Raw genomic sequence first — 72,089 nt, 5'->3', positions numbered from 1 at the left:
GATTTGTGCCAAAACGCGTTTTAAGCATGCACATGAATCTTTTGGTAGACGCGGACGCAGTTTTCCGCAAAACCACACGATATGCATGCAAATGTTGCTTTTGGCAGAACGCGCACGTGGATTTCTACCAAACGACGTGAAAAGCATGCCGATGCTGCTCTTTTTAAGCACCCCGCACATGGATTTGTGCCAAAACGCGTTTTAAGCATGCACATGCATCTTTTGGTAGACGCGGACGCAGTTTTCTGCAAAACCACACGATATGCATGCAAATGGTGCTTTTGGCAGAACGCGCACGTGGATTTCTACCAAACGACGTGAAAAGCATGCCGATGCTGCTCTTTTTAGCACCCGCACATGGATTTGTGCCAAAACGCGTTTTAAGCATGCACATGCATCTTTTGGTAGACGTGGACGCAGTTTTCTGCAAAACCACACGATATGCATGCAAATGGTGCTTTTTGCAGAACGCGCACGTGGATTTCTACCAAACGACGTGAAAAGCATGCCGATGCTGCTCTTTTTAGCACCCGCACATTGATTTGTGCCAAAACGCGTTTTTAGCATGCACATGCATCTTTTGGTAGACGCGGACGCAGTTTTCTGCAAAACCACACGATATGCATGGAAATGGTGCTTTTGGCAGAACGCGCACGTGGATTTCTACCAAACGTCGTGAAAAGCATGCCGATGCTGCTCTTTTTAGCACCCGCACATGGATTTGTGCCAAAACGCGTTTTAAGCATGCACATGCATCTTTCGGTAGACGCGGACGCAGTTTTCTGAAAAACCACACGATATGCATGCAAATGGTGCTTTTGGCAGAACGCGCACGTGGATTTCTACCAAACGACGTGAAAAGCATGCCGATGCTGCTCTTTTTAGCACCCGCACATTGATTTGTGCCAAAACGCGTTTTAAGCATGCACATGCATCTTTTGGTAGACGCGGACGCAGTTTTCTGCAAAACCACACGATATGCATGCAAATGGTGCTTTTGGCAGAACGCGCCCGTGGATTTCTACCAAACGACGTGAAAAGCATGCCGATGCAGCTCTTTTTAGCACCCGCACATTGATTTGTGACAAAACGCGTTTTTAGCATGCACATGCATCTTTTGGTAGACGCGGACGCAGTTTTCTGCAAAACCACACGATATGCATGGAAATGGTGCTTTTGGCAGAACGCGCACGTGGATTTCTACCAAACGTCGTGAAAAGCATGCCGATGCTGCTCTTTTTAGCACCCGCACATGGATTTGTGCCAAAACGCGTTTTAAGCATGCACATGCATCTTTCGGTAGACGCGGACGCAGTTTTCTGAAAAACCACAGGATATGCATGCAAATGGTGCTTTTGGCAGAACGGGCACGTGGATTTCTACCAAACGACGTGAAAAGCATGCCGATGCTGCTCTTTTTAGCACCCGCACATTGATTTGTGCCAAAACGCGTTTTAAGCATGCACATGCATCTTTTGGTAGATGCGGACGCGGTTTTCTGCAAAACCACACGATACGCATGCAAATGGTGCTTTTGGCAGAACGCGCACGTGGATTTCTACCAAACGACGTGAAAAGCATGCCGATGCTGCTCTTTTTAGCACCCGCACATGGATTTGTGCCAAAACGCATTTTAAGCATGCACATGCATCTTTTGGTAGACGCGGACGCAGTTTTCTGCAAAACCACACTATATGCATGCAAATGGTGCTTTTGGCAGAACGCGCACGTGGATTTCTACCAAACGACGTGAAAAGCATGCCGATGCTGCTCTTTTTAGCACCCGCACATGGATTTGTGCCAAAAGGCGTTTTAAGCATGCACATGCATCTTTTGGTAGACGCGGACGCAGTTAACTGCAAAACCACACGATATGCATGCAAATGGTGCTTTTGGCAGAACGCGCACGTGGATTTCTACCAAACGACGTGAAAAGCATGCCGATGCTGCTCTTTTTAGCACCCGCACATGAATTTGTGCCAAAACGCGTTTTAAGCATGCACATGCATCTTTTGGTAGACGCGGACGCAGTTTTCTGCAAAACCACACGATATGCATGAAAATGGTGCTTTTGGCGGAACGCGCACGTGGATTTCTACCAAACGACGTGAAAAGCATGCCGAGGCTGCTCTTTTTAGCACCCGCACATGGATTTGTGCCAAAACGCGTTTTAAGCATGCACATGCATCTTTTGGTAGACGCGGACGCAGTTTTCTGCAAAACCACACGATATGCATGCAAATGGTGCTTTTGGCAGAACGCGCCCGTGGATTTCTACCAAACGACGTGAAAAGCATGCCGATGCAGCTCTTTTTAGCACCCGCACATTGATTTGTGCCAAAACGCGTTTTAAGCATGCACATGCATCTTTTGGTAGACGCGGACGCAGTTTTCTGCAAAACCACACGATATGCATGCAAATGGTGCTTTTGGCAGAACGCGCACGTGGATTTCTACCAAACGACGTGAAAAGCATGCCGATGCTGCTCTTTTTAGCACCCGCAGAGGGATTTGTGCCAAAACGCGTTTTAAGCATGCACATGCATCTTTTGGTAGACGCGGACGCAGTTTTCTGAAAAACCACACGATATGCATGCAAATGGTGCTTTTGGCAGAACGCGCACGTGGATTTCTACCAAACGACGTGAAAAGCATGCCGATGCTGCTCTTTTTAGCACCCGCACATGGATTTGTGCCAAAACGCGTTTTAAGCATGCACATGCATCTTTTGGTAGACGCGGACGCATTTTTCCGCAAAACCACACGATATGCATGCAAATGGTGCTTTTGGCAGAACGCGAACGTGGATTTCTACCAAACGACGCGAAAAGCATGCCGATGCTGCTCTTTGTAGCACCCGCACATGGATTTGTGCCGAAACGCGTTTTAAGCATGCACATGCATCTTTTGGTAGACGCGGACGCTGTTTTCTGAAAAACCACACGATATGCATGCAAATGGTTCTTTTGGCAGAACGCGTACGTGGATTTCTACCAAAAGACGTGAAAAGCATGCCGATGCTGCTCTTTTTAGCACCCGCACATGGATTTGTGCCAAAACGCGTTTTAAGCATGCACATGCATCTTTTGGTAGACGCGGACGCAGTTTTCTGCAAAACCACACGATATGCATGCAAATGGTGCTTTTGGCAGAACGCGCACGTGGATTTCTACCAAACGACGTGAAAAGCATGCCGATGCTGCTCTTTTTAGCACCCGCACATGGATTTGTGCCAAAACGCGTGTTAAGCATGCACACGCATCTTTTGGTAGACGCGGACGCAGTTTTCTGCAAAACCACGCGATATGCATGCAAATGGTGCTTTTGGCAGAACGCGCACGTGGATTTCTACCAAACGACGTGAAAAGCATGCCGATGCTGCTCTTTTTAGCACCCGCACATGGATTTGTGCCAAAACGCGTTTTAAGCATGCACATGCATCTTTTGGTAGACGCGGACGCAGTTTTCTGAAAAACCACACGATATGCATGCAAATGGTGCTTTTGGCAGAACGCGCACGTGGATTTCTACCAAACGACGTGAAAAGCACGCCGATTCTGCTCTTTTTAGCACCCGTACATTGATTTGTGCCAAAACGCGTTTTAAGCATGCGCATGCATCTTTTGGTAGACGCGGACGCAGTTTTCTACAAAACCACACGATATGCATGCAAATGGTTCTTTTGGTAGAACGCGCACGTGGATTTCTACCAAACGACGTGAAAAGCATGCCGATGCTGCTCTTTTTAGCACCCGCACATGGATTTGTGCCAAAACGCGTTTTAAGCATGCACATGCATCTTTTGGTAGACGCGGACGCAGTTTTCTGCAAAACCACACGATATGCATGCAAATGGTGCTTTTGGCAGAACGCGCACGTGGATTTCTACCAAACGACGCGAAAAGCATGCCGATGCTGCTCTTTTTAGCACCCGCACATGGATTTGTGCCAAAACGCGTTTTAAGCATGCACATGCATCTTTTGGTAGACGCGGACGCAGTTTTCTGAAAAACCACACGATATGCATGCAAATGGTTCTTTTGGCAAAACGCGTACGTGGATTTCTACCAAAAGACGTGAAAAGCATGCCGATGCTGCTCTTTTGAGCACCCGCACATGAATTTGTGCCAAAACGCGTTTTAAGCATGCACATGCATCTTTTGGTAGACGCGGACGCAGTTTTCTGAAAAACCACACGATATGCATGCAAATAGTGCTTTTGGCAGAACGCGCACGTGGATTTCTACCAAACGACGTGAAAAGCATGCCGATGCTGCTCTTTTTAGCACCCCCACATGGATTTGTGCCGAAACGCGTTTTAAGCATGCACATGCATCTTTTGGTAGACGCGGACGCAGTTTTCTGCAAAACCACACGATATGCATGCAAATGGTGCTTTTGGCAGAACGCGCACGTGGATTTCTACCAAACGACGCGAAAAGCATGCCGATGCTGCTCTTTTTAGCACCCGCACATGGATTTGTGCCAAAACGCGTTTTAAGCATGCACATGCATCTTTTGGTAGACGCGGACGCAGTTTTCTGAAAAACCACACGATATGCATGCAAATGGTTCTTTTGGCAAAACGCGTACGTGGATTTCTACCAAAAGACGTGAAAAGCATGCCGATGCTGCTCTTTTGAGCACCCGCACATGGATTTGTGCCAAAACGCGTTTTAAGCATGCACATGCATCTTTTGGTAGACGCGGACGCAGTTTTCTGAAAAACCACACGATATGCATGCAAATAGTGCTTTTGGCAGAACGCGCACGTGGATTTCTACCAAACGACGTGAAAAGCATGCCGATGCTGCTCTTTTTAGCACCCGCACATGGATTTGTGCCAAAACGCGTTTTAAGCATGCACATGCATCTTTTGGTAGACGCGGACGCAGTTTTCTGCAAAACCACACGATATGCATGCAAATTGTGCTTTTGGCAGAACGCGCGCGTGGATTTCTACCAAACGACGTGAAAAGCATGCCGATGCTGCTCTTTTTAGCACCCCCACATGGATTTGTGCCGAAACGCGTTTTAAGCATGCACATGCATCTTTTGGTAGACGCGGACGCAGTTTTCTGCAAAACCACACGATATGCATGCAAATGGTGCTTTTGGCAGAACGCGCACGTGGATTTCTACCAAACGACGTGAAAAGCATGCCGATGCTGCTCTTTTTAGCACCCGCACATGGATTTGTGCCAAAACGCGTGTTAAGCATGCACATGCATCTTTTGGTAGACGCGGACGCAGTTTTCTGCAAAACCACACGATATGCTTGCAAATGGTGCTTTTGGCAGAACGCGCACGTGGATTTCTACCAAACGACGTGAAAAGCATGCCGATGCTGCTCTTTTTAGCACCCGCACATGGATTTGTGCCAAAACGCGTTTTAAGCATGCACATGCATCTTTTGGTAGACGCGGACGCAGTTTTCTGAAAAACCACATGATATGCATGCAAATGGTGCTTTTGGCAGAACGCGTACGTGGATTTCTACCAAAAGACTTGAAAAGCATGCCGATGATGCTCTTTTTAGCACCCGCACATGGATTTGTGCCAAAACGCGTTTTAAGCATGCACATGCATCTTTTGGTAGACGCGGACGCAGTTTTCTGAAAAACCACACGATATGCATGCAAATAGTGCTTTTGGCAGAACGCGCACGTGGATTTCTACCAAACGACGTGAAAAGCATGCCGATGCTGCTCTTTTTAGCACCCGCACATGGATTTGTGCCAAAACGCGTTTTAAGCATGCACATGCATCTTTTGGTAGACGCGGACGCAGTTTTCTGCAAAACCACACGATATGCATGCAAATTGTGCTTTTGGCAGAACGCGCGCGTGGATTTCTACCAAACGACGTGAAAAGCATGCCGATGCTGCTCTTTTTAGCACCCCCACATGGATTTGTGCCAAAACGCGTTTTAAGCATGCACATGCATCTTTTGGTAGACGCGGACGCAGTTTTCTGCAAAACCACAGGATATGCATGCAAATGGTGCTTTCGGCAGAACGCGCACGTGGATTTCTACCAAACGACGTGAAAAGCATGCCGATGCTGCTCTTTTTAGCACCCGCACATGGATTTGTGCCAAAACGCGTTTTAAGCATGCACATGCATCTTTTGGTAGACGCGGACGCAGTTTTCTGCAAAACCACACGATATGCTTGCAAATGGTGCTTTTGGTAGAACGCGCACGTGGATTTCTACCAAACGACGTGAAAAGCATGCCGATGCTGCTCTTTTTAGCACCCGCACATGGATTTGTGCCAAAACGCGTTTTAAGCATGCACATGCATCTTTTGGTAGACGCGGACGCAGTTTTCTAAAAAACCACACGATATGCATGCAAATGGTGCTTTTGGCAGAACGCGTACGTGGATTTCTACCAAAAGACGTGAAAAGCGTGCCGATGATGCTCTTTTTAGCACCCGCACATGGATTTGTGCCAAAACGCGTTTTAAGCATGCACATGCATCTTTTGGTAGACGCGGACGCAGTTTTCTGCAAAACCACACGATATGCTTGCAAATGGTGCTTTTGGCAGAACGCGCACGTGGATTTCTACCAAACGACGTGAAAAACATGCCGATGCTGCTCTTTTTAGCACCCGCACATGGATTTGTGCCAAAACGCGTGTTAAGCATGCACACGCATCTTTTGTTAGACGCGGACGCAGTTTTCTGCAAAACCACGCGATATGCATGCAAATGGTGCTTTTGGCAGAACGCGCACGTGGATTTCTACCAAACGACGTGAAAAGCATGCCGATGCTGCTCTTTTTAGCACCCGCACATGGATTAGTGCCAAAACGCGTTTTAAGCATGCACATGCATCTTTTGGTAGACGCGGACGCAGTTTTCCTAAAAACCACACGATATGCATGCAAATAGTGCTTTTGGCAGAACGCGCACGTGGATTTCTACCAAACGACGTGAAAAGCATGCCGATGCTGCTCTTTTTAGCACCCGCACATGGATTTGTGCCAAAACACGTTTTAAGCATGCACATGCATCTTTTGGTAGACGCGGACGCAGTTTTCTGCAAAACCACACGATATGCATGCAAATTGTGCTTTTGACAGAACGTGCGCGTGGATTTCTACCAAACGACGTGAAAAGCATGCCGATGCTGCTCTTTTTAGCACCCGCACATGGATTTGTGCCAAAACGCGTTTTAAGCATGCACATGCATCTTTTGGTAGACGCGGACGCAGTTTTCTGCAAAACCACACGATATGCATGCAAATGATGCTTTTGGCAGAACGCGCGCGTGGATTTCTACCAAACGACGTGAAAAGCATGCCGATGCTGCTCTTTTTAGCACCCGCACATGGATTTGTGCTAAAACGCATTTTAAGCATGCACATGCATCTTTTGGTAGACGCGGACGCAGTTTTCTGCAAAACCACACGATATGCATGCAAATGGTGCTTTTGGCAGAACGCGCACGTGGATTTCTACCAAACGACGTGAAAAGCATGCCGATGCTGCTCTTTTTAGCACCCGCACATGGATTTGTGTCAAAACGCGTTTTAAGCATGCACATGCATCTTTTGGTAGACGCGGACGCAGTTTTCTGCAAAACCACACGATATGCATGCAAATGGTGCTTTTGGCAGAACGCGCACGTGGATTTCTACCAAACGACGTGAACAGCATGCCGATGCTGCTCTTTTTAGCACCCGCACATGGATTTGTGCCAAAACACGTTTTAAGCATGCACATGCATCTTTTGCTAGACGCGGACGCAGTTTTCTGCAAAACCACACGATATGCATGCAAATGGTGCTTTTGGCAGAACGCGCACGTGGATTTCTACCAAACGACGTGAAAAGCATGCCGATGCTGCTCTTTTTAGCACCCGCACATGGATTTGTGCCAAAACGCGTTTTAAGCATGCACATGCATCTTTTGGTAGACGCGGACGCAGTTTTCTGCAAAACCACACGATATGCATGCAAATGGTGCTTTTGGCAGAACGCGCACGTGGATTTCTACCAAACGACGTGAAAAGCATGCCGATGCTCCTCTTTTTAGCACCCGCACATGGATTTGTGCCAAAACGCGTTTTAAGCATGCACATGCATCTTTTGGTAGACGCGGACGCAGTTTTCTGCAAAACCACACGATATGCATGCAAATGGTGCTTTCCGCAGAACGCGCACGTGGATTTCTACCAAACGACGTGAAAAGCATGCCGATGCTGCTCTTTTTAGCACCCGCACATGGATTTGTGCCAAAACGCATTTTAAGCATGCACATGCATCTTTTGGTAGACGCGGGCGCAGTTTTCTGAAAAACCACACGATATGCATGCAAATGGTGCTTTTGGCAGAACGCGTACGTGGATTTCTACCAAAAGACGTGAAAAGCATGCCGATGCTGCTCTTTTTAGCACCCGCACATGGATTTGTGCCAAAACGCGTGTTAAGCATGCACACGCATCTTTTGGTAGACGCGGACGTTGTTTTCTGCAAAACCACGCGATATGCATGCAAATGGTGCTTTTGGCAGAACGCGCACGTGGATTTCTACCAAACGACGTGAAAAGCATGCCGATGCTGCTCTTTTTAGCACCCGCACATGGATTTGTGCCAAAACGCGTTTTAAGCATGCACATGCATCTTTTGATAGACGCGGACGCAGTTTTCTGAAAAACCACACGATATGCATGCAAATAGTGCTTTTGGCAGAACGCGCACGTGGATTTCTACCAAACGACGTGAAAAGCATGCCGATGCTCTTCTTTTTAGCACCCGCACATGGATTTGTGCCAAAACGCGTTTTAAGCATGCACATGCATCTTTTGGTAGACGCGGACGCAGTTTTCTGCAAAACCACACGATATGCATGCAAATTGTGCTTTAGGCAGAACGCGCGCGTGGATTTCTACCAAACGACGTGAAAAGCATGCCGATGCTGCTCTTTTTAGCACCCGCACATGGATTTGTGCCAAAACGCGTTTTGAGCATGCACATGCATCTTTTGGTAGACGCGGACGCAGTTTTCTGCAAAACCACACGATATGCATGCAAATGGTGCTTTTGGCAGAACGCGCACGTGGATTTCTACCAAACGACGTGAAAAGCATGCCGATGCTGCTCTTTTTAGCACCCGCACATGGATTTGTGCCAAAACGCATTTTCAGCATGCACATGCATCTCATGGTAGACGCGGACGCAGTTTTCTGCAAAACCACACGATATGCATGCAAATTGTGCTTTAGGCAGAACGCGCGCGTGGATTTCTACCAAACGACATGAAAAGCATGCCGATGCTGCTCTTTTTAGCACCCGCACATGGATTTGTGCCAAAACGCGTTTTAAGCATGCACATGCATCTTTTGGTAGACGCGGACGCAGTTTTCTGGAAAACCACACGATATGCATGCAAATGGTGCTTTTGGCAGAACGCGCGCGTGGATTTCTACCAAACGACGTGAAAAGCATGCCGATGCTGCTCTTTTTAGCACCCGCACATGGATTTGTGCCAAAACGCGTTTTAAGCATGCACATGCATCTTTTGGTAGACGCGGACGCAGTTTTCTGCAAAACCACACGATATGCATGCAAATGGTGCTTTTGGCAGAACGCGCACGTGGATTTATACCAAACGACGTGAAAAGCATGCCGATGCTGCTCTTTTTAGCACCCGCACATGGATTTGTGCCAAAACGCGTTTTAAGCAAGCACATGCATCTTTTGGTAGACGCGGACGCAGTTTTCTGCAAAACCACACGATATGCATGCAAATGGTGCTTTTGGCAGAACGCGCACGTGGATTTCTACCAAACGACGTGAAAAGCATGCCGATGCTGCTCTTTTTAGCACCCGCACATGGATTTGTGCCAAAACGCGTTTTAAGCATGCACATGCATCTTTTGGTAGACGCGGACGCAGTTTTCTGAAAAACCACACGATATGCATGCAAATGGTGCTTTTGGCAGAACGCGTACGTGGATTTCTACCAAAAGACGTGAAAAGCATGCCGATGCTGCCCTTTTTAGCACCCGCACATGGATTTGTGCCAAAACGTGTTTTAAGCATGCACATGCATCTTTTGGTAGACGCGGACGCAGTTTTCTGCAAAACCACACGATATGCATGCAAATGGTGCTTTTGGCAGAACGCGCACGTGGATTTCTACCAAACGACGTGAAAAGCATGCCGATGCTGCTCTTTTTAGCACCCGCACATGGATTTGTACCAAAACGCGTGTTAAGCATGCACACGCATCTTTTGGTAGACGCGGACGCAGTTTTCTGCAAAACCACGCGATATGCATGCAAATGGTGCTTTTGGCAGAACGCGCACGTGGATTTCTACCAAACGACGTGAAAAGCATGCCGATGCTGCTCTTTTTGGCACCCGCACATGGATTTGTGCCAAAACGCGTTTTAAGCATGCACATGCATCTTTTGGTAGACGCGGACGCAGTTTTCTAAAAAACCACACAATATGCATGCAAATGGTGCTTTTGGCAGAACGCGCACGTGGATTTCTACCAAACGACGTGAAAAGCATGCCGATGCTGCTCTTTTTAGCACCCGCACATGGATTTGTGCCAAAACGCGTTTTAAGCATGCACATGCATCTTTTGGTAGACGCGGACGCAGTTTTCTGAAAAACCACACAATATGCATGCAAATGGTGCTTTTGGCAGAACGCGCACGTGGATTTCTACCAAACGACGTGAAAAGCATGCCGATGCTGCTCTTTTTAGCACCCGCACATGGATTTGTGCCAAAACGCGTTTTAAGTATGCACATGCATCTTTTGGTAGACGCGGACGCAGTTTTCTGCAAAACCACACGATATGCATGCAAATGGTGCTTTTGGCAGAACGCGCGCGTGGATTTCTACCAAACGACGTGAAAAGCATGCCGATGCTGCTCTTTTTAGCAACCGCACATGGATTTGTGCCAAAACGCGTTTTAAGCATGCACATGCATCTTTTGGTAGACGCGGACGCAGTTTTCTGCAAAACCACACGATATGCATGCAAATGGTGCTTTTGGCAGAACGCGCACGTGGATTTCTACGAAACGACGTGAAAAGCATGCCGATGCTGCTCTTTTTAGCACCCGCACTTGGATTTGTGCCAAAACGCGTTTTAAGCATGCACATGCATCTTTTGGTAGACGCGGACGCAGTTTTCTGCAAAACCACACGATATGCATGCAAATGGTGCTTTTGGCAGAACGCGCACGTGGATTTCTACGAAACGACGTGAAAAGCATGCCGATGCTGCTCTTTTTAGCACCCGCACATGGATTTGTGCCAATACGCGTTTTAAGCATGCACATGCATCTTTTGGTAGACGCGGACGTTGTTTTCTGCAAAACCACAAGATATGCATGCAAATGGTGCTTTTGGCAGAACGCGCACGTGGATTTCTACCCAACGACATGCTAAGCATGCCGATGCTGCTCTTTTTTAGCAGCCGCGCACGGATTTGTGCCAAAACGCGTTTTAAGCATGCACATGCATCTTTTGGTAGACGCGGACGTTGTTTTCTGCAAAACCACCAGATATGCATGCAAATGGTGCTTTTGGCAGAACGCGCACGTGGATTTCTACCAAACGATGTGCTAAGCATGCCGAAGCTGCCCTTTTTAGCACCCGCGCATGGATTTGTGTCAAAACGCGTTTTAAGCATGCACATGCATCTTTTGGTAGACGCGGACGTTGTTTTCTGCAAAACCACAAGATATGGATGCAAATGGTGCTTTTGGCAGAACGCGCACGTGGATTTCTACCAAACAACCTGCAAAGCATGCCGATGCTGTTATTTTTAGCACCCGCGCATGGATTTGTGCCAAAACGCTTGTTAAGCATGCACATGCATCTTTTGGTAGACGCGGACGTTGTTTTCTGCAAAACCACAAGATATGGATGCAAATGGTGCTTTTGGCAGAACGCGCACGTGGATTTCTACCAAACGACGTGCAAAGCATGCCGATGCTGCTCTTTTTAGCGCCCGCGCATGGATTTGTGCCAAAACGCGTTTCAAGCATGCACATCCATCTTTTAGTAGACGCGGACGTTGTTTTCTGCAAAACCACACGATATGCATGCAAATGGTGCTTTTGGCAGAACGCGCACGTGGATTTCTACCAAACGACGTGCATAGCATGCCAATACTGTTCTTTTGAGCACCCGCGCACGGATTTGTACCAAAACGAGTTTTAAGCATGCACGTGCATCTTTTGGTAGACGCGGACGTTGTTTTCTGCAAAACCACAAGATATGCATGCAAATGGTGCTTTTGGCAGAACGCGCACGTGGATTTCTACCAAACGACGTGCTAAGCATGCCGAAGCTGCTCTTTTTAGCACCCGCGCATGGATTTGTGCCAAAACGCGTTTTAAGCATGCACATGCATCTTTTGGTAGACGCGGACGTTATTTTCTGCAAAACCACAAGATATGCATGCAAATGGTGCTTTTGGCAGAACGCGCACGTGTATTTCTACCAAACGACGTGCAAAGCATGCCGATTCTGCTTTTTTTAGCACAAGCGCACGGATCAGTGCCAAAACGCGTTTTAAGCATGCACATGCATCTTTTGGTAGACGCGGACGTTGTTTTCTGCAAAACCTCAAGATATGCATGCAAATGGTGCTTTTCGCAGAATGCGGACGTGGATTTCTTCCAAACGACGTGCTAAGCATGCCGATGCTGTTTTTAGCACCCCCGCATGGATTTGTGCCAAAACGCTTGTTAAGCATGCACATGCATCTTTTGGTAGACGCGGATGTTGTTTTCTGCAAAACCACAAGATATGCATTCAAATGGTGCTTTTGGCAGAACGCGCACGTGGATTTCTACTAAACGACGTGCTAAGCATGCCGAAGCTCTCTTTTTAGCACCCGCGCATGGATTTGTGCCAAAACGCGTTTTAAGCATGCACATGCATCTTTTGGCAGACGCGGACGTTGTTTTCTTCAAAACCACAAGATATGCATGCAAATGGTGCTTTTGGCAGAACGCGCACGTGTATTTTTACCAAACGACGTGCTAAGCATGCCGATGCTGCTCTTAGCACCCGCGCATGGATTTGTGCCAAAACGCGTTTTAAGCATGCACATGAATCTTTTCGTAGACGAGGACGTTGTTTTCTGCAAAACCACAAGATATGCATGCAAATGGTGCATTTGGCAGAACGCGCACGTGATTTCTACCAAATGACGTGCTAAGCATGCCGAAGCTGCTCTTTTTAGCACCCACGCATGGATTTGTGCCAAAACGCGTTTTAAGCATGCACATGCACCTTTTGGTAGACGCGGGCGTTGTTTTCTGCAAAGCCACAAGATATGCATGCAAATGGTGCTTTTGGCAGAACGCGCACGTGATTTCTACCAAATGACGTGCTAAGCATGCCGAAGCTGCTCTTTTTAGCACCCGCGCATGGATTTGTGCCAAAACGCGTTTTAAGCATGCACATGCACCTTTTGGTAGACGCGGGCGTTGTTTTCTGCAAAACCACAAGATATGCATGCAAATGGTGCTTTTGGCAGAACGCGCACGTGGATTTCTACCAAACGACGTGCTAAGCATGCCGATGCTGTTTTTAGCACCCGCGCATGGATTTGTGGCAAAACGCTTGTAAAGCATGCACATGCATCTTTTGGTAGACGCGGACGTTGTTTTCTGCAAAACCACAAGATATGCATTCAAATGGTGCTTTTGGCAGAACGCGCACGTGGATTTCTACCCAACGACATGCTAAGCATGCCGATGCTGCTCTTTTTTAGCAGCCGTGCACGGATTTGTGCCAAAACGCGTTTTAAGCATGCACATGCATCTTTTGGCAGACGCGGACGTTGTTTTCTGCAAAACCACAAGATATGCATGCAAATGGTGCTTTTGGCAGAACGCGCACGTGTATTTCCACCAAACGACGTGCTAAGCATGCCGATGCTGCTCTTAGCACCCGCGCATGGATTTGTGCCAAAACGCGTTTTAAGCATGCACATGAATCTTTTCGTAGACGAGGACGTTGTTTTCTGCAAAACCACAAGATATGCATGCAAATGGTGCTTTTGGCAGAACGCGCACGTGATTTCTACCAAATGACGTGCTAAGCATGCCGAAGCTGCTCTTTTTAGCACCCGCGCATGGATTTGTGCCAAAACGCTTCTTAAGCATGCACATGCATCTTTTGGTAGACGCGGACGTTGTTTTCTGCAAAACCACAAGATATGGATGCAAATGGTGCTTTTGGCAGAACGCGCACGTGGATTTCTACCAAACGACGTGCAAAGCATGCCGATGCTGCTCTTTTTAGCGCCCGCGCATGGATTTGTGCCAAAACGCGTTTTAAGCATGCACATGCATCTTTTGGTAGACGCGGACGTTGTTTTCTGCAAAACCACACGATATGCATGCAAATGGTGCTTTTGGCAGAACGCGCACGTGGATTTCTACCAAACGACGTGAAAAGCATGCCGATGCTGCTCTTTTTAGCACCCGCACATGGATTTGTGCCAAAACGCGTTTTAAGCATGCACATGCATCTTTTGGTAGACGCGGACGCAGTTTTCTGCAAAACCACACGATATGCATGCAAATGGTGCTTTTGGCAGAACGCGCACGTGGATTTCTACCAAACGACGTGCTAAGCATGCCGAAGCTGCTCTTTTTAGCACCCGCGCATGGATTTGTGCCAAAACGCGTTTTAAGCATGCACATGCATCTTTTGGTAGACGCGGACGTTATTTTCTGCAAAACCACAAGATATGCATGCAAATGGTGCTTTTGGCAGAACGCGCACGTGTATTTCTACCAAACGACGTGCAAAGCATGCCGATTCTGCTTTTTTTAGCACAAGCGCACGGATCAGTGCCAAAACGCGTTTTAAGCATGCACATGCATCTTTTGGTAGACGCGGACGTTGTTTTCTGCAAAACCTCAAGATATGCATGCAAATGGTGCTTTTCGCAGAATGCGGACGTGGATTTCTTCCAAACGACGTGCTAAGCATGCCGATGCTGTTTTTAGCACCCCCGCATGGATTTGTGCCAAAACGCTTGTTAAGCATGCACATGCATCTTTTGGTAGACGCGGATGTTGTTTTCTGCAAAACCACAAGGTATGCATTCAAATGGTGCTTTTGGCAGAACGCGCACGTGGATTTCTACTAAACGACGTGCTAAGCATGCCGAAGCTCTCTTTTTAGCACCCGCGCATGGATTTGTGCCAAAACGCGTTTTAAGCATGCACATGCATCTTTTGGCAGACGCGGACGTTGTTTTCTTCAAAACCACAAGATATGCATGCAAATGGTGCTTTTGGCAGAACGCGCACGTGTATTTTTACCAAACGACGTGCTAAGCATGCCGATGCTGCTCTTAGCACCCGCGCATGGATTTGTGCCAAAACGCGTTTTAAGCATGCACATGAATCTTTTCGTAGACGAGGACGTTGTTTTCTGCAAAACCACAAGATATGCATGCAAATGGTGCATTTGGCAGAACGCGCACGTGATTTCTACCAAATGACGTGCTAAGCATGCCGAAGCTGCTCTTTTTAGCACCCGCGCATGGATTTGTGCCAAAACGCGTTTTAAGCATGCACATGCACCTTTTGGTAGACGCGGGCGTTGTTTTCTGCAAAACCACAAGATATGCATGCAAATGGTGCTTTTGGCAGAACGCGCACGTGATTTCTACCAAATGACGTGCTAAGCATGCCGAAGCTGCTCTTTTTAGCACCCGCGCATGGATTTGTGCCAAAACGCGTTTTAAGCATGCACATGCACCTTTTGGTAGACGCGGGCGTTGTTTTCTGCAAAACCACAAGATACGCATGCAAATGGTGCTTTTGGCAGAACGCGCACGTGGATTTCTACCAAACGACGTGCTAAGCATGCCGATGCTGTTTTTAGCACCCGCGCATGGATTTGTGGCAAAACGCTTGTAAAGCATGCACATGCATCTTTTGGTAGACGCGGACGTTGTTTTCTGCAAAACCACAAGATATGCATTCAAATGGTGCTTTTGGCAGAACGCGCACGTGGATTTCTACCCAACGACATGCTAAGCATGCCGATGCTGCTCTTTTTTAGCAGCCGCGCACGGATTTGTGCCAAAACGCGTTTTAAGCATGCACATGCATCTTTTGGCAGACGCGGACGTTGTTTTCTGCAAAACCACAAGATATGCATGCAAATGGTGCTTTTGGCAGAACGCGCACGTGTATTTCTACCAAACGACGTGCAAAGCATGCCGATTCTGCTTTTTTTAGCACAAGCGCACGGATCAGTGCCAAAACGCGTTTTAAGCATGCACATGCATCTTTTGGTAGACGCGGACGTTGTTTTCTGCAAAACCTCAAGATATGCATGCAAATGGTGCTTTTCGCAGAATGCGGACGTGGATTTCTTCCAAACGACGTGCTAAGCATGCCGATGCTGTTTTTAGCACCCCCGCATGGATTTGTGCCAAAACGCTTGTTAAGCATGCACATGCATCTTTTGGTAGACGCGGATGTTGTTTTCTGCAAAACCACAAGATATGCATTCAAATGGTGCTTTTGGCAGAACGCGCACGTGGATTTCTACTAAACGACGTGCTAAGCATGCCGAAGCTCTCTTTTTAGCACCCGCGCATGGATTTGTACCAAAACGCGTTTTAAGCATGCACATGCATCTTTTGGCAGACGCGGACGTTGTTTTCTTCAAAACCACAAGATATGCATGCAAATGGTGCTTTTGGCAGAACGCGCACGTGTATTTTTACCAAACGACGTGCTAAGCATGCCGATGCTGCTCTTAGCACCCGCGCATGGATTTGTGCCAAAACGCGTTTTAAGCATGCACATGAATCTTTTCGTAGACGAGGACGTTGTTTTCTGCAAAACCACAAGATATGCATGCAAATGGTGCATTTGGCAGAACGCGCACGTGATTTCTACCAAATGACGTGCTAAGCATGCCGAAGCTGCTCTTTTTAGCACCCGCGCATGGATTTGTGCCAAAACGCGTTTTAAGCATGCACATGCACCTTTTGGTAGACGCGGGCGTTGTTTTCTGCAAAACCACAAGATATGCATGCAAATGGTGCTTTTGGCAGAACGCGCACGTGATTTCTACCAAATGACGTGCTAAGCATGCCGAAGCTGCTCTTTTTAGCACCCGCGCATGGATTTGTGCCAAAACGCGTTTTAAGCATGCACATGCACCTTTTGGTAGACGCGGGCGTTGTTTTCTGCAAAACCACAAGATATGCATGCAAATGGTGCTTTTGGCAGAACGCGCACGTGGATTTCTACCAAACGACGTGCTAAGCATGCCGATGCTGTTTTTAGCACCCGCGCATGGATTTGTGGCAAAACGCTTGTAAAGCATGCACATGCATCTTTTGGTAGACTCGGACGTTGTTTTCTGCAAAACCACAAGATATGCATTCAAATGGTGCTTTTGGCAGAACGCGCACGTGGATTTCTACCCAACGACATGCTAAGCATGCCGATGCTGCTCTTTTTTAGCAGCCGCGCACGGATTTGTGCCAAAACGCGTTTTAAGCATGCACATGCATCTTTTGGCAGACGCGGACGTTGTTTTCTGCAAAACCACAAGATATGCATGCAAATGGTGCTTTTGGCAGAACGCGCACGTGTATTTCCACCAAACGACGTGCTAAGCATGCCGATGCTGCTCTTAGCACCCGCGCATGGATTTGTGCCAAAACGCGTTTTAAGCATGCACATGAATCTTTTCGTAGACGAGGACGTTGTTTTCTGCAAAACCACAAGATATGCATGCAAATGGTGCTTTTGGCAGAACGCGCACGTGATTTCTACCAAATGACGTGCTAAGCATGCCGAAGCTGCTCTTTTTAGCACCCGCGCATGGATTTGTGCCAAAACGCTTGTTAAGCATGCACATCCCTATTGAAAATTTGCCCGATGCTGGGCATAGTGGAATCCATCATCCATCATCATGGTGGATTATGGTAGTGGGTGGCATGCTGGGTGACGGGTGGCATGGTGGGTGCTGGGTGACATGGTGGGTGACGGGTGGCACGGTGGGTGCTGGGCGGCATGGTGGTTGCTGGGCACGGCGGGTGCTGGGCACGGCGGGCGCTGGGCAGCATGGTGGTTGCTGGGCACAGTGGGTGCTGGGCGGCACGGTGGGTGATGGGTGGCACGGTGGGCACTGGGTTGGATATCATCGTGGGCGCAGCACGTCAAAGGCAAGTTGTGTGATGAATTGAAGGAGCAGCCATTGCCATTCGGAAGCTCATGACGGGTTATCTTTATGTGATGTTGAGTCTTGTGAAGTGTACAGTCTGTATATACATGTTGCCAAGATGCGGCTATTTTCATGCCATAACAAATCAATATGTAAAGCACCATACTACGTAGCATATCATCACACTTTATTGAAAAAGCATCACTGGACTTGTACTGTATTTACTTTTCCACTCGCTTGCTCTGGCGTCCTGCTTGTGTAAGAGAGCTCCAAAGGTGCTTTCGCAGGGAAGCAAGGTGGTTCTCCGGATGTGGTGCAGGTGGCATCATTGGATGGTGACTTATGTATTTCGCCAGGCAGTCTAAAAGGAGAGTGCAATAAATATATAAGTAAATTGTTTTTCCAATGATTTCTAGCAATAAGTGAATGAAGGAAATCTGCTCTAATCACTTCAAAAAAAGTTTAAGATAACAAAATGCAGCAAATGTCAGACACAAACATGCTACCCAGGACGCAAGCCAGCACAGGTTTATTTGCAGTGAGTATGCATACACATGCATCACATTGTTTTGCAGATTTACATGGAATTTTTGTATGTTTTTTGCCAAAGCCACGCCTCTTCTCATCTGGAGGTTGGCTTAACTGCAAAATTTAGACACATGGGAGCTGTACTCAAAGCCTTATGGGGTGGATATTTGGCTTCTGATTTTGCATAATTTGTCTGCTCTTCAACCACCCACATTCCTGTCAAATTCAGAGAGCCACAATTTGGCTACACTGTCTCTAACGCATGCAGGGGAGATGCAAGGTGCAAGCTGTCTGATTTGTCCATTCTATCATTTGTTAGCTTTACTTGTTGCTCGTGCAGTTGGTGAGGAAGTCGTAACTTTAGCATTTGCCATATAGGCATAAAAGATTTCATGTAAAAGCTGTATAATGGCTGGCTTGCAAGCTTTATTTAGCTGCAAATGATGGCAACTAATGTTTTAAAGTGAAGCTTTTTTTGCCTCTTCTCCCAACATTACGGGCGCTGCAGCTGCTATGGTCTTGTCATGCGTGCCGTTGGATTTCTTGCAACATTACTAGATGGCGCTCACCTCTGCACATCCTGACCGGCGCTGCTGCCCCAGCATTTCACCGTTAGTGTGTATTGCACGTGCTGTGCTGGTTTTAATTTCTATGCCAGAAAAATGCAGCTGCTGGGCTGTGATAGTGTAAACATTAGAATCGTCCTTAGTCTGAAGAGAGCGCTTTGAGCTGGAATCTCAACAGTGTGTTCGCCATGTATATAGAAGGAGCCCATTAACACGCGCCAGCAAGGCGTGCACTCGACGTCGAGGACCCCCAGACTTGAAAGAAGTGTCACACAGAACAGGAGCGTCTTCGCTACGCAGTGAAATGTAGTGCAGACCGCGAATTTATGTATACATTGTATACATACAATTACAATAGCTAATTGAAGTATGCACAGCCTCATAATTCAATTAAAGTTTAATATTTCTGCCATGATGCGGTGCGCCATGTGAGGCAATGACAACGCTCCATTCCTTCTCAGTGATTATGAACAATGACTCGCAACAACGCCTCAAGCAAACACATCTCCCTGTGTGTTCTGTGGGCTATGCAGACAAACAGAAGTGGTGCATGCAAGGTAATGCTTAACATCAACTCGCCACTTTCGTATTGGACTAAACACTGAAAAAATTACAAACTTGCCACTAACATCACCGTTAATTATTGTCAATCAAAGCAAACAATGTGTGCTTCGTGTACATCGATTCTCACAGTGCATGGGATCTGCCATTTTTTTTCTACTTTTCAATCTCCATATTGCTACTTTGCTAAGGTAACCTACATCTTCAATGTAAAAAAAGCCCAAAGAAGCATCTTAACGTAATACAGAGCAATCTTTCATGCTCGTCTGTTTAAAAAAAAACATATTTATGTAGGAAATGAAATCTTCGGCAGAGTGTTGATGCGACTACAAGAGTACCTGGTACTTTGATCCATAAAACAATTGAATCTTGGCAGAAGAATGCCAGTTACAGCCACACTATACAGTCCTTTCTAATCCAGGCTGGCGGAAAGCGCTGGAATTCCGCATGATGCCCAGCACCTTGCTTTTCTTGGCACCGACAAGAGGCATGAAAATTTTAGGATGCTTTGCGTAGAACAAGATCAGCTATGCAGATCAGAGCGTACATGCGACTAATGTTCGAGATGCTTTCTTTGTGTAGCAGTTCTTTCCTCATTCTTATGCTTAAATAAAATGAGATCACTGAAAGTATGCCGAAAGTGCTGATAGGCCATGTCTTACAAACTTAATTAATCAGAACATCTAAAATCAAGAAAGCGGCTGACAGATGGAATAGCACACAGTGGTATGAAGGTTATAAACATGGATGAGGTGCCTCAGAAAGGCTGACGAACTTTTGAGCTATCTTCGTCAAAAGTGGCCTGGTCAGCCTTGCCATGTTAGTTTTAAAGGACTAGTAGGGTGACATCACGTGCAGTTGTTGTCAGTGGCAGCTGGTTGTAAAGGGAGAGACTTTAAAGAGAATGAGCGCTGTCGTCTGACGTCTGTAAGCATGGTTCCTAAGACGAGGGCACAAGACCGTAAGAATAGGAAGGCGGCGAGAAAAGAAACAAAAGAAAAGGAGAAAAAAAGAGATGCCAAGAGGCAAAAAAAGAAAGACAAGAAAAAGAAGGGCATGGGAGCGTGTTAAGGAAGTGAGGGGTTAGGGAGCATTCAGGAGTGTCATTGGCGGCATCTTTCTGCCGTTTTAGAAGAACTGGTCAGGCGGTCAGTGTGCGAGTAACAAAAAAGACCCCAAAAGATATCAGTTGAAAGAATGACTTGAGTAGCGTAGCAGAAACGCGTCGGGTAATGTTGAAGAAATTAAGATGGCGACAAGGAGTCTGGGATGCAATGTATGTGGTAGCTGGCAGGCAGAGGCATGGTGTTTTAGGGATGTCAGCCTCAGTAGCTCAACGCAGGTGTCGTCACAGTGGTATATAGAGCTGGTGATACCCTGTGTGACTGATGCGCAGAAAAACGTATCCTGGCATCTGGGATTTTGGATTGTGGTGGTGAGGGTGTTCAAAAAATATGATAGAAAACAGACAAAAGGGGGGAACTGAAAGTGGAATAACAAATAGGAGGGTTACATGAGCAAAAGCGGGCGGAGGCAGGTGTACATGGGAAAAGGGGTCATACAGTTGATATAAACATTAAAACACGAAAGAATATATTAAATTGAGTAGTAATCAGGTAAAAATTAGAAACGGTGGAATAGGTGAGGTTAAGAATTAAGTTTAGCTGGTGGCACAATGTGTTTTGCGCCTTGGTTGATGACAAGAGGCTTTCCGATTTAAGTTGCAGCTTTTAAGTTTTTAAAGATTCTAAGTTGCTGTGTTAAATTGATTCCCATTGGATGTAGGCATTTAAACTTGTGTATGAGGTATGATTCCAGATATTTCCTCTAGCGAGGTGAGCGGAAATTTGTAGTCTACAGAGCCTTGCTTTGTCACATATGACATGTTCATTGAAGTGGCTGGCTACTCCTTTAGGTAAATTGTTTTGTATCTGCGCGGTGACCGTTCAGTCTTTTATGATTTTTTTGTCCTGTCTCACCTATGTATTATGTGCTACAAGTGGCACATTCTAGACAGTAGACTACATTGCTTGATGTGCAGATGAAACTCGAAGTTACGTTGTTTGAGTAATTTGATGCTGTACTTATTACTGTAGTAGTAGATTAAATATGTTTGCATGTAGAGCACCCGGGCGGCCACAGGGACTGGTTCCTAACTTCGTTGTTTTTAGTTTGGCACATACAAGAATATCCTTAATATTATAGTGTTGCATCTCAAGACTACTCTGGGCAGGGCGGGAAAAATCTTGTTTCTGGTTGCTGGTGAGAATTGGGTAGTATTTATTGAGGATGTTGTTCATGTTTGGGAGTGTGAGAATTTAGTAGTAAGAAGAGGCGCTGTTCTTGTGATCCTAGGGTGGGGCTTGAGCACGTCGGCTCAGTCAAGTTTGGTTGCATCGGTGCAGGCTTTCTGAAGGGCACTCTTTGGGTGGTTCCCGTTTGATAGGGTTTCTTTAGGGTGATCAAGTCTATCTATGTAGTCTTGGTTTTCAACACACATGTGACGTAGCCATGTGCTTGGCCTTTAAAGATGCCTTCTTTGCAATGTGGCTTGATGGTGGCTTGTATATTCTAGGTACTGTTGTTTGTCAAAAGGTTTCCATACAGCATTGTCATTAGTGTCCCAGTGTCAATGTATATTGTTTAGTCCAGAAACTTTATGCGCTCCACTGAAGATTTTGATGCGAATTTTATTGTTGGCTGAAAAGAATTTAGAAATCCTACATATTTATCTAGGCTGTCTTGACCATGTCACCATATTATGAATATGTCGTCTGTGTATCGTAGCTATGTGTGGGGCCTGTCAGTGCAGCGCAATAGGAAGTCTGTAGAATCCCCATAAATATGTTCGCATAAATATGTTTTCCCATGTACATCTGCTTCCGCCCGCTTTTGCTCATGCCACCCTCTTATTTGTTATTCCAGTTTCAGTTCACCCCCATATTTGTCTGTTCTTTATTCTATTTTTTCGAAACACCCTCACCAACATATTCCAAAATCCCAGGCGCCAGGATACCTTCTTCGGTGCCTCAGCCACACAGGGTATCGCCACTTCTGCATACCGCTGTGACGACACCTACGTTGAGCTACTGGGACTAACGTCCCTAGAAAGACCGTGCCGCTGCCTTCCAGCTACCCTATGCACTGCATTCCAGACTCCTTGCTGCCATCTTAACTCCTTCTAAATTATCCGACGCATTGCTGCTATGCTACTCAAGTCATTCTTTCAACTAATGTCTTTTCCGGTTGTTTTTGTTAGTCGAGCACTGACCGCCTCACCGGCTCCTTTAAAGCCACAAGAACATGCTGCCAAAGACACCCCTGAATGCTCCCTAACCTCTTGCTTCCCTAACACCTTCCTATGCCCTTCTTTTTCTTTTCTTGTTCTTTCTTTCCGTCTTGGTCTCTTTTTTTCTCCTTTTCTCCCCGCCTTCCCACTCCCACTATTGTTCCTACGTCTTAGGAATCATGCTTACAGACATCAGGTGACCGCGCTCATTCTCCTTCAAGTCTCTCCCTTTACAACCAGCCACTCCTGACAACTGCATGTGACGTCACTCTACTAACACTTTAAAACCAACATGCCGAGGATGACGAGGCAGCCTTTGAGAAGATAGGTCCTCCTAACGAAACGTTGGCCACCCTTTCCGAGGCACTTTATCCCTGTTTATAACTTTTACATCCCAATAATCAGAATAGTGTTTTGAAATTGCATGGCTGTGAATGCTGCAGATTGTAAAGCAGCACATCAGTTGACCACAGTCAACACTTTGGACGGCAGTAGTTTAAAAAGCTTCTTTTAGACCATACAATTTGCCAAGCTTTGTCGGAACCCAATTTTCTTGAGAAGCATTATTTCAAAAAAGTGAAATGAAAGCTGCAGCGTGAAAAGCTACAATAACGCATGCCAAGTCTACATTAGAAATTTCAAAGACAATGAGGTGCTTAAATGTTCACTTCTGTTAAGACAATGAGCAGCAGGTGAATGCAAGCTATCAAGGTCCTGTCAAAATTAACCGCTCGTGTAGCCACCCGACTTTGTTGATTGTTTTTAATTGAAACTGATTATGGGGGAAACTTTGTGGGCGATTTTCGCCGGAAACCCATATCCCGAAATTATCTTGTGCTGTTTTTCATACCCACAGAGACATTTAAATTGTGTGTCGAGACACAGTGCATATACAGCAGAAGAAAAAGATATAATATATAGGCACTTGCCTCATTCTTGCTTTGGCATTTCTTGTCGCTCTGTATACATCATGTAATGCTAACTCATTCAGATAACTTGTAGATATGCAGTTATGTTTCTCAAATGAGGTGACTGTTGACTTACTCTTCAAAGCAGCCACTTTCTCCGGTGTTGCCGGAAGCTTCCAAGATGCGCGGCACATTGTCCGGCAGGCCTGTCCAGTCAGGCTGCTTTCACCTGCTTGCACTGGTGTCCACAGGTGCCATGCCACCTCTAATGGGCACTTTCCGTCGGAAGCAGACTTGAATATGTAATGCCACTTGTTGAGTGGCATCACAAATCCCACACCAATCTGTACCTGCAATAGATATGAAGTGTTTTTTTCCTGAGCAGTATTCTTAACACTAAAACGCACTTGTATAAAACAATATGATATAGGTTAATTAGATCCGTCAATTTCTGATGCAACTCTATAATTTCCTATTTCTGCCCCTCGAACAAGTTTAAAAAAAACTGGGGTTAAACCCAACCTCACCAAGAAATTCATTTTTGTCGTAAAGGATTAAACTAATAAAATTTTCCCATTTTAAGGGCAGCAAACACTCATATTTCGTACAGTCTAACCTTGCAATAATGAAATTAACAGAGAAAGCGAAACAATTGATTCAAATAGGCGCACCGCCATGCAGAGAACAGTGCAAGAACGAGTGACGTCAAGGCCTCCAAGATTGCAGTGTCACACGGAGAACAGTGCAGCACGTTACCTAGAGACCTACGCGCGCCAGTCTCCAAAATACACCACCATCACACACTACATGGCCTTGTTCTAAAGAACATTGGAGACATGCCTTAAAAGTAAGATTACCCTTGCATGGTTGAAAACAAGTGAATTCCCTTGTGGGCTCTGAAAACCACTCGCACCACTCACTCATCTCAGCAGTTATATTTTCGTCATGACTAAACTGCAGCGACGAATGCGCCAAGTCCCGTCGCAACTTCAAACTTCAGAACTCAGTGTGCACGCTCCTTTTACTGCGACCAGGTTTGAAATGTTTGTTGTAACAGTACAGCGCTAGTACAGCGGCAGCGGAATTCTCTTTAGGGACAATTGCACCTTCTACATCTTTTTGTAGGTTTTTGCGCAATATGTGCGTTGCTGTTTTTTGTCATTAAGCCCTTCAGTTGATGTCTAGCGCCTGTTCAGACTGTGTCTCTTTGTGTGTGTGTGTGCCCTTGCACTTGTCATGATGTCCAAGTTCAGCTACCACCAACTAGAACTAACTTTTGCATTAATCAGAAGTACATATTAGCACGCTTTATAAAAAGCCAAAGGATTAGCACTATGCTGACCGGAAATGAGAAATGGTAAGAATATTCTGGCTGAAAACAACATTTCATGTTTATCAACACTGACGGGCAAGTAATTAAGAAAGTTGGTGTACGTTAATGTTTACCTTTTGAGTGATACAAGGGACAGAAAGAAGACAACAAGACACAAAAGCTACCAATTCAACATTAATTTTGGTGCAAAAATTTAAGATAATATTTATACTGCGTGTGCCCTTGCACTGCACAAGCGATCTTTTAAGACAAAGGGCACAAGTTGCAATACAAATGTACAAAATCATGAGAAACAGTACTTGCATAAAAATAGAACAAATAAGCACGGAGTGATCACTATTCCGTGTCATTTAGAGAGTATTCCTCTTTGTAATGCAATCATAATGAGCACTGGCTGACAGATGTCCCTCTTTTTTAAATGGTATGCCTCAGTGATATTGTTGATCAATCGGTTGCCTTAAGTAAACAAAAGAGATGAACAATCTAAATCTAAATCTAGCGTACATCACCAGTTGTGTCAATGCATTGTCAAGTGGGACGAGCATGCTTGTCCCTTGAGTGAATAATGGTGCTCTCCTGGGCACATGCTTATACAGCGGCCAGTCTGCCCCATGTACAAGACCGTCTATTCTTAGTACGAAGATGGTGCAGAGTGGCCGAACTCCGCGGATTGCCAGCGCGCATTGCATGGCTGTGCAACGGAGCTAAGCGGCGCAGGCGCACAGGGGCTTAGAGGTGGGACTTCATGTCATGTGTCATCCGCTAAAGCATGGCGTGCTCCCGCACTTTAGCAGATGACACAAAGCTCCACATCCCCCTGCGCCATGCACGCTGGCACTCCGCGGGGCGTGGTCACGCTGAGTCGTGTTCGTGCCAAGAGTTGACGACCCTGTGCATTTGACCAAACATACACATGAACAGAGGCATAGAATACACTACTAATGACGGACACAAGACATATTTAGTGGTAATTTATACAAATCTCCTTTGCCTGGACGCCTTTCTCAATGCGCTTGTGGAATGCTATGCACACATATTTCGAGAGAAAAAATAAAGTAGGCAGGTATGCCGCACAGTCCACAAGTGAACTTAGAAAAGCGAGCAGGCAAGCGAGGTACGCTTGGTTAAACATACCACGAAATATGTCTAGTGTGTGTTAGGGGCAGTGTACTGCATTCCAATGTTAGGAAGCTGACAGGCCAGGAACTAAATATGTACCAAAGAAATCACCACATTTTACTGAGAAGACCGGCATGCTCGTCTGACTTGGCCCTGCATTGCCGCGATAGGGCTTTAGGCCAGATTAAATTATCTGTTTCCACCCACGGTGAAAAATTGACAAGAGAAATCAGAGAGGCATACCACAAGACGTGTGAGCAAGCCCCCATTATGAATGCATGAAAAAAGGCGTCCTTTCTAGACGACAAGGGATAGAAATTAGTCTGACTACCCTATTGAAAATTTGCCCGATGCTGGGCATAGTGGAATCCATCATCCATCATCATGGTGGATTATGGTAGTGGGTGGCATGCTGGGTGACGGGTGGCATGGTGGGTGCTGGGTGACATGGTGGGTGACGGGTGGCACGGTGGGTGCTGGGCGGCATGGTGGTTGCTGGGCACGGCGGGTGCTGGGCACGGCGGGCGCTGGGCAGCATGGTGGTTGCTGGGCACAGTGGGTGCTGGGCGGCACGGTGGGTGATGGGTGGCACGGTGGGCACTGGGTTGGATATCATCGTGGGCGCAGCACGTCAAAGGCAAGTTGTGTGATGAATTGAAGGAGCAGCCATTGCCATTCGGAAGCTCATGACGGGTTATCTTTATGTGATGTTGAGTCTTGTGAAGTGTACAGTCTGTATATACATGTTGCCAAGATGCGGCTATTTTCATGCCATAACAAATCAATATGTAAAGCACCATACTACGTAGCATATCATCACACTTTATTGAAAAAGCATCACTGGACTTGTACTGTATTTACTTTTCCACTCGCTTGCTCTGGCGTCCTGCTTGTGTAAGAGAGCTCCAAAGGTGCTTTCGCAGGGAAGCAAGGTGGTTCTCCGGATGTGGTGCAGGTGGCATCATTGGATGGTCACATATGTATTTCGCCAGGCAGTCTAAAAGGAGAGTGCAATAAATATATAAGTAAATTGTTTTTCCAATGATTTCTAGCAATAAGTGAATGAAGGAAATCTGCTCTAATCACTTCAAAAAAAGTTTAAGATAACAAAATGCAGCAAATGTCAGACACAAACATGCTACCCAGGACGCAAGCCAGCACAGGTTTATTTGCAGTGAGTATGCATACACATGCATCACATTGTTTTGCAGATTTACATGGAATTTTTGTATGTTTTTTGCCAAAGCCACGCCTCTTCTCATCTGGAGGTTGGCTTAACTGCAAAATTTAGACACATGGGAGCTGTACTCAAAGCCTTATGGGGTGGATATTTGGCTTCTGATTTTGCATAATTTGTCTGCTCTTCAACCACCCACATTCCTGTCAAATTCAGAGAGCCACAATTTGGCTACACTGTCTCTAACGCATGCAGGGGAGATGCAAGGTGCAAGCTGTCTGATTTGTCCATTCTATCATTTGTTAGCTTTACTTGTTGCTCGTGCAGTTGGTGAGGAAGTCGTAACTTTAGCATTTGCCATATAGGCATAAAAGATTTCATGTAAAAGCTGTATAATGGCTGGCTTGCAAGCTTTATTTAGCTGCAAATGATGGCAACTAATGTTTTAAAGTGAAGCTTTTTTTGCCTCTTCTCCCAACATTACGGGCGCTGCAGCTGCTATGGTCTTGTCATGCGTGCCGTTGGATTTCTTGCAACATTACTAGATGGCGCTCACCTCTGCACATCCTGACCGGCGCTGCTGCCCCAGCATTTCACCGTTAGTGTGTATTGCACGTGCTGTGCTGGTTTTAATTTCTATGCCAGAAAAATGCAGCTGCTGGGCTGTGATAGTGTAAACATTAGAATCGTCCTTAGTCTGAAGAGAGCGCTTTGAGCTGGAATCTCAACAGTGTGTTCGCCATGTATATAGAAGGAGCCCATTAACACGCGCCAGCAAGGCGTGCACTCGACGTCGAGGACCCCCAGACTTGAAAGAAGTGTCACACAGAACAGGAGCGTCTTCGCTACGCAGTGAAATGTAGTGCAGACCGCGAATTTATGTATACATTGTATACATACAATTACAATAGCTAATTGAAGTATGCACAGCCTCATAATTCAATTAAAGTTTAATATTTCTGCCATGATGCGGTGCGCCATGTGAGGCAATGACAACGCTCCATTCCTTCTCAGTGATTATGAACAATGACTCGCAACAACGCCTCAAGCAAACACATCTCCCTGTGTGTTCTGTGGGCTATGCAGACAAACAGAAGTGGTGCATGCAAGGTAATGCTTAACATCAACTCGCCACTTTCGTATTGGACTAAACACTGAAAAAATTACAAACTTGCCACTAACATCACCGTTAATTATTGTCAATCAAAGCAAACAATGTGTGCTTCGTGTACATCGATTCTCACAGTGCATGGGATCTGCCATTTTTTTTCTACTTTTCAATCTCCATATTGCTACTTTGCTAAGGTAACCTACATCTTCAATGTAAAAAAAGCCCAAAGAAGCATCTTAACGTAATACAGAGCAATCTTTCATGCTCGTCTGTTTAAAAAAAAACATATTTATGTAGGAAATGAAATCTTCGGCAGAGTGTTGATGCGACTACAAGAGTACCTGGTACTTTGATCCATAAAACAATTGAATCTTGGCAGAAGAATGCCAGTTACAGCCACACTATACAGTCCTTTCTAATCCAGGCTGGCGGAAAGCGCTGGAATTCCGCATGATGCCCAGCACCTTGCTTTTCTTGGCACCGACAAGAGGCATGAAAATTTTAGGATGCTTTGCGTAGAACAAGATCAGCTATGCAGATCAGAGCGTACATGCGACTAATGTTCGAGATGCTTTCTTTGTGTAGCAGTTCTTTCCTCATTCTTATGCTTAAATAAAATGAGATCACTGAAAGTATGCCGAAAGTGCTGATAGGCCATGTCTTACAAACTTAATTAATCAGAACATCTAAAATCAAGAAAGCGGCTGACAGATGGAATAGCACACAGTGGTATGAAGGTTATAAACATGGATGAGGTGCCTCAGAAAGGCTGACGAACTTTTGAGCTATCTTCGTCAAAAGTGGCCTGGTCAGCCTTGCCATGTTAGTTTTAAAGGACTAGTAGGGTGACATCACGTGCAGTTGTTGTCAGTGGCAGCTGGTTGTAAAGGGAGAGACTTTAAAGAGAATGAGCGCTGTCGTCTGACGTCTGTAAGCATGGTTCCTAAGACGAGGGCACAAGACCGTAAGAATAGGAAGGCGGCGAGAAAAGAAACAAAAGAAAAGGAGAAAAAAAGAGATGCCAAGAGGCAAAAAAAGAAAGACAAGAAAAAGAAGGGCATGGGAGCGTGTTAAGGAAGTGAGGGGTTAGGGAGCATTCAGGAGTGTCATTGGCGGCATCTTTCTGCCGTTTTAGAAGAACTGGTCAGGCGGTCAGTGTGCGAGTAACAAAAAAGACCCCAAAAGATATCAGTTGAAAGAATGACTTGAGTAGCGTAGCAGAAACGCGTCGGGTAATGTTGAAGAAATTAAGATGGCGACAAGGAGTCTGGGATGCAATGTATGTGGTAGCTGGCAGGCAGAGGCATGGTGTTTTAGGGATGTCAGCCTCAGTAGCTCAACGCAGGTGTCGTCACAGTGGTATATAGAGCTGGTGATACCCTGTGTGACTGATGCGCAGAAAAACGTATCCTGGCATCTGGGATTTTGGATTGTGGTGGTGAGGGTGTTCAAAAAATATGATAGAAAACAGACAAAAGGGGGGAACTGAAAGTGGAATAACAAATAGGAGGGTTACATGAGCAAAAGCGGGCGGAGGCAGGTGTACATGGGAAAAGGGGTCATACAGTTGATATAAACATTAAAACACGAAAGAATATATTAAATTGAGTAGTAATCAGGTAAAAATTAGAAACGGTGGAATAGGTGAGGTTAAGAATTAAGTTTAGCTGGTGGCACAATGTGTTTTGCGCCTTGGTTGATGACAAGAGGCTTTCCGATTTAAGTTGCAGCTTTTAAGTTTTTAAAGATTCTAAGTTGCTGTGTTAAATTGATTCCCATTGGATGTAGGCATTTAAACTTGTGTATGAGGTATGATTCCAGATATTTCCTCTAGCGAGGTGAGCGGAAATTTGTAGTCTACAGAGCCTTGCTTTGTCACATATGACATGTTCATTGAAGTGGCTGGCTACTCCTTTAGGTAAATTGTTTTGTATCTGCGCGGTGACCGTTCAGTCTTTTATGATTTTTTTGTCCTGTCTCACCTATGTATTATGTGCTACAAGTGGCACATTCTAGACAGTAGACTACATTGCTTGATGTGCAGATGAAACTCGAAGTTACGTTGTTTGAGTAATTTGATGCTGTACTTATTACTGTAGTAGTAGATTAAATATGTTTGCATGTAGAGCACCCGGGCGGCCCCAGGGACTGGTTCCTAACTTCGTTGTTTTTAGTTTGGCACATACAAGAATATCCTTAATATTATAGTGTTGCATCTCAAGACTACTCTGGGCAGGGCGGGAAAAATCTTGTTTCTGGTTGCTGGTGAGAATTGGGTAGTATTTATTGAGGATGTTGTTCATGTTTGGGAGTGTGAGAATTTAGTAGTAAGAAGAGGCGCTGTTCTTGTGATCCTAGGGTGGGGCTTGAGCACGTCGGCTCAGTCAAGTTTGGTTGCATCGGTGCAGGCTTTCTGAAGGGCACTCTTTGGGTGGTTCCCGTTTGATAGGGTTTCTTTAGGGTGATCAAGTCTATCTATGTAGTCTTGGTTTTCAACACACATGTGACGTAGCCATGTGCTTGGCCTTTAAAGATGCCTTCTTTGCAATGTGGCTTGATGGTGGCTTGTATATTCTAGGTACTGTTGTTTGTCAAAAGGTTTCCATACAGCATTGTCATTAGTGTCCCAGTGTCAATGTATATTGTTTAGTCCAGAAACTTTATGCGCTCCACTGAAGATTTTGATGCGAATTTTATTGTTGGCTGAAAAGAATTTAGAAATCCTACATATTTATCTAGGCTGTCTTGACCATGTCACCATATTATGAATATGTCGTCTGTGTATCGTAGCTATGTGTGGGGCCTGTCAGTGCAGCGCAATAGGAAGTCTGTAGAATCCCCATAAATATGTTCGCATAAATATGTTTTCCCATGTACATCTGCTTCCGCCCGCTTTTGCTCATGCCACCCTCTTATTTGTTATTCCAGTTTCAGTTCACCCCCATATTTGTCTGTTCTTTATTCTATTTTTTCGAAACACCCTCACCAACATATTCCAAAATCCCAGGCGCCAGGATACCTTCTTCGGTGCCTCAGCCACACAGGGTATCGCCACTTCTGCATACCGCTGTGACGACACCTACGTTGAGCTACTGGGACTAACGTCCCTAGAAAGACCGTGCCGCTGCCTTCCAGCTACCCTATGCACTGCATTCCAGACTCCTTGCTGCCATCTTAACTCCTTCTAAATTATCCGACGCATTGCTGCTATGCTACTCAAGTCATTCTTTCAACTAATGTCTTTTCCGGTTGTTTTTGTTAGTCGAGCACTGACCGCCTCACCGGCTCCTTTAAAGCCACAAGAACATGCTGCCAAAGACACCCCTGAATGCTCCCTAACCTCTTGCTTCCCTAACACCTTCCTATGCCCTTCTTTTTCTTTTCTTGTTCTTTCTTTCCGTCTTGGTCTCTTTTTTTCTCCTTTTCTCCCCGCCTTCCCACTCCCACTATTGTTCCTACGTCTTAGGAATCATGCTTACAGACATCAGGTGACCGCGCTCATTCTCCTTCAAGTCTCTCCCTTTACAACCAGCCACTCCTGACAACTGCATGTGACGTCACTCTACTAACACTTTAAAACCAACATGCCGAGGATGACGAGGCAGCCTTTGAGAAGATAGGTCCTCCTAACGAAACGTTGGCCACCCTTTCCGAGGCACTTTATCCCTGTTTATAACTTTTACATCCCAATAATCAGAATAGTGTTTTGAAATTGCATGGCTGTGAATGCTGCAGATTGTAAAGCAGCACATCAGTTGACCACAGTCAACACTTTGGACGGCAGTAGTTTAAAAAGCTTCTTTTAGACCATACAATTTGCCAAGCTTTGTCGGAACCCAATTTTCTTGAGAAGCATTATTTCAAAAAAGTGAAATGAAAGCTGCAGCGTGAAAAGCTACAATAACGCACGCCAAGTCTACATTAGAAATTTCAAAGACAATGAGGTGCTTAAATGTTCACTTCTGTTAAGACAATGAGCAGCAGGTGAATGCAAGCTATCAAGGTCCTGTCAAAATTAACCGCTCGTGTAGCCACCCGACTTTGTTGATTGTTTTTAATTGAAACTGATTATGGGGGAAACTTTGTGGGCGATTTTCGCCGGAAACCCATATCCCGAAATTATCTTGTGCTGTTTTTCATACCCACAGAGACATTTAAATTGTGTGTCGAGACACAGTGCATATACAGCAGAAGAAAAAGATATAATATATAGGCACTTGCCTCATTCTTGCTTTGGCATTTCTTGTCGCTCTGTATACATCATGTAATGCTAACTCATTCAGATAACTTGTAGATATGCAGTTATGTTTCTCAAATGAGGTGACTGTTGACTTACTCTTCAAAGCAGCCACTTTCTCCGGTGTTGCCGGAAGCTTCCAAGATGCGCGGCACATTGTCCGGCAGGCCTGTCCAGTCAGGCTGCTTTCACCTGCTTGCACTGGTGTCCACAGGTGCCATGCCACCTCTAATGGGCACTTTCCGTCGGAAGCAGACTTGAATATGTAATGCCACTTGTTGAGTGGCATCACAAATCCCACACCAATCTGTACCTGCAATAGATATGAAGTGTTTTTTTCCTGAGCAGTATTCTTAACACTAAAACGCACTTGTATAAAACAATATGATATAGGTTAATTAGATCCGTCAATTTCTGATGCAACTCTATAATTTCCTATTTCTGCCCCTCGAACAAGTTTAAAAAAAACTGGGGTTAAACCCAACCTCACCAAGAAATTCATTTTTGTGTAAAGGATTAAACTAATAAAATTTTCCCATTTTAAGGGCAGCAAACACTCATATTTCGTACAGTCTAACCTTGCAATAATGAAATTAACAGAGAAAGCGAAACAATTGATTCAAATAGGCGCACCGCCATGCAGAGAACAGTGCAAGAACGAGTGACGTCAAGGCCTCCAAGATTGCAGTGTCACACGGAGAACAGTGCAGCACGTTACCTAGAGACCTACGCGCGCCAGTCTCCAAAATACACCACCATCACACACTACATGGCCTTGTTCTAAAGAACATTGGAGACATGCCTTAAAAGTAAGATTACCCTTGCATGGTTGAAAACAAGTGAATTCCCTTGTGGGCTCTGAAAACCACTCGCACCACTCACTCATCTCAGCAGTTATATTTTCGTCATGACTAAACTGCAGCGACGAATGCGCCAAGTCCCGTCGCAACTTCAAACTTCAGAACTCAGTGTGCACGCTCCTTTTACTGCGACCAGGTTTGAAATGTTTGTTGTAACAGTACAGCGCTAGTACAGCGGCAGCGGAATTCTCTTTAGGGACAATTGCACCTTCTACATCTTTTTGTAGGTTTTTGCGCAATATGTGCGTTGCTGTTTTTTGTCATTAAGCCCTTCAGTTGATGTCTAGCGCCTGTTCAGACTGTGTCTCTTTGTGTGTGTGTGTGCCCTTGCACTTGTCATGATGTCCAAGTTCAGCTACCACCAACTAGAACTAACTTTTGCATTAATCAGAAGTACATATTAGCACGCTTTATAAAAAGCCAAAGGATTAGCACTATGCTGACCGGAAATGAGAAATGGTAAGAATATTCTGGCTGAAAACAACATTTCATGTTTATCAACACTGACGGGCAAGTAATTAAGAAAGTTGGTGTACGTTAATGTTTACCTTTTGAGTGATACAAGGGACAGAAAGAAGACAACAAGACACAAAAGCTACCAATTCAACATTAATTTTGGTGCAAAAATTTAAGATAATATTTATACTGCGTGTGCCCTTGCACTGCACAAGCGATCTTTTAAGACAAAGGGCACAAGTTGCAATACAAATGTACAAAATCATGAGAAACAGTACTTGCATAAAAATAGAACAAATAAGCACGGAGTGATCACTATTCCGTGTCATTTAGAGAGTATTCCTCTTTGTAATGCAATCATAATGAGCACTGGCTGACAGATGTCCCTCTTTTTTAAATGGTATGCCTCAGTGATATTGTTGATCAATCGGTTGCCTTAAGTAAACAAAAGAGATGAACAATCTAAATCTAAATCTAGCGTACATCACCAGTTGTGTCAATGCATTGTCAAGTGGGACGAGCATGCTTGTCCCTTGAGTGAATAATGGTGCTCTCCTGGGCACATGCTTATACAGCGGCCAGTCTGCCCCATGTACAAGACCGTCTATTCTTAGTACGAAGATGGTGCAGAGTGGCCGAACTCCGCGGATTGCCAGCGCGCATTGCATGGCTGTGCAACGGAGCTAAGCGGCGCAGGCGCACAGGGGCTTAGAGGTGGGACTTCATGTCATGTGTCATCCGCTAAAGCATGGCGTGCTCCCGCACTTTAGCAGATGACACAAAGCTCCACATCCCCCTGCGCCATGCACGCTGGCACTCCGCGGGGCGTGGTCACGCTGAGTCGTGTTCGTGCCAAGAGTTGACGACCCTGTGCATTTGACCAAACATACACATGAACAGAGGCATAGAATACACTACTAATGACGGACACAAGACATATTTAGTGGTAATTTATACAAATCTCCTTTGCCTGGACGCCTTTCTCAATGCGCTTGTGGAATGCTATGCACACATATTTCGAGAGAAAAAATAAAGTAGGCAGGTATGCCGCACAGTCCACAAGTGAACTTAGAAAAGCGAGCAGGCAAGCGAGGTACGCTTGGTTAAACATACCACGAAATATGTCTAGTGTGTGTTAGGGGCAGTGTACTGCATTCCAATGTTAGGAAGCTGACAGGCCAGGAACTAAATATGTACCAAAGAAATCACCACATTTTACTGAGAAGACCGGCATGCTCGTCTGACTTGGCCCTGCATTGCCGCGATAGGGCTTTAGGCCAGATTAAATTAGTTTATCTGTTTCCACCCACGGTGAAAAATTGACAAGAGAAATCAGAGAGGCATACCACAAGACGTGTGAGCAAGCCCCCATTATGAATGCATGAAAAAAGGCGTCCTTTCTAGACGACAAGGGATAGAAATTAGTCTGACTATTCACCTTTTTTTACGCAAATACTGTTTATTGTGATTTTTTGCCTTTGTGTTACAACTCACATTTTCCTTCTGAAGGAACTTGTGCACAATATAAGCACACATTCAGTGTTATTTTTATTCCTTCTATCAAAATATTCAGTCATCACTGGTCATGTTGTATGGTCTCCCTTCCTTCACTGTGTAAATTTTGTCCTCAAGTTATATGAACTGACTGGCAAACTCAAAACGACACTACAAATTTCACCTAGAGGATACGGCTGGTTCTCAGAAAATGCACCAATACGGCGACAGGTGTCTGTTGGCACACTGTAGCAATAATGGGTGGAAGCTACCTTTGACATTGCTGCAATACATCAGTTGTGACATGGCTACAACCCTTAAGAAACAACAGAAATGTAAGTGCACAGCAAAAACAAGCAGGTTCATCAACCACAAATTTGACTTCAGCAGCCAGAACATAGACAGTTTCATGTAGCTAAAGCATTAGCTAATATGTGGAAAATACATGCACAAGCACCCTTAGCTTGAGATACCTGCATACCAACATAAAACCATGAGTTGCAGTGCATATGATGCTTGTTCTTGACACTAGTATTTTGTGAAAAATACTTTTTGGATTACGTACCATGCTTTCAATTCATTTGCCCAGTAATCAAAGGCTTTTGACAGCATTACACTTTGTACTTGCTAGTTGAAAATATTCTCACGTGAACAGCACCAAGCAGAATAAATAGAAAACTGCCCACTGTGCTAACCAAATATGTGGAGAGACCCAAAGTAATAGAATTATTTCTGGACCGCTGTAGACTTAGAGCTTGTTGGCTGATAGTCGCTATTAAAATTACACCACTGCCAAACAGATGTTCTGTGTGGTGCTGTTGAAATCAAGTTCACTTGATGAGCAACATAGCAATAACCAGCAAATGCTTTAGCAATAGCGAGCAGGCAATCTTGCATGTGCAAAACTGCATGCTTATTTAATGATAGTGCATCAATAGACTGAACTATGTACCAACTATGTGGTCTATGCAGTATAGACAAAGTCGAAAACGATGCAACTGGACACAGACTCTGCCACAATGCCTACTTGCATGAATGGGTATTGCTTAAGAAGAATATAAATAAATGTAGAGAAAGAAAGCAAGCTTACTAGAAAACTCTTCACTGCTGTAGTACTTACAGCACAGTGAATACTGGCCTTCATTTACCATTTAAAGAAATTCAAGCTCGTGTCTATTGTTCTGGGAACTTGAGAAATAATTGTGAAAAAATGGAGAAGGTTAGGCTAGTTGGCGTTGACACAGCTCCTGTGACATAGTTACTAGCACAAACAAGGCGTACGGAATAAAGGTCGGACTAGCCAAAGCGGTAGACTTCAACTGACAAGCTTTATTCAGAAGAAACATGCAAACAGGCCACCGCATGCTCAGTTAATGTGGAGACAGATGCATAAACGAATGTGCCACATAGGGGATAACGAAATGCACATAGAAGCTGATAAGCATCCACAAGAAGCCATTACAAAGCATTCACCAGATTTTTCTGAAGACACAACACTTATTTATTAGCTGGTACCAGTGATGGAGTGCTTATGCATTCATCAGCAGCTTTCGAAATGCAAAACACCTCAAACATTTCCCTATATAACTGCCTGGCAAACTGACTGAGCACTTGTGTGCTATGAAAACATGGGGAGCACTTATGGGTACTTTAACAGTGATCAGCCAAGTAGCCAGCGCCTGTGAGAGCATTTACAGCATTCCGGTACTCCCCAAGCCACTCATTCAGGCACCTGTTTGTTCAATATACCACTTTCCGCAGGGAAGTGCAATGTAGCATACCACCACTACATTTCAGTTAACAAAGCAGGTGACATGCTCCTTAGTGCATGTACTTTGACGCCCGGCAATGTTTACCAACTTGCATATTCTTGTGAGCATTAGCAGTGCCGAAAAAATGCCTACACCAAACTTGTTCGCCACCTTTCTTCTAGGCGGTGGGACACCCTGTGTATGTATGGCAGAGCTGCACGGCTACCACTGGGACATGCGTTACTGCACGTCCAGTGGGCAATGTGGTAGTGCTAATGACTTTCTTGTTGTGCTGGCTTTGCTGTTAAAAACAGTGTGGGTGTTTTCGAACAGTGTTCAGTAGGACTCAAGTTCACACATGAGTTGCCAGAAGATGATCAGCTGCAATCATTCGATATTCGTATAATTTTAAATCATACTTTCCTTATTATATATACTCTCTTAGGAAAACGAAGCCCTTGCTCGACTACCGTTTGGCGTACTCCATGTTAAAGGATGCATAGCTCCTAGCTGCCCGAGAGCTGTTCTGGTTAAATCTTGTGCACCAGGTTTCCTGCAGCGCTCAGCAACAAGCGAGCCATTTATGTAGGGCCGGGTATCTCGATAACACTTTGGTGTCAACTACTGGGAGCCTCATTAAAGAGGTAAAAACAGATCTCGCAGCTGCTCGGTGCAATAACGCACGTGCCAGTGGGCGCCCTGTGGCTGTGCCATCTGTACATGGGGTGTCCCATCACCTAAACAATGTGGCAAACCAGTGCAGTGTAGGTGTTTTCTTCAGCGCCACTAGAGCTCGCAAGAATGTGCAGGTTGGTAAGCAACGCCGGGAATCAGGGTACATGCACTAAGGAGCATGTCACCCACTTTTTTAACTGCAATGTGGGGGTGGTATACAAGATTTCACTTCCCTGTAGAAAGTGCTGTATTGGACAAAAGGGCAGGTTCTTGAATGAGAGGCTTAGGGAGCACCGGAACGCTGTAAACACTCTAGCAGGCACTGCCCATTTGGCTGACCACTGCCGAAGATGTGCTCATAAATGCTACCTGTGTTTTCAAAACAAGCAAGTGCTCAGACGGTTTGGCAGGCAGTTAGATAAGGAAATATTTGGTGTTTGGCATTTCAAAGGCTGATGATGAATGTGTAAGCACTCCTTCACTGGAACTCACTGATAAAGGAGTGTTTGTTGTACCTTGAGAAGAACCTGCTGAATGCTTTGTAATGGTTTGTTGTGGGCAGTATTGGCTTTGTTGCGCATTTGGTTTCCTCCCATGTGGAACATTTATTTATGCATCTGTCTGCAGATATTTTTGAGCATAAGGTGGGGCCTCATTGCGTGTTTTCTGAATAAAGCTTGTAAGTTGAAGTCTAGTGCACTGCCTTGTCCAACTTTTTTCAATTAGTCTTGTTCGTGCAAGTAAACCTCACAATAATTGTAATACCAATTTTAAACAATGGTAAGCATGCTGCATGCTTAGACCTGTGACATATTTGGCCCATTACACTTTTAATCCTTACGTGTGCAGAAACTGCACAAGCGTGTAGCCTAAACGAAAAAAAAAGTGGATATAAAAGGTGTAACACAGGAAAGTTTCAAATCAATAAAACAAAATAACAAGAGGTACATATAATGTGTACTAAGCAAAATAAAATGTAACGTGCAGCCAAGTGATTGATGCAAGAAAAAATAAACCTCAAGACATGTTAGGTCTAGTTTTAAAGTGAACAAGGTAATGTGTACATAATGTCTACAGACACAAATAAGCAGCAAGTTGAATAAAGTTGAGCAGATATTTAGCCTATTTAGTAAGCACTGCTGAGTAATATGTCCATAAACTTATTGACGAATGATACCGAGACCCTACTTTTGCAAACACATACACTTCAGTCATACCTGACCAGACCATCCGATTACACACAGTGCTGCTGCAGCCATAGCTCCTCCCTGACGTGGACACTGTTGTTGGTCACGGCCTTGCCCCTGCAAGATAGGTTCTGTGTTAACTTATAGCAGTGGCACTTTAAAGAAGTCATTGTGAACACATGCAAGGAGCACAGAAAAAGTCACAAAAACAATGTTTGCACCACTGCAGGGTGGGAACAGAGCACAAGGTCAAAGTTACTGATGAATATTGTGATAATAGGGACCTCTTCATGACAATAAAATTTTTAAGACCTACAGCTACAGTACATTACAAACAAATGTTTGTTTACATAACAATTCATTTTTTTTTTCTATCAGTTAAGCAACTTTCCCTTGTCATCTCTAGTTATGTCAAAGTTATGTCAAAACACCTTGTCTCAAAACGTAAGCTGTAGTAGTAGCAAGCCGTAATTGCTTAAATTTTTTTGCCCGAACCCTATGAGGGAGATTTTGTGCGCGACGGCTTTGAGCGAGAAAACGAGCCGTCGCGCAAACATATCGCTCGTTCTTTGTCGCCTGGTTCTGGAAATCTAGAATTCGTCGCTCCTCGCCCAGAAGTGCTATGAGCGAACAGACAATAGCGCGAAGCCGGAATTGTACATCAGTCGAGTACTACCGCTTGTTGCACGGAACAAGCAAACGACTATTTTGATACGTGCAAGGTTAAGAACCTACTGCAAGACTTTAAAGAAATGTTTTACGCTGCTCCTTTGAGTAAAACACAGCAAACTAAATTAATAAAGCACACTTTTGGCGCGTATTTGCTGCCCTCATACCGGCAACACCGGGGAGACTGCTCTCAATGTCGTCGCTCGCATAGGGTACGACTTGTACGGAACGAGCTAGCGCGACACCCATCTACATCGCGTCTCTGTCGCGCGCAAGACCGCTCGCATGGGGTACGACTTGTAGGGAACGAGCGAGCGCGACAAGCATCTACATCGCGTCGCTGTCGCGCGCAAGATCACTTGCATGGTGTTTATACTTTTTCCCAATAACTGCTCACAAACCGACAACCGCGTAAACAGACATTATTTTCAACCTCGAAGCATAAGTAAGAGAGGAAACGTCATTGCAGTAAGAATAGGTAAAGAGGCAGATGAGTCTTTATTATCCAACTTTAGCAGAAAAGTGGCAGCTCGCGCAAATGAGGACTGTTGCTGAACCTAATCCCTCTCACCGGAAGGAAGCGCTCACCAAGACTTTCAATTTAGCATTAAGCCAATAAGCTTGCGCAAGCAAATTATGTCAACCAACGCTCAGCAAGCATCGGCACAGTCAATGTCGTCGCGGGAGTTCGATTTCTTACGCTCGCAAGGCACTCTAGGCACACACGAGAAGCAAGCACAGCATGCGTGTACTCACCTTTTAAATGGTACGATGCGGTCGAAAAGCGCCCTCCAAGTTGCCGGAGCTGCAAAGTTATTCCCGCATACATGCAGTTGCGTAGTGGACGACCTGCGGAACGCTAATAATGCGCATCATTTCTTTGCGGCGCCCACCGAACTCTCCACAACCACCACGGACAAAGGGAACGCACTCCATGGCATGAAAATCGTTGGTCCACGTTTGCCTGGCGCACCACGCATACCGCGAGTTTGCAGCGAGACACAAGCTATCTTCTGGCACTTTTGTGCACGCGAACTATGTCACAATTCATTACAGCAAACGCAAAAACACGATCAAACAAACACATCGTAGCAACTCGTACGACCGACAGCACACGTAAACAAGAGAACAAGATTGGTGGATGAATACTATGAGCAACCACTTTGAAACGGAGTGGTGGGTGGCGCCACCTGTGAAATTGGGAGTTTGGTTGGCCTCCGCTATGACTAAAATAATAACCAGCACACACTCGCTTTGTGCCTTGTTGCGCCCAACTGCATATAGATGTTGCAATACATAAACAACCATCGCACAGTTTATATTATCCGCTATACTTTAGCGCAGAAAGAAATTCTATGACGTGTTTTCGATTTCCAGGAGCTTCCGTCGCATGCGGGCAGTAAAAAGATGGCCTTCGAGATTCGCGTATGCCATTCTTAGGAAGCCTTCTCTGGGCTGTAATTTGAAGAAATATATATAAAAAGGTTTAGTAAACAAGAAAAAAAAAAGGTGTGGAAAGTGAGGGGGTGGAGCCCCTAGCCCAGAACTCCACTGGCTTGTGCGGTCCGCCGTGCCTGGTCGAGGCTGGCGAGCCAAGTCTCCCATTGCTCCCTTCCGGAAAGTTTGCCGCCTACTTTCAGCTGTTTTGAAGCCCATCCATGCCCACCCACGACGCCTTGCGCTACTGCCCGTGCAACCTGCGCCGTCACTTCGTTTTAAACGACTTGTTGCTTTCGTCAACCTCTACTGTAGCAATTGAAATTGTTGACATGATCTCGGAGGTACACGTCCAGTGTGCGATGTTTCCGTGCGCGTTGTAACTTATTCAGTCAGAAAGCATCAAATCTACGAGAATTAATCGCTCGTGTGGGGCGGGTTACACCCGAGTCATCCGCATTGCTTTCGTTTTGGTGTGGTGAATGTGTGCGTATTGCGCTCCTGTCGTGCATGCCTTCTGTATTTATCGTGCGGCGCACGAATATTCCTGGAAAAAACCGCATGTCTCTGCCGCGTGAATGCGTCCTATGTGGTGGTGCCAGAAATGTGCGGCGGTGTACAATATGTTCGCAGCCAAGTGCTACCGTGCATTCCAGCGAATAGACGCGGCTGCTTATGCACGGTTTTATTCAGTGTTTCTTCATTAGCTTTGTGATTTACTTGCGTCTGCGATAGAATCCACAAGGTACCCCAGTTGAAGAAGACAGCAGGAATTCATGTCGCAACTAGCGAAATTTCTGTTGTACGACAGAAGTTCCTCACGTTTCCGTAGTTGACAGACATTCCTGACGTTACGACAGAAATTCTGATGTCGCAACAGAAGCATTCTGTCGCGAAGGCCAAGATCTCTGAAGTCGCAACAGAAACGTTCTGTCGCGACAACAAGAGTTCTGAAGTCGGAACAACAACTTTCTATCATGACAGCGACTCTGACATTACGACAGCAATTCTGACGTCGCAACAGAAACATCCGGTCGCGACGGCCAAGAGTTCTGAAGTCGCAACAGAAGCGCTTTCCGTCGCTGCCCTTTAAAATTGTTTGTCAGTTTCGCATCGGTGGTGTGCACTGTACTTTTCTCTTGCGCGGTATTCAACCGTGCTTCTCTCAAGCCGCCAATGCTGATAGCACCGACACCGGTATTAAAGTCGACGTGGCCAATTGTTATAATTGTGCCGTGACGACGCGGCACCTACCCGCCTCCTCAAAATCGGCCGCTGATCAAAATCATACCATATGCGGGAATGGCTGCGTATCCGTTTTGTTTTATTTGGTAAGATGTGGCACACAAGCCTGTGGACTTACATGTGCGGTTACACTGTCACATTAGTTAATTTCCCAGAATTATTGCAGAAGCTTATGCGAAGCGGAAAAGAAGTTTTCGGTTGTTCCACAAAGTTGCGTGAAAACTTGTCTCGCTCGGGTCTCATTAATCTGGTACAGCGCTGCCGTGAGAAGCCAGTATGCTGTCAGAATGAAGACTCATCCACGAGTGTTTATGTAGCTATTTTGCGTTGAGCACACGAATTATGTGCGCGCTCAAAAGTGTAAAGAGCGAGAGACAACTGTCGAAATTAGCAGTAACAACCCTAACAATGTCCCCGGTCGCCGTTGTCTATTTCTGAATTTCTTATTCAATATGCATATCGTACAGCAAAATCGATGTTCTATCACTCCACGATGTACTACCTGTCGATCGTAACAACACTTGTGCTCTTCTACAGATGTGGCAGCTGACGCGGTGGAGGGAACCCACATCTTGGCTTTTAAAATACAAATGTAAACAGCAACGGAGACAGTGGTTTTTACTGTTGACACAGCCAAAATGTAAGCCGAGAGATAACAGCGCCGTGGTGCAGTGGTAAGATGCTAGGCTCGTGATCCTTAGGTCCCAAGTTCGAGTCCCGGTTTAGAAAATATTTTTTTATACTTTTCTTTTTTTTGTACTAAGAAATTTACATTTTCCTTAAAGAGGTCTCTCAATTTTAAATTAAATATTGATCAGGTTGTGTTTTTAAAGTGGGACATGACGTCACATTGCGACTAATTTTGTCTTCTTTGCCTTCTTCAATAAGTGTCCTGTTCCTGCTTGACAGTAAAATGTCTCTAGTGGGGTTGAAATATCATAGCAATCAAGCTGTAGAAATCGTGCTATAAAGCAAAATTTTTCTTCACTATGTGTTTCACGAACCACCGAGTACACCCACCATTCACCCAGCATGCACACCATTTACCCACCATTTACATTTGACCCAGTACGTACATGCAGTATTCACCCAGCACATCCATCATTCACCCACCATTCCCACAGTTCACCCAGTATGTACCCACCATCCTCCCAGCACGCCCAGCATTCACCCACCATTTACACAGGTCACCCAGTAGTCATCCCACCATCCACCCACTACACCCACCATTCACCCAGCCCGCCCACCATTGAGACAAGTCACCCAGTATGTATCCCACCAATACATCCCACCATCTACCACTGTACCCACCATCCACCCATTATACCCACGATGAATTCCACCATCACCACCAAGTTTTCCATCATGCCCAGCACATTTTACATCATGCCCAGCATAAAATTCATGATGGGCAATGCTGGGATTTTCAATAGGGATGCATCTTTTGGTAGACGCGGACGTTGTTTTCTGCAAAACCACAAGATATGGATGCAAATGGTGCTTTTGGCAGAACGCGCACGTGGATTTCTACCAAACGACGTGCAAAGCATGCCGATGCTGCTCTTTTTAGCGCCCGCGCATGGATTTGTGCCAAAACGCGTTTTAAGCATGCACATGCATCTTTTGGTAGACGCGGACGTTGTTTTCTGCAAAACCACAAGATATGCATGCAAATGGTGCTTTTGGCAGAACGCGCACGTGGATTTCTACCAAACGACGTGCATAGCATGCCAATACTGTTCTTTTTAGCACCCGCGCACGGATTTGTACCAAAACGCGTTTTAAGCATGCACATGCATCTTTTGGTATACGCGGACGTTGTTTTTTGCAAAACCACACGATATGCATGCAAATGGTGCTTTTGGCAGAACGCGCACGTGGATTTCTACCAAACGACGTGAAAAGCATGCCGATGCTGCTCTTTTTAGCACCCGCACATGGATTTGTGCCAAAACGCGTTTTAAGCATGCACATGCATCTTTTGGTAGACGCGGACGCAGTTTTCTGCAAAACCACACGATATGCATGCAAATGGTGCTTTTGGCAGAACGCGCACGTGGATTTCTACAAAACGACGTGAAAAGCATGCCGATGCTGCTCTTTTTAGCACCCGCACATGGATTTGTGCCAAAACGCGTTTTAAGCATGCACATGCATCTTTTGGTAGACGCGGACGCAGTTTTCTGCAAAACCACACGATATGCATGCAAATGGTGCTTTCCGCAGAACGCGCACGTGGATTTCTACCAAACGACGTGAAAAGCATGCCGATGCTGCTCTTTTTAGCACCCGCACATGGATTTGTGCCAAAACGCGTTTTAAGCATGCACATGCATCTTTTGGTAGACGCGGGCGCAGTTTTCTGAAAAACCACACGATATGCATGCAAATGGTGCTTTTGGCAGAACGCGTACGTGGATTTCTACCAAAAGACGTGAAAAGCATGCCGATGCTGCTCTTTTTAGCACCCGCACATGAATTTGTGCCAAAACCCGTTTTAAGCATGCACATGCATCTTTTGGTAGACGCGGACGCAGTTTTCTGCAAAACCACACGATATGCATGCAAATGGTGCTTTTGGCAGAACGCGCACGTGGATTTCTACCAAACGACGTGAAAAGCATGCCGATGCTGCTCTTTTTAGCACCCGCACATGGATTTGTGCCAAAACGCGTGTTAAGCATGCACACGCATCTTTTGGTAGACGCGGACGTTGTTTTCTGCAAAACCACGCGATATGCATGCAAATGGTGCTTTTGGCAGAACGCGCACGTGGATTTCTACCAAACGACGTGAAAAGCATGCCGATGCTGCTCTTTTTAGCACCCGCACATGGATTTGTGCCAAAACGCGTTTTAAGCATGCACATGCATCTTTTGATAGACGCGGACGCAGTTTTCTGAAAAACCACACGATATGCATGCAAATAGTGCTTTTGGCAGAACGCGCACGTGGATTTCTACCAAACGACGTGAAAAGCATGCCGATGCTCTTCTTTTTAGCACCCGCACATGGATTTGTGCCAAAACGCGTTTTAAGCATGCACATGCATCTTTTGGTAGACGCGGACGCAGTTTTCTGCAAAACCACACGATATGCATGCAAATTGTGCTTTAGGCAGAACGTGCGCGTGGATTTCTACCAAACGACGTGAAAAGCATGCCGATGCTGCTCTTTTTAGCACCCGCACATGGATTTGTGCCAAAACGCGTTTTAAGCATGCACATGCATCTTTTGGTAGACGCGGACGCAGTTTTCTGCAAAACCACACGATATGCATGCAAATGGTGCTTTTGGCAGAACGCGCACGTGGATTTCTACCAAACGACGTGAAAAGCATGCCGATGCTGCTCTTTTTAGCCCCCGCACATGGATTTGTGCCAAAACGCATTTTCAGCATGCACATTTATCTCATGGTAGACGCGGACGCCGTTTTCTGCAAAACCACACGATATGCATGCAAATTGTGCTTTAGGCAGAACGCGCGCGTGGATTTCTACCAAACGACATGAAAAGCATGCCGATGCTGCTCTTTTTAGCACCCGCACATGGATTTGTGCCAAAACGCGTTTTAAGCATGCACATGCATCTTTTGGTAGACGCGGACGCAGTTTTCTGCAAAACCACACGATATGCATGCAAATGGTGCTTTTGGCAGAACGCGCACGTGGATTTCTACCAAACGACGTGCAAAGCATGCCGATGCTGCTCTTTTTAGCGCCCGCGCATGGATTTGTGCCAAAACGCGTTTTAAGCATGCACATGCATCTTTTAGTAGACGCGGACGTTGTTTTCTGCAAAACCACACGATATGCATGCAAATGGTGCTTTTGGCAGAACGCGCACGTGGATTTCTACCAAACGACGTGCATAGCATGCCAATACTGTTCTTTTTAGCACCCGCGCACGGATTTGTACCAAAACGCGTTTTAAGCATGCACATGCATCTTTTGGTAGACGCGGACGTTGTTTTCTGCAAAACCACAAGATATGCATTCAAATGGTGCGTTTGGCAGAACGCGCACGTGGATTACTACCAAACGACGTGCAAAGCAGGCCGATGCTGCTCTTTTTAGCACCCGCGAATGGATTAGTACCAAAACGAGTTTTAAGCATGCACGTGCATCTTTTGGTAGACGCGGACGTTGTTTTCTGCAAAACCACAAGATATGCATGCAAATGGTGCTTTTGGCAGAACGCGCACGTGGATTTCTACCAAACGACGTGCTAAGCATGCCGAAGCTGCTCTTTTTAGCACCCGCGCATGGATTTGTGCCAAAACGCGTTTTAAGCATGCACATGCATCTTTTGGTAGACGCGGACGTTATTTTCTGCAAAACCACAAGATATGCATGCAAATGGTGCTTTTGGCAGAACGCGCACGTGTATTTCTACCAAACGACGTGCAAAGCATGCCGATTCTGCTTTTTTTAGCACAAGCGCACGGATCAGTGCCAAAACGCGTTTTAAGCATGCACATGCATCTTTTGGTAGACGCGGACGTTGTTTTCTGCAAAACCTCAAGATATGCATGCAAATGGTGCTTTTCGCAGAATGCGGACGTGGATTTCTTCCAAACGACGTGCTAAGCATGCCGATGCTGTTTTTAGCACCCCCGCATGGATTTGTGCCAAAACGCTTGTTAAGCATGCACATGCATCTTTTGGTAGACGCGGATGTTGTTTTCTGCAAAACCACAAGATATGCATTCAAATGGTGCTTTTGGCAGAACGCGCACGTGGATTTCTACTAAACGACGTGCTAAGCATGCCGAAGCTCTCTTTTTAGCACCCGCGCATGGATTTGTGCCAAAACGCGTTTTAAGCATGCACATGCATCTTTTGGCAGACGCGGACGTTGTTTTCTTCAAAACCACAAGATATGCATGCAAATGGTGCTTTTGGCAGAACGCGCACGTGTATTTTTACCAAACGACGTGCTAAGCATGCCGATGCTGCTCTTAGCACCCGCGCATGGATTTGTGCCAAAACGCGTTTTAAGCATGCACATGAATCTTTTCGTAGACGAGGACGTTGTTTTCTGCAAAACCACAAGATATGCATGCAAATGGTGCATTTGGCAGAACGCGCACGTGATTTCTACCAAATGACGTGCTAAGCATGCCGAAGCTGCTCTTTTTAGCACCCGCGCATGGATTTGTGCCAAAACGCGTTTTAAGCATGCACATGCACCTTTTGGTAGACGCGGGCGTTGTTTTCTGCAAAACCACAAGATATGCATGCAAATGGTGCTTTTGGCAGAACGCGCACGTGATTTCTACCAAATGACGTGCTAAGCATGCCGAAGCTGCTCTTTTTAGCACCCGCGCATGGATTTGTGCCAAAACGCGTTTTAAGCATGCACATGCACCTTTTGGTAGACGCGGGCGTTGTTTTCTGCAAAACCACAAGATATGCATGCAAATGGTGCTTTTGGCAGAACGCGCACGTGGATTTCTACCAAACGACGTGCTAAGCATGCCGATGCTGTTTTTAGCACCCGCGCATGGATTTGTGGCAAAACGCTTGTAAAGCATGCACATGCATCTTTTGGTAGACTCGGACGTTGTTTTCTGCAAAACCACAAGATATGCATTCAAATGGTGCTTTTGGCAGAACGCGCACGTGGATTTCTACCCAACGACATGCTAAGCATGCCGATGCTGCTCTTTTTTAGCAGCCGCGCACGGATTTGTGCCAAAACGCGTTTTAAGCATGCACATGCATCTTTTGGCAGACGCGGACGTTGTTTTCTGCAAAACCACAAGATATGCATGCAAATGGTGCTTTTGGCAGAACGCGCACGTGTATTTCCACCAAACGACGTGCTAAGCATGCCGATGCTGCTCTTAGCACCCGCGCATGGATTTGTGCCAAAACGCGTTTTAAGCATGCACATGAATCTTTTCGTAGACGAGGACGTTGTTTTCTGCAAAACCACAAGATATGCATGCAAATGGTGCTTTTGGCAGAACGCGCACGTGATTTCTACCAAATGACGTGCTAAGCATGCCGAAGCTGCTCTTTTTAGCACCCGCGCATGGATTTGTGCCAAAACGCTTGTTAAGCATGCACATGCATCTTTTGGTAGACGCGGACGTTGTTTTCTGCAAAACCACAAGATATGGATGCAAATGGTGCTTTTGGCAGAACGCGCACGTGGATTTCTACCAAACGACGTGCAAAGCATGCCGATGCTGCTCTTTTTAGCGCCCGCGCATGGATTTGTGCCAAAACGCGTTTTAAGCATGCACATGCATCTTTTGGTAGACGCGGACGTTGTTTTCTGCAAAACCACACGATATGCATGCAAATGGTGCTTTTGGCAGAACGCGCACGTGGATTTCTACCAAACGACGTGAAAAGCATGCCGATGCTGCTCTTTTTAGCACCCGCACATGGATTTGTGCCAAAACGCGTTTTAAGCATGCACATGCATCTTTTGGTAGACGCGGACGCAGTTTTCTGCAAAACCACACGATATGCATGCAAATGGTGCTTTTGGCAGAACGCGCACGTGGATTTCTACGAAACGACGTGAAAAGCATGCCGATGCTGCTCTTTTTAGCACCCGCACATGGATTTGTGCCATAACGCGTTTTAAGCATGCACATGCATCTTTTGGTAGACGCGGACGCAGTTTTCTGCAAAACCACACGATATGCATGCAAATGGTGCTTTCCGCAGAACGCGCACGTGGATTTCTACCAAACGACGTGAAAAGCATGCCGATGCTGCTCTTTTTAGCACCCGCACATGGATTTGTGCCAAAACGCGTTTTAAGCATGCACATGCATCTTTTGGTAGACGCGGGCGCAGTTTTCTGAAAAACCACACGATATGCATGCAAATGGTGCTTTTGGCAGAACGCGTACGTGGATTTCTACCAAAAGACGTGAAAAGCATGCCGATGCTGCTCTTTTTAGCACCCGCACATGAATTTGTGCCAAAACCCGTTTTAAGCATGCACATGCATCTTTTGGTAGACGCGGACGCAGTTTTCTGCAAAACCACACGATATGCATGCAAATGGTGCTTTTGGCAGAACGCGCACGTGGATTTCTACCAAACGACGTGAAAAGCATGCCGATGCTGCTCTTTTTAGCACCCGCACATGGATTTGTGCCAAAACGCGTGTTAAGCATGCACACGCATCTTTTGGTAGACGCGGACGTTGTTTTCTGCAAAACCACGCGATATGCATGCAAATGGTGCTTTTGGCAGAACGCGCACGTGGATTTCTACCAAACGACGTGAAAAGCATGCCGATGCTGCTCTTTTTAGCACCCGCACATGGATTTGTGCCAAAACGCGTTTTAAGCATGCACATGCATCTTTTGATAGACGCGGACGCAGTTTTCTGAAAAACCACACGATATGCATGCAAATAGTGCTTTTGGCAGAACGCGCACGTGGATTTCTACCAAACGACGTGAAAAGCATGCCGATGCTCTTCTTTTTAGCACCCGCACATGGATTTGTGCCAAAACGCGTTTTAAGCATGCACATGCATCTTTTGGTAGACGCGGACGCAGTTTTCTGCAAAACCACACGATATGCATGCAAATTGTGCTTTAGGCAGAACGTGCGCGTGGATTTCTACCAAACGACGTGAAAAGCATGCCGATGCTGCTCTTTTTAGCACCCGCACATGGATTTGTGCCAAAACGCGTTTTAAGCATGCACATGCATCTTTTGGTAGACGCGGACGCAGTTTTCTGCAAAACCACACGATATGCATGCAAATGGTGCTTTTGGCAGAACGCGCACGTGGATTTCTACCAAACGACGTGAAAAGCATGCCGATGCTGCTCTTTTTAGCCCCCGCACATGGATTTGTGCCAAAACGCATTTTCAGCATGCACATGCATCTCATGGTAGACGCGGACGCAGTTTTCTGCAAAACCACACGATATGCATGCAAATTGTGCTTTAGGCAGAACGCGCGCGTGGATTTCTACCAAACGACATGAAAAGCATGCCGATGCTGCTCTTTTTAGCACCCGCACATGGATTTGTGCCAAAACGCGTTTTAAGCATGCACATGCATCTTTTGGTAGACGCGGACGCAGTTTTCTGCAAAACCACACGATATGCATGCAAATGGTGCTTTTGGCAGAACGCGCACGTGGATTTCTACCAAACGACGTGCAAAGCATGCCGATGCTGCTCTTTTTAGCGCCCGCGCATGGATTTGTGCCAAAACGCGTTTTAAGCATGCACATACATCTTTTAGTAGACGCGGACGTTGTTTTCTGCAAAACCACACGATATGCATGCAAATGGTGCTTTTGGCAGAACGCGCACGTGGATTTCTACCAAACGACGTGCATAGCATGCCAATACTGTTCTTTTTAGCACCCGCGCACGGATTTGTACCAAAACGCGTTTTAAGCATGCACATGCATCTTTTGGTAGACGCGGACGTTGTTTTCTGCAAAACCACAAGATATGCATGCAAATGGTGCGTTTGGCAGAACGCGCACGTGGATTTCTACCAAACGACGTGCAAAGCAGGCCGATGCTGCTCTTTTTAGCACCCGCGAATGGATTAGTACCAAAACGAGTTTTAAGCATGCACGTGCATCTTTTGGTAGACGCGGACGTTGTTTTCTGCAAAACCACAAGATATGCATGCAAATGGTGCTTTTGGCAGAACGCGCACGTGGATTTCTACCAAACGACGTGCTAAGCATGCCGAAGCTGCTCTTTTTAGCACCCGCGCATGGATTTGTGCCAAAACGCGTTTTAAGCATGCACATGCATCTTTTGGTAGACGCGGACGTTATTTTCTGCAAAACCACAAGATATGCATGCAAATGGTGCTTTTGGCAGAACGCGCACGTGTATTTCTACCAAACGACGTGCAAAGCATGCCGATTCTGCTTTTTTTAGCACAAGCGCACGGATCAGTGCCAAAACGCGTTTTAAGCATGCACATGCATCTTTTGGTAGACGCGGACGTTGTTTTCTGCAAAACCTCAAGATATGCATGCAAATGGTGCTTTTCGCAGAATGCGGACGTGGATTTCTTCCAAACGACGTGCTAAGCATGCCGATGCTGTTTTTAGCACCCCCGCATGGATTTGTGCCAAAACGCTTGTTAAGCATGCACATGCATCTTTTGGTAGACGCGGATGTTGTTTTCTGCAAAACCACAAGATATGCATTCAAATGGTGCTTTTGGCAGAACGCGCACGTGGATTTCTACTAAACGACGTGCTAAGCATGCCGAAGCTCTCTTTTTAGCACCCGCGCATGGATTTGTGCCAAAACGCGTTTTAAGCATGCACATGCATCTTTTGGCAGACGCGGACGTTGTTTTCTTCAAAACCACAAGATATGCATGCAAATGGTGCTTTTGGCAGAACGCGCACGTGTATTTTTACCAAACGACGTGCTAAGCATGCCGATGCTGCTCTTAGCACCCGCGCATGGATTTGTGCCAAAACGCGTTTTAAGCATGCACATGAATCTTTTCGTAGACGAGGACGTTGTTTTCTGCAAAACCACAAGATATGCATGCAAATGGTGCATTTGGCAGAACGCGCACGTGATTTCTACCAAATGACGTGCTAAGCATGCCGAAGCTGCTCTTTTTAGCACCCGCGCATGGATTTGTGCCAAAACGCGTTTTAAGCATGCACATGCACCTTTTGGTAGACGCGGGCGTTGTTTTCTGCAAAACCACAAGATATGCATGCAAATGGTGCTTTTGGCAGAACGCGCACGTGATTTCTACCAAATGACGTGCTAAGCATGCCGAAGCTGCTCTTTTTAGCACCCGCGCATGGATTTGTGCCAAAACGCGTTTTAAGCATGCACATGCACCTTTTGGTAGACGCGGGCGTTGTTTTCTGCAAAACCACAAGATATGCATGCAAATGGTGCTTTTGGCAGAACGCGCACGTGGATTTCTACCAAACGACGTGCTAAGCATGCCGATGCTGTTTTTAGCACCCGCGCATGGATTTGTGGCAAAACGCTTGTAAAGCATGCACATGCATCTTTTGGTAGACGCGGACGTTGTTTTCTGCAAAACCACAAGATATGCATTCAAATGGTGCTTTTGATAGAACGCGCACGTGGATTTCTACCCAACGACATGCTAAGCATGCCGATGCTGCTCTTTTTTAGCAGCCGCGCACGGATTTGTGCCAAAACGCGTTTTAAGCATGCACATGCATCTTTTGGCAGACGCGGACGTTGTTTTCTGCAAAACCACAAGATATGCATGCAAATGGTGCTTTTGGCAGAACGCGCACGTGTATTTCCACCAAACATCGTGCTAAGCATGCCGATGCTGCTCTTAGCACCCGCGCATGGATTTGTGCCAAAACGCGTTTTAAGCATGCACATGAATCTTTTCGTAGACGAGGACGTTGTTTTCTGCAAAACCACAAGATATGCATGCAAATGGTGCTTTTGGCAGAACGCGCACGTGATTTCTACCAAATGACGTGCTAAGCATGCCGAAGCTGCTCTTTTTAGCACCCGCGCATGGATTTGTGCCAAAACGCTTGTTAAGCATGCACATGCATCTTTTGGTAGACGCGGACGTTGTTTTCTGCAAAACCACAAGATATGGATGCAAATGGTGCTTTTGGCAGAACGCGCACGTGGATTTCTACCAAACGACGTGCAAAGCATGCCGATGCTGCTCTTTTTAGCGCCCGCGCATGGATTTGTGCCAAAACGCGTTTTAAGCATGCACATGCATCTTTTGGTAGACGCGGACGTTGTTTTCTGCAAAACCACAAGATATGCATGCAAATGGTGCTTTTAGCAGAACGCGCACGTGGATTTCTACCAAACGACGTGCATAGCATGCCAATACTGTTCTTTTTAGCACCCGCGCACGGATTTGTACCAAAACGCGTTTTAAGCATGCACATGCATCTTTTGGTATACGCGGACGTTGTTTTTTGCAAAACCACACGATATGCATGCAAATGGTGCTTTTGGCAGAACGCGCACGTGGATTTCTACCAAACGACGTGAAAAGCATGCCGATGCTGCTCTTTTTAGCACCCGCACAGGGGTTTGTGCCAAAACGCGTTTTAAGCATGCACATGCATCTTTTGGTAGACGCGGACGCAGTTTTCTGCAAAACCACACGATATGCATGCAAATGGTGCTTTTGGCAGAACGCGCACGTGGATTTCTACGAAACGACGTGAAAAGCATGCCGATGCTGCTCTTTTTAGCACCCGCACATGGATTTGTGCCAAAACGCGTTTTAAGCATGCACATGCATCTTTTGGTAGACGCGGACGCAGTTTTCTGCAAAACCACACGATATGCATGCAAATGGTGCTTTCCGCAGAACGCGCACGTGGATTTCTACCAAACGACGTGAAAAGCATGCCGATGCTGCTCTTTTTAGCACCCGCACATGGATTTGTGCCAAAACGCGTTTTAAGCATGCACATGCATCTTTTGGTAGACGCGGGCGCAGTTTTCTGAAAAACCACACGATATGCATGCAAATGGTGCTTTTGGCAGAACGCGTACGTAGATTTCTACCAAAAGACGTGAAAAGCATGCCGATGCTGCTCTTTTTAGCAACCGCACATAAATTTGTGCCAAAACCCGTTTTAAGCATGCACATGCATCTTTTGGTAGACGCGGACGCAGTTTTCTGCAAAACCACACGATATGCATGCAAATGGTGCTTTTGGCAGAACGCGCACGTGGATTTCTACCAAACGACGTGAAAAGCATGCCGATGCTGCTCTTTTTAGCACCCGCACATGGATTTGTGCCAAAACGCGTGTTAAGCATGCACACGCATCTTTTGGTAGACGCGGACGTTGTTTTCTGCAAAACCACGCGATATGCATGCAAATGGTGCTTTTGGCAGAACGCGCACGTGGATTTCTACCAAACGACGTGAAAAGCATGCCGATGCTGCTCTTTTTAGCACCCGCACATGGATTTGTGCCAAAACGCGTTTTAAGCATGCACATGTATCTTTTGATAGACGCGGACGCAGTTTACTGAAAAACCACACGATATGCATGCAAATAGTGCTTTTGGCAGAACGCGCACGTGGATTTCTACCAAACGACGTGAAAAGCATGCCGATGCTCTTCTTTTTAGCACCCGCACATGGATTTGTGCCAAAACGCGTTTTAAGCATGCACATGCATCTTTTGGTAGACACGGACGCAGTTTTCTGCAAAACCACACGATATGCATGCAAATTGTGCTTTAGGCAGAACGTGCGCGTGGATTTCTACCAAACGACGTGAAAAGCATGCCGATGCTGCTCTTTTTAGCACCCGCACATGGATTTGTGCCAAAACGCGTTTTAAGCATGCACATGCATCTTTTGGTAGACGCGGACGCAGTTTTCTGCAAAACCACACGATATGCATGCAAATGGTGCTTTTGGCAGAACGCGCACGTGGATTTCTACCAAACGACGTGAAAAGCATGCCGATGCTGCTCTTTTTAGCCCCCGCACATGGATTTGTGCCAAAACGCATTTTCAGCATGCACATGCATCTCATGGTAGACGCGGACGCAGTTTTCTGCAAAACCACACCATATGCATGCAAATTGTGCTTTAGGCAGAACGCACGCGTGGATTTCTACCAAACGACATGAAAAGCATGCCGATGCTGCTCTTTTTAGCACCCGCACATGGATTTGTGCCAAAACGCGTTTTAAGCATGCACATGCATCTTTTGGTAGACGCGGACGCAGTTTTCTGCAAAACCACACGATATGCATGCAAATGGTGCTTTTGGCAGAACGCGCGCGTGGATTTCTACCAAACGACGTGAAAAGCATGCCGATGCTGCTCTTTTTAGCACCCGCACATGGATTTGTGCCAAAACGCATTTTAAGCATGCACAGGCATCTCATGGTAGACGCGGACGCAGTTTTCTGCAAAACCACACGATATGCATGCAAATGGTGCTTTTGGCAGAACGCGCACGTGGATTTCTACCAAACGACGTGAAAAGCATGCCGATGCTGCTCTTTTTAGCACCCGCACATGGATTTGTGCCAAAACGCGTTTTAAGCATGCACATGCATCTTTTGGTAGACGCGGACGCAGTTTTCTGCAAAACCACACGATATGCATGCAAATGGTGCTTTTGGCAGAACGCGCACGTGGATTTCTACCAAACGACGTGAAAAGCATGCCGATGCTGCTCTTTTTAGCACCCGCACATGGATTTGTGCCAAAACGCGTTTTAAGCATGCACATGCATCTTTTGGTAGACGCGGACGCAGTTTTCTGAAAAACCACACGATATGCATGCAAATGGTGCTTTTGGCAGAACGCGTACGTGGATTTCTACCAAAAGACGTGAAAAGCATGCCGATGCTGCCCTTTTTAGCACCCGCACATGGATTTGTGCCAAAACGTGTTTTAAGCATGCACATGCATCTTTTGGTAGACGCGGACGCAGTTTTCTGCAAAACCACACGATATGCATGCAAATGGTGCTTTTGGCAGAACGCGCACGTGGATTTCTACCAAACGACGTGAAAAGCATGCCGATGCTGCTCTTTTTAGCACCCGCACATGGATTTGTGCCAAAACGCGTTTTAAGCATGCACATGTATCTTTTGATAGACGCGGACGCAGTTTACTGAAAAACCACACGATATGCATGCAAATAGTGCTTTTGGCAGAACGCGCACGTGGATTTCTACCAAACGACGTGAAAAGCATGCCGATGCTCTTCTTTTTAGCACCCGCACATGGATTTGTGCCAAAACGCGTTTTAAGCATGCACATGCATCTTTTGGTAGACACGGACGCAGTTTTCTGCAAAACCACACGATATGCATGCAAATTGTGCTTTAGGCAGAACGTGCGCGTGGATTTCTACCAAACGACGTGAAAAGCATGCCGATGCTGCTCTTTTTAGCACCCGCACATGGATTTGTGCCAAAACGCGTTTTAAGCATGCACATGCATCTTTTGGTAGACGCGGACGCAGTTTTCTGCAAAACCACACGATATGCATGCAAATGGTGCTTTTGGCAGAACGCGCACGTGGATTTCTACCAAACGACGTGAAAAGCATGCCGATGCTGCTCTTTTTAGCCCCCGCACATGGATTTGTGCCAAAACGCATTTTCAGCATGCACATGCATCTCATGGTAGACGCGGACGCAGTTTTCTGCAAAACCACACCATATGCATGCAAATTGTGCTTTAGGCAGAACGCACGCGTGGATTTCTACCAAACGACATGAAAAGCATGCCGATGCTGCTCTTTTTAGCACCCGCACATGGATTTGTGCCAAAACGCGTTTTAAGCATGCACATGCATCTTTTGGTAGACGCGGACGCAGTTTTCTGCAAAACCACACGATATGCATGCAAATGGTGCTTTTGGCAGAACGCGCGCGTGGATTTCTACCAAACGACGTGAAAAGCATGCCGATGCTGCTCTTTTTAGCACCCGCACATGGATTTGTGCCAAAACGCATTTTAAGCATGCACAGGCATCTCATGGTAGACGCGGACGCAGTTTTCTGCAAAACCACACGATATGCATGCAAATGGTGCTTTTGGCAGAACGCGCACGTGGATTTCTACCAAACGACGTGAAAAGCATGCCGATGCTGCTCTTTTTAGCACCCGCACATGGATTTGTGCCAAAACGCGTTTTAAGCATGCACATGCATCTTTTGGTAGACGCGGACGCAGTTTTCTGCAAAACCACACGATATGCATGCAAATGGTGCTTTTGGCAGAACGCGCACGTGGATTTCTACCAAACGACGTGAAAAGCATGCCGATGCTGCTCTTTTTAGCACCCGCACATGGATTTGTGCCAAAACGCGTTTTAAGCATGCACATGCATCTTTTGGTAGACGCGGACGCAGTTTTCTGAAAAACCACACGATATGCATGCAAATGGTGCTTTTGGCAGAACGCGTACGTGGATTTCTACCAAAAGACGTGAAAAGCATGCCGATGCTGCCCTTTTTAGCACCCGCACATGGATTTGTGCCAAAACGTGTTTTAAGCATGCACATGCATCTTTTGGTAGACGCGGACGCAGTTTTCTGCAAAACCACACGATATGCATGCAAATGGTGCTTTTGGCAGAACGCGCACGTGGATTTCTACCAAACGACGTGAAAAGCATGCCGATGCTGCTCTTTTTAGCACCCGCACATGGATTTGTACCAAAACGCGTGTTAAGCATGCACACGCATCTTTTGGTAGACGCGGACGCAGTTTTCTGCAAAACCACGCGATATGCATGCAAATGGTGCTTTTGGCAGAACGCGCACGTGGATTTCTACGAAACGACGTGAAAAGCATGCCGATGCTGCTCTTTTTAGCACCCGCACATGGATTTGTGCCAAAACGCGTTTTAAGCATGCACATGCATCTTTTGGTAGACGCGGACGCAGTTTTCTGAAAAACCACACAATATGCATGCAAATGGTGCTTTTGGCAGAACGCTCACGTGGATTTCTACCAAACGACGTGAACAGCATGCCGATGCTGCTCTTTTTAGCACCCGCACATGGATTTGTACCAAAACGCGTGTTAAGCATGCACACGCATCTTTTGGTAGACGCGGACGCAGTTTTCTGCAAAACCACGCGATATGCATGCAAATGGTGCTTTTGGCAGAACGCGCACGTGGATTTCTACCAAACGACGTGAAAAGCATGCCGATGCTGCTCTTTTTAGCACCCGCACATGGATTTGTGCCAAAACGCGTTTTAAGCATGCACATGCATCTTTTGGTAGACGCGGACGCAGTTTTCTGAAAAACCACACAATATGCATGCAAATGGTGCTTTTGGCAGAACGCTCACGTGGATTTCTACCAAACGACGTGAACAGCATGCCTATGCTGCTCTTTTTAGCACCCGCACATGGATTTGTGCCAAAACGCGTTTCAAGCATGCACATGCATCTTTTGGTAGACGCGGACGCAGTTTTCTGAAAAACCACACGATATGCATGCAAATGGTGCTTTTGGCAGAACGCGCACGTGGATTTCTACCAAAAGACGTGAAAAGCATGCCGATGCTGCTCTTTTTAGCACCCGCACATGGATTTGTGCCAAAACGTGTTTTAAGCATGCACATGCATCTTTTGGTAGACGCGGACGCAGTTTTCTGCAAAACCACACGATATGCATGCAAATGGTGCTTTTGGCAGAACGCGCACGTGGATTTCTACCAAACGACGTGAAAAGCATGCCGACGCTGCTCTTTTTAGCACCCGCACATGGATTTGTGCCAAAACGCGTGTTAAGCATGCACACGCATCTTTTGGTAGACGCGGACGCAGTTTTCTGCAAAACCACGCGATATGCATGCAAATGGTGCTTTTGGCAGAACGCGCACGTGGATTTCTACCAAACGACGTGAAAAGCATGCCGATGCTGCTCTTTTTAGCACCCGCACATGGATTTGTGCCAAAACGCGTTTTAAGCATGCACACGCATCTTTTGGTAGACGCGGACGCAGTTTTCTGAAAAACCACACAATATGCATGCAAATGGTGCTTTTGGCAGAACGCGCACGTGGATTTCTACCAAACGACGTGAAAAGCATGCCGATGCTGCTCTTTTTAGCACCCGCACATGGATTTGTGCCAAAACGCGTTTTAAGCATGCACATGCATCTTTTGGTAGACGCGGACGCAGTTTTCTGCAAAACCACACGATATGCATGCAAATGGTGCTTTTGGCAGAACGCGCGCGTGGATTTCTACCAAACGACGTGAAAAGCATGCCGATGCTGCTCTTTTTAGCAACCGCACATGGATTTGTGCCAAAACGCGTTTTAAGCATGCACATGCATCTTTTGGTAGACGCGGACGCAGTTTTCTGCAAAACCACACGATATGCATGCAAATGGTGCTTTTGGCAGAACGCGCACGTGGATTTCTACGAAACGACGTGAAAAGCATGCCGATGCTGCTCTTTTTAGCACCCGCACATGGATTTGTGCCAAAACGCGTTTTAAGCATGCACATGCATCTTTTGGTAGACGCGGACGTTGTTTTCTGCAAAACCACAAGATATGCATGCAAATGGTGCTTTTGGCAGAACGCGCGCGTGGATTTCTACCAAACGACGTGCTAAGCATGCCGATGCTGCTCTTTTTAGCACCCGCGAATAGATTTGTACCAAAACGCGTTTTAAGCATGCACGTGCATCTTTTGGTAGACGCGGACGTTGTTTTCTGCAAAACCACAAGATATGCATGCAAATGGTGCTTTTGGCAGAACGCGCACGTGGATTTCTACCAAACGACGTGCTAAGCATGCCGATGCTGTTTTTAGCACCCGCGCATGGATTTGTGCCAAAACGCTTGTAAAGCATGCACATGCATCTTTTGGTAGACGCGGACGTTGTTTTCTGCAAAACCACAAGATATGCATTCTAATGGTGCTTTTGGCAGAACGCGCACGTGGATTTCTACCCAACGACATGCTAAGCATGCCGATGCTGCTCTTTTTTAGCAGCCGCGCACGGATTTGTGCCAGAACGCGTTTTAAGCATGCACATGCATCTTTTGGTAGACGCGGACGTTGTTTTCTGCAAAACCACAAGATATGCATGCAAATGGTGCTTTTGGCAGAACGCGCACGTGGATTTCTACCAAACGATGTGCTAAGCATGCCGAAGCTGCCCTTTTTAGCACCCGCGCATGGATTTGTGTCAAAACGCGTTTTAAGCATGCACATGCATCTTTTGGTAGACGCGCACGTTGTTTTCTGCAAAACCACAAGATATGGATGCAAATGGTGCTTTTGGCAGAACGCGCACGTGGATTTCTACCAAACAACGTGCAAAGCATGCCGATGCTGTTATTTTTAGCACCCGCGCATGGATTTGTGCCAAAACGCTTGTTAAGCATGCACATGCATCTTTTGGTAGACGCGGACGTTGTTTTCTGCAAAACCACAAGATATGGATGCAAATGGTGCTTTTGGCAGAACGCGCACGTGGATTTCTACCAAACGACGTGCAAAGCATGCCGATGCTGCTCTTTTTAGCGCCCGCGCATGGATTTGTGCCAAAACGCGTTTTAAGCATGCACATGCATCTTTTAGTAGACGCGGACGTTGTTTTCTGCAAAACCACAAGATATGCATGCAAATGGTGCTTTTGGCAGAACGCGCGCGTGGATTTCTACCAAACGACGTGCTAAGCATGCCGATGCTGCTCTTTTTAGCACCCGCGAATAGATTTGTACCAAAACGCGTTTTAAGCATGCACGTGCATCTTTTGGTAGACGCGGACGTTGTTTTCTGCAAAACCACAAGATATGCATGCAAATGGTGCTTTTGGCAGAACGCGCACGTGGATTTCTACCAAACGACGTGCTAAGCATGCCGATGCTGTTTTTAGCACCCGCGCATGGATTTGTGCCAAAACGCTTGTAAAGCATGCACATGCATCTTTTGGTAGACGCGGACGTTGTTTTCTGCAAAACCACAAGATATGCATTCTAATGGTGCTTTTGGCAGAACGCGCACGTGGATTTCTACCCAACGACATGCTAAGCATGCCGATGCTGCTCTTTTTTAGCAGCCGCGCACGGATTTGTGCCAGAACGCGTTTTAAGCATGCACATGCATCTTTTGGTAGACGCGGACGTTGTTTTCTGCAAAACCACAAGATATGCATGCAAATGGTGCTTTTGGCAGAACGCGCACGTGGATTTCTACCAAACGATGTGCTAAGCATGCCGAAGCTGCCCTTTTTAGCACCCGCGCATGGATTTGTGTCAAAACGCGTTTTAAGCATGCACATGCATCTTTTGGTAGACGCGCACGTTGTTTTCTGCAAAACCACAAGATATGGATGCAAATGGTGCTTTTGGCAGAACGCGCACGTGGATTTCTACCAAACAACGTGCAAAGCATGCCGATGCTGTTATTTTTAGCACCCGCGCATGGATTTGTGCCAAAACGCTTGTTAAGCATGCACATGCATCTTTTGGTAGACGCGGACGTTGTTTTCTGCAAAACCACAAGATATGGATGCAAATGGTGCTTTTGGCAGAACGCGCACGTGGATTTCTACCAAACGACGTGCAAAGCATGCCGATGCTGCTCTTTTTAGCGCCCGCGCATGGATTTGTGCCAAAACGCGTTTTAAGCATGCACATGCATCTTTTAGTAGACGCGGACGTTGTTTTCTGCAAAACCACAAGATATGCATGCAAATGGTGCTTTTGGCAGAACGCGCGCGTGGATTTCTACCAAACGACGTGCTAAGCATGCCGATGCTGCTCTTTTTAGCACCCGCGAATAGATTTGTACCAAAACGCGTTTTAAGCATGCACGTGCATCTTTTGGTAGACGCGGACGTTGTTTTCTGCAAAACCACAAGATATGCATGCAAATGGTGCTTTTGGCAGAACGCGCACGTGGATTTCTACCAAACGACGTGCTAAGCATGCCGATGCTGTTTTTAGCACCCGCGCATGGATTTGTGCCAAAACGCCTGTAAAGCATGCACATGCATCTTTTGGTAGACGCGGACGTTGCTTTCTGCAAAACCACAAGATATGCATTCTAATGGTGCTTTTGGCAGAACGCGCACGTGGATTTCTACCCAACGACATGCTAAGCATGCCGATGCTGCTCTTTTTTAGCAGCCGCGCACGGATTTGTGCCAGAACGCGTTTTAAGCATGCACATGCATCTTTTGGTAGACGCGGACGTTGTTTTCTGCAAAACCACAAGATATGCATGCAAATGGTGCTTTTGGCAGAACGCGCACGTGGATTTCTACCAAACGATGTGCTAAGCATGCCGAAGCTGCCCTTTTTAGCACCCGCGCATGGATTTGTGTCAAAACGCGTTTTAAGCATGCACATGCATCTTTTGGTAGACGCGGACGTTGTTTTCTGCAAAACCACAAGATATGGATGCAAATGGTGCTTTTGGCAGAACGCGCACGTGGATTTCTACCAAACAACGTGCAAAGCATGCCGATGCTGTTATTTTTAGCACCCGCGCATGGATTTGTGCCAAAACGCTTGTTAAGCATGCACATGCATCTTTTGGTAGACGCGGACGTTGTTTTCTGCAAAACCATAAGATATGGATGCAAATGGTGCTTTTGGCAGAACGCGCACGTGGATTTCTACCAAACGACGTGCAAAGCATGCCGATGCTGCTCTTTTTAGCGCCCGCGCATGGATTTGTGCCAAAACGCGTTTTAAGCATGCACATGCATCTTTTAGTAGACGCGGACGTTGTTTTCTGCAAAACCACACGATATGCATGCAAATGGTGCTTTTGGCAGAACGCGCACGTGGATTTCTACCAAACGACGTGCATAGCATGCCAATACTGTTCTTTTTAGCACCCGCGCACGGATTTGTACCAAAACGCGTTTTGAGCATGCACATGCATCTTTTGGTAGACGCGGACGTTGTTTTCTGCAAAACCACAAGATATGCATGCAAATGGTGCGTTTGGCAGAACGCGCACGTGGATTTCTACCAAACGACGTGCAAAGCAGGCCGATGCTGCTCTTTTTAGCACCCGCGAATGGATTAGTACCAAAACGAGTTTTAAGCATGCACGTGCATCTTTTTGTAGACGCAGACGTTGTTTTCTGCAAAACCACAAGATATGCATGCAAATGGTGCTTTTGGCAGAAGGCGCACGTGGATTTCTACCAAACGACGTGCTAAGCATGCCGAAGCTGCTCTTTTTAGCACCCGCGCATGGATTTGTGCCAAAACGCGTTTTAAGCATGCACATGCATCTTTTGGTAGACGCGGACGTTATTTTCTGCAAAACCACAAGATATGCATGCAAATGGTGCTTTTGGCAGAACGCGCACGTGTATTTCTACCAAACTACGTGCAAAGCATGCCGATTCTGCTTTTTTTAGCACAAGCGCACGGATCAGTGCCAAAACGCGTTTTAAGCATGCACATGCATCTTTTGGTAGACGCGGACGTTGTTTTCTGCAAAACCTCAAGATATGCATGCAAATGGTGCTTTTCGCAGAATGCGGACGTGGATTTCTTCCAAACGACGTGCTAAGCATGCCGATGCTGTTTTTAGCACCCGCGCATGGATTTGTGCCAAAACGCTTGTGAAGCATGCACATGCATCTTTTGGTAGACGCGGATGTTGTTTTCTGCAAAACCACAAGATATGCATTCAAATGGTGCTTTTGGCAGAACGCGCACGTGGATTTCTACTAAACGACGTGCTAAGCATGCCGAAGCTCTCTTTTTAGCACCCGCGCATGGATTTGTGCCAAAACGCGTTTTAAGCTTGCACATGCATCTTTTGGCAGACGCGGACGTTGTTTTCTGCAAAACCACAAGATATGCATGCAAATGGTGCTTTTGGCAGAACCCGCACGTGTATTTCTACCAAACGACGTGCTAAGCATGCCGATGCTGCTCTTAGCACCCGCGCATGGATTTGTGCCAAAACGCGTTTTAAGCATGCACATGAATCTTTTCGTAGACGAGGACGTTGTTTTCTGCAAAACCACAAGATATGCATGGAAATAGTGCATTTGGCTGAACGCGCACGTGATTTCTACCAAATGACGTGCTAAGCACGCCGAACCTGCTCTTTTTAGCACCCACGCATGGATTTGTGCCAAAACGCGTTTTAAGCATGCACATGCACCTTTTGGTAGACGCGGGCGTTGTTTTCTGCAAAACCACAAGATATGCATGCAAATGGTGCTTTTGGCAGAACGCGCACGTGGATTTCTACCAAACGACGTGCTAAGCATGCCGATGCTGTTTTTAGCACCCGCGCATGGATTTGTGGCAAAACGCTTGTAAAGCATGCACATGCATCTTTTGGTAGACGCGGACGTTGTTTTCTGCAAAACCACAAGATATGCATTCAAATGGTGCTTTTGGCAGAACGCGCACGTGGATTTCTACCCAACGACATGCTAAGCATGCCGATGCTGCTCTTTTTTAGCAGCCGCGCACGGATTTGTGCCAGAACGCGTTTTAAGCATGCACATGCATCTTTTGGTAGACGCGGACGTTGTTTTCTGCAAAACCACAAGATATGCATGCAAATGGTGCTTTTGGCAGAACGCGCACGTGGATTTCTACCAAACGATGTGCTAAGCATGCCGAAGCTGCCCTTTTTAGCACCCGCGCATGGATTTGTGTCAAAACGCGTTTTAAGCATGCACATGCATCTTTTGGTAGACGCGGACGTTGTTTTCTGCAAAACCACAAGATATGGATGCAAATGGTGCTTTTGGCAGAACGCGCACGTGGATTTCTACCAAACAACGTGCAAAGCATGCCGATGCTGTTATTTTTAGCACCCGCGCATGGATTTGTGCCAAAACGCTTGTTAAGCATGCACATGCATCTTTTGGTAGACGCGGACGTTGTTTTCTGCAAAACCACAAGATATGGATGCAAATGGTGCTTTTGGCAGAACGCGCACGTGGATTTCTACTAAACGACGTGCTAAGCATGCCGAAGCTCTCTTTTTAGCACCCGCGCATGGATTTGTGCCAAAACGCGTTTTAAGCTTGCACATGCATCTTTTCGCAGACGCGGACGTTGTTTTCTGCAAAACCACAAGATATGCATGCAAATGGTGCTTTTGGCAGAACCCGCACGTGTATTTCTACCAAACGACGTGCTAAGCATGCCGATGCTGCTCTTAGCACCCGCGCATGGATTTGTGCCAAAACGCGTTTTAAGCATGCACATGAATCTTTTCGTAGACGAGGACGTTGTTTTCTGCAAAACCACAAGATATGCATGGAAATGGTGCATTTGGCTGAACGCGCACGTGATTTCTACCAAATGACGTGCTAAGCACGCCGAACCTGCTCTTTTTAGCACCCACGCATGGATTTGTGCCAAAACGCGTTTTAAGCATGCACATGCACCTTTTGGTAGACGCGGGCGTTGTTTTCTGCAAAACCACAAGATATGCATGCAAATGGTGCTTTTGGCAGAACGCGCACGTGGATTTCTACCAAACGACGTGCTAAGCATGCCGATGCTGTTTTTAGCACCCGCGCATGGATTTGTGGCAAAACGCTTGTAAAGCATGCACATGCATCTTTTGGTAGACGCGGACGTTGTTTTCTGCAAAACCACAAGATATGCATTCAAATGGTGCTTTTGGCAGAACGCGCACGTGGATTTCTACCCAACGACATGCTAAGCATGCCGATGCTGCTCTTTTTTAGCAGCCGCGCACGGATTTGTGCCAGAACGCGTTTTAAGCATGCACATGCATCTTTTGGTAGACGCGGACGTTGTTTTCTGCAAAACCACAAGATATGCATGCAAATGGTGCTTTTGGCAGAACGCGCACGTGGATTTCTACCAAACGATGTGCTAAGCATGCCGAAGCTGCCCTTTTTAGCACCCGCGCATGGATTTGTGTCAAAACGCGTTTTAAGCATGCACATGCATCTTTTGGTAGACGCGGACGTTGTTTTCTGCAAAACCACAAGATATGGATGCAAATGGTGCTTTTGGCAGAACGCGCACGTGGATTTCTACCTAACAACGTGCAAAGCATGCCGATGCTGTTATTTTTAGCACCCGCGCATGGATTTGTGCCAAAACGTTTGTTAAGCATGCACATGCATCTTTTGGTAGACGCGGACGTTGTTTTCTGCAAAACCACAAGATATGGATGCAAATGGTGCTTTTGGCAGAACGCGCACGTGGATTTCTACCAAACGACGTGCAAAGCATGCCGATGCTGCTCTTTTTAGCGCCCGCGCATGGATTTGTGCCAAAACGCGTTTTAAGCATGCACATGCATTTTTTAGTAGACGCGGACGTTGTTTTCTGCAAAACCACACGATATGCATGCAAATGGTGCTTTTTGCAGAACGCGCACGTGGATTTCTACCAAACGACGTGCATAGCATGCCAATACTGTTCTTTTTAGCACCCGCGCACGGATTTGTACCAAAACGCGTTTTGAGCATGCACATGCATCTTTTGGTAGACGCGGACGTTGTTTTCTGCAAAACCACAAGATATGCATGCAAATGGTGCGTTTGGCAGAACGCGCACGTGGATTTCTACCAAACGACGTGCAAAGCAGGCCGATGCTGCTCTTTTTAGCACCCGCGAATGGATTAGTACCAAAACGAGTTTTAAGCATGCACGTGCATCTTTTTGTAGACGCAGACGTTGTTTTCTGCAAAACCACAAGATATGCATGCAAATGGTGCTTTTGGCAGAAGGCGCACGTGGATTTCTACCAAACGACGTGCTAAGCATGCCGAAGCTGCTCTTTTTAGCACCCGCGCATGGATTTGTGCCAAAACGCGTTTTAAGCATGCACATGCATCTTTTGGTAGACGCGGACGTTATTTTCTGCAAAACCACAAGATATGCATGCAAATGGTGCTTTTGGCAGAACGCGCACGTGTATTTCTACCAAACTACGTGCAAAGCATGCCGATTCTGCTTTTTTTAGCACAAGCGCACGGATCAGTGCCAAAACGCGTTTTAAGCATGCACATGCATCTTTTGGTAGACGCGGACGTTGTTTTCTGCAAAACCTCAAGATATGCATGCAAATGGTGCTTTTCGCAGAATGCGGACGTGGATTTCTTCCAAACGACGTGCTAAGCATGCCGATGCTGTTTTTAGCACCCGCGCATGGATTTGTGCCAAAACGCTTGTGAAGCATGCACATGCATCTTTTGGTAGACGCGGATGTTGTTTTCTGCAAAACCACAAGATATGCATTCAAATGGTGCTTTTGGCAGAACGCGCACGTGGATTTCTACTAAACGACGTGCTAAGCATGCCGAAGCTCTCTTTTTAGCACCCGCGCATGGATTTGTGCCAAAACGCGTTTTAAGCTTGCACATGCATCTTTTGGCAGACGCGGACGTTGTTTTCTGCAAAACCACAAGATATGCATGCAAATGGTGCTTTTGGCAGAACCCGCACGTGTATTTCTACCAAACGACGTGCTAAGCATGCCGATGCTGCTCTTAGCACCCGCGCATGGATTTGTGCCAAAACGCGTTTTAAGCATGCACATGAATCTTTTCGTAGACGAGGACGTTGTTTTCTGCAAAACCACAAGATATGCATGGAAATGGTGCTTTTGGCAGAACGCGCACGTGGATTTCTACCAAACGACGTGCTAAGCATGCCGATGCTGTTTTTAGCACCCGCGCATGGATTTGTGGCAAAACGCTTGTAAAGCATGCACATGCATCTTTTGGTAGACGCGGACGTTGTTTTCTGCAAAACCACAAGATATGCATTCAAATGGTGGTTTTGGCAGAACGCGCACGTGGATTTCTACCCAACGACATGCTAAGCATGCCGATGCTGCTCTTTTTTGGCAGCCGCGCACGGATTTGTGCCAAAACGCGTTTTAAGCATGCACATGCATCTTTTGGTAGACGCGGACGTTGTTTTCTGCAAAACCACAAGATATGCATGCAAATGGTGCTTTTGGCAGAACGCGCACGTGGATTTCTACCAAACGATGTGCTAAGCATGCCGAAGCTGCCCTTTTTAGCACCCGCGCATAGATTTGTGTCAAAACGCGTTTTAAGCATGCACATGCATCTTTTGGTAGACGCGGACGTTGTTTTCTGCAAAACCACAAGATATGGATGCAAATGGTGCTTTTGGCAGAACGCGCACGTGGATTTCTACCAAACAACGTGCAAAGCATGCCGATGCTGTTATTTTTAGCACCCGCGCATGGATTTGTGCCAAAACGCTTGTTAAGCATGCACATGCATCTTTTGGTAGACGCGGACGTTGTTTTCTGCAAAACCACAAGATATGGATGCAAATGGTGCTTTTGGCAGAACGCGCACGTGGATTTCTACCAAACGACGTGCATAGCATGCCAATACTGTTCTTTTTAGCACCCGCGCACGGATTTGTACCAAAACGCGTTTTAAGCATGCACATGCATCTTTTGGTATACGCGGACGTTGTTTTCTGCAAAACCACAAGATATGCATGCAAATGGTGCGTTTGGCAGAACGCGCACGTGGATTTCTACCAAACGACGTGCAAAGCAGGCCGATGCTGCTCTTTTTAGCACCCGCGAATGGATTAGTACCAAAACGAGTTTTAAGCATGCACGTGCATCTTTTGGTAGACGCGGACGTTGTTTTCTGCAAAACCACAAGATATGCATGCAAATGGTGCTTTTGGCAGAACGCGCACGTGGATTTCTACCAAACGACGTGCTAAGCATGCCGAAGCTGCTCTTTTTAGCACCCGCGCATGGATTTGTGCCAAAACGCGTTTTAAGCATGCACATGCATCTTTTGGTAGACGCGGACGTTATTTTCTGCAAAACCACAAGATATGCATGCAAATGGTGCTTTAGGCAGAACGCGCACGTGTATTTCTACCAAACGACGTGCTAAGCATGCCGATGCTGCTCTTAGCACCCGCGCATGGATTTGTGCCAAAACGCGTTTTAAGCATGCACATGAATCTTTTCGTAGACGAGGACGTTGTTTTCTGCAAAACCACAAGATATGCATGCAAATGGTGTTTTTGGCAGAACGCGCACGTGGATTTCTACCAAACGACGTGCTAAGCATGCCGAAGCTGCTCTTTTTAGCACCCGCGCATGGATTTGTGCCAAAACGCGTTTTAAGCATGCACATGCATCTTTTGGTAGACGCGGACGTTGTTTTCGGCAAAACCACAAGATATGCATGCAAATGGTGCTTTTGGCAGAACGCGCACGTGGATTTCTACCAAACGACGTGCAAAGCATGCCGATGCTGCTCTTTTTAGCACCCGCGCACGGATTAATGCCAAAACGCGTTTTAAGCATGCACATGCATCTTTTGGTAGACGCGGACGTTGTTTTCTGCAAAACCAGAAGATATGGATGCAAATGGTGGTTTTGGCTGAACGCGCACGTGGATTTCTATCAAACGACGTGCAAAGCATGCCGATGCTGCTCTTTTTAGCGCCCGCGCAAGGATTTGTGCCAAAACGCGTTTTAAGCATGCACATGTATCTTTTGGTAGACGCGGACGTTGTTTTCTGCAAAACCACAAGATATGCATGCAAATGGTGCTTTCTGCAGAACGCGCACGTATATTTCTACCAAACGACGTTCAAAGCATGCCGATACTGCTCTTTTTAGCACCCGCGCACGGATTTGTGCCAAAACGCGTTTTAAGCATGCACATGCATCTTTTGGTAGACGCGGACGTTGTTTGCTGCAAAACCACAAGATATGCATGCAAATGGTGCTTTTGGCAGAACGTGCACGTGGATTCCTACCAAACGACGCGCTAAGCATGCCGATGCTGCTCTTTTTGGCAACCGCGCATGGATTTGAGCCAAAACGCGTTTTAAGCATGCACATGCATGCATCTTTTGGTAGACGCGAACGTTGTTTTCTGCAAAACCACAAGATATGCATGCAAATGGTGCTTTTGGCAGAACGCGCACGTGAATTTCTACCAAACCACGTGCAAAGCATGCCGATGCTGCTCTTTTTAGCACCCGCGCACGGATTTGTACCAAAACGCGTTTTAAGCATGCACATGCATCTTTTGGTAGACGCGGACGTTGTTTTCTGCAAAACCACAAGATATGCAAGCAAATGGTGCTTTTGGCAGAACGCGCACGTGGATTTCTACCAAAAGACGTGCTAAGCATGCCGAAGCTGCTCTTTTTAGCACCCCCGCATGGATTTGTGCAGAAACGCGTTTTAAGCATGCACATGCATCTTTTGGTAGACGCGGACGTTGTTTTCTGCAAAACCACAAGATATGCATGCAAATGGTGCTTTTGGCAGAACGCGCACGTGGATTTCTACCAAACGACGTGCAAAGCATGCCGATGCTGCTCTTTTTAGCACCCGCGCACGGATTAGTGCCAAAACGCGTTTTAAGCATGCACATGCATCTTCTGGTAGACGCGGACGATGTTTTCTGCAAAAGCACAAGATATGCATGCAAATGGTGCTTTTGGCAGAACGCGGACGTGGATTTCTACCTAACGACGTGCTAAGCATGCCGATGCTGTTTTTAGCACCCGCGCATGGATTTGTGCCGAAACGCTTGTTAAGCATGCACATGCATCTCTTGGTAGACGCGGACGTTGTTTTCTGCAAAACCACAAGATATGCATTCAAATGGTGCTTTTGGCAGAACGCGCGCGTGGATTTCTACCCAACGACGTGCTAAGCATGCCGATGCTGCTCTTTTTAGCAGCCGCGCATGGATTTGTGCCAAAACGCGTTTTAAGCATGCACATGCATCTTTCGGTAGACGCGGACGTTGTTTTCTGCAAAACCACAAGATATGCATGCAAATGGTGCTTTTGGCAGAACGCGCACGTGGATTTCTACCAAACGACGTGCTAAGCATGCCGATGCTGCTCTTAGCACCCGCGCATGGATTTGTGCCAAAACGCGTTTTAAGCATGCACATGAATCTTTTCGTAGACGAGGACGTTGTTTTCTGCAAAACCACAAGATATGCATGCAAATGGTGCTTTTGGCAGAACGCGCACGTGGATTTCTACCAAACGACGTGCTAAGCATGCCGAAGCTGCTCTTTTTAGCACCCGCGCATGGATTTGTGCCAAAACGCGTTTTAAGCATGCACATGCATCTTTTGGTAGACGCGGACGTTGTTTTCGGCAAAACCACAAGATATGCATGCAAATGGTGCTTTTGGCAGAACGCGCACGTGGATTTCTACCAAACGACGTGCAAAGCATGCCGATGCTGCTCTTTTTAGCACCCGCGCACGGATTAATGCCAAAACGCGTTTTAAGCATGCACATGCATCTTTTGGTAGACGCGGACGTTGTTTTCTGCAAAACCAGAAGATATGGATGCAAATGGTGGTTTTGGCTGAACGCGCACGTGGATTTCTATCAAACGACGTGCAAAGCATGCCGATGCTGCTCTTTTTAGCGCCCGCGCAAGGATTTGTGCCAAAACGCGTTTTAAGCATGCACATGTATCTTTTGGTAGACGCGGACGTTGTTTTGTGCAAAACCACAAGATATGCATGCAAATGGTGCTTTCTGCAGAACGCGCACGTATATTTCTACCAAACGACGTTCAAAGCATGCCGATACTGCTCTTTTTAGCACCCGCGCACGGATTTGTGCCAAAACGCGTTTTAAGCATGCACATGCATCTTTTGGTAGACGCGGACGTTGTTTTCTGCAAAACCACAAGATATGGATGCAAATGGTGCTTTTGGCAGAACGCGCACGTGGATTTCTACCAAACAACGTGCAAAGCATGCCGATGCTGTTATTTTTAGCACCCGCGCATGGATTTGTGCCAAAACGCTTGTTAA

At 46.2% G+C, this 72,089-nt stretch overlaps 1 protein-coding gene and 1 long non-coding RNA gene across 2 annotated transcripts; both read right to left on the bottom strand.

Moving 5' to 3' along the window:
• Positions 1-18,368: 18,368 nt before the first annotated feature.
• Positions 18,369-24,592, bottom strand: LOC142568023 (uncharacterized). The gene is made up of 2 exons (XR_012825342.1): positions 24,191-24,592; positions 18,369-18,563 (listed from the first exon to the last, which is right to left on the bottom strand). It is a non-coding gene; the product is annotated as an uncharacterized LOC142568023 (long non-coding RNA).
• A 2,716-nt stretch (positions 24,593-27,308) lies between these two features.
• LOC142568024 (uncharacterized) lies at positions 27,309-41,231 on the bottom strand. Its single transcript, XM_075678108.1, has 4 exons — positions 40,880-41,231; positions 39,485-39,571; positions 33,131-33,344; positions 27,309-27,503 (listed from the first exon to the last, which is right to left on the bottom strand). Exons 2-4 carry the CDS (start codon positions 39,524-39,526, stop codon positions 27,364-27,366), a joined length of 396 nt encoding a protein of 131 aa, XP_075534223.1. The 5' UTR covers positions 39,527-39,571; positions 40,880-41,231; the 3' UTR covers positions 27,309-27,363.
• Positions 41,232-72,089: the final 30,858 nt, after the last annotated feature.

The sequence above is a fragment of the Dermacentor variabilis genome, unplaced genomic scaffold (genome assembly GCF_050947875.1).
Source record: "Dermacentor variabilis isolate Ectoservices unplaced genomic scaffold, ASM5094787v1 scaffold_151, whole genome shotgun sequence".
Taxonomy (NCBI): Eukaryota; Metazoa; Arthropoda; class Arachnida; order Ixodida; family Ixodidae; genus Dermacentor; species Dermacentor variabilis.
This window is presented reverse-complemented; position numbering and strand designations above follow the sequence as displayed.

Excerpts from the sequence above, each read along its gene's own strand:
- LOC142568024 (XM_075678108.1), bottom strand. The coding sequence starts at position 39,526 with ATGGCTGCAGCAGCACTGTGTGTAATCGGATGGTCTGGTCAG. Across the intron at positions 33,345-39,484 it reads TAATCGGATGGTCTGGTCAG|GTACAGATTGGTGTGGGATT; the intron begins GTATGACTGAAG and ends TATCTATTGCAG. Across the intron at positions 27,504-33,130 it reads GAAAGTGGCTGCTTTGAAGA|ACTGCCTGGCGAAATACATA; the intron begins GTAAGTCAACAG and ends CTCTCCTTTTAG.